Below are 72089 nucleotides of genomic sequence, written 5' to 3' on the forward strand. Positions count from 1 at the left end.
TGGCCTCAACTTGGAATTTCAAGGGTTCCAATGGATAGAGGGGATGAAATCGCTTGAAAACGATATAAAGATCATCGGAATCATAGTTACGGTTTGGAAATGGCAAGCGTTTTAAGATATGACACCGGTCTGCGATTCACAGCTAGTAGGCATCTAAATGCAACGAAATGAACATGCTACAGCCACCAATCATGACAACAAAATACATGGCAGGGATGCATACAAGATGCTTAACAAAAGACTGGCACTGAGCCACGGCCAATTCATCCCTTAAGAGGTTCAAACAAGCATGGCAAAAACGCAAATGCAAAACAGATTCCAGACTTAGTGAAATTAACACTTGTCTGAAATTTCAGATCACGAAGCCCTCTTCGGAGCAGCAAAACAACATGATACATGACCTGATTAAGACAAGTAAGAACATGGCTTGGAGCTACTCAACAAGCTTAACAAAAGACCCAAAGTGACCTGGGGCCAAAAGGGTTCACAAAATATCTAAACGAGCACACGAACATAGCTAAAACACAATCAGTTTTCAGACTTAGTGAAAACTGGGACATGCTGAAATATAACTCACGAAGGCATGTAAACAAGCTCGATGCACTCACTACGGTGCAAGTCATGGAAAGGCAAGCATACATCCACTAAGAAGGCACAAAATACAAGCTATAGATGGCAAGAACAATGGCATAGCATGCACGGATCAACTACAATAACAACGGCAAAATCGCAAACGAGTTGACGATCTGCCCAGATTCACCACGAAGCAAAAGTAGAGCTCGATTGACTCAAGCTAGAGTGCTCCATAATTGCAAACAAATACATGGATGGATAGAGCATAACATGAATAACAAAACTCCTTTACTGATCATCCTCAAAAGAGGCACGGATCACCAGGAAACAAGCTGATGGCATCATGAACTAAAATATCCCAGACTTAGTAAGTCCCTGAAAACAGATTTCCCGGGTGCCTCTCTTTGCAAGCTTGCACAAGTCACCACACACATCCTAAAAATGCATGAGTTGCACCTCTGTAAATAAGACAAAATGCTTAACAAAACATATGAAGGACTCACAGGCATAGCATGCACACAATAATCATGGCAAAAATGACAAAAGTCTAAGATGAACTAGCAGATCTGACAATTAACTCACGAAGCCTCCTTCTAACAGCATTTTGGGCATCAAGATGAACTCAAATGAAAATGATGCAATGGAATGAAATGATGCACTCGTCGAGAAGAACATTTTGATATATTATATGCATGAATCGGAGCTACGGATGCAAAGTTACGGGCCTCGAACATAGCAACTTGGACTAAAAATTTTAGAGACTTGGTGAAAAATAACCCCTCTCTCAGATTAGATCTAGGGTTTCTTTATCCCGCGCACGAACCGACGTGGCCGGAGCGGCGCTCACCGGCGACGGGCAGGGCGGCGGCCGGCGTGAGGAGGAGAGGCGGGGCCGGCGATGGCGGCAGGCGGCGGAGCGGCGTGGGGGCGGCGCTCGGGGCCGGGAGGAGGCGGCGAGGCGGCGCGGCACTGGAGCTCCGGCGGCTTGGCGGCGAGGTCCGGCCGGCTCCGGGTGGCGGAGATGGCGGGGCGGCGGCGCGGCCGGTCGGCTCGGGGGAAGAAGGACAGGCGGCGGCGGCGGAGTGGCCCGGTCGGGCGGCGGGCGGGCCGGCGCTGGGCCTGCGGGCCCGCGTCGGTGGGAGGCGGCGGTGATGTGGGCACGCTGCCACGTGGCGATGCCCGGTTGGGCGCGGGCGGCGGCGGACGCTGTCCGGCCGGGGGCGGACACGTCCGTCGGTGCGGGGAGGTGTGTTTTTTTTAAACTAGGGTTTCGAGGGGGAGGAGAGATCCGAAAATGGAGGGGGCTATATATAGGCATAGAGGGAGCTAGGAGACTCCAAATGAGGTGCGGTTTTCGGCTACGCGATCGTGATCGAACGCTCTAGGACATGGAGCAGAGTTTGGTGGGTTTTGGGCCAAAAAGAAGGGGTGTTGGGCTGCAACACACACGAGGCCTTTTCGGTCCCTCGGTTAACCGTTGGGGTATCAAACGAAGTCCAAATGATACGAAACTTGACAGGCGGTCTACCGGTAGTAAACCAAGGCCGCTTGGCAAGTCTCGGTCCAATCCGGAAATGTTTAATCCCCACACACGAAAGAAAGCTAGAAATGACCACCGGAGGAGAACGAAGCGCCGGAATGCAAAACGGACAACGGGGAAAATGCTTGAATGCATGAGACGAACACGTATGCAAATGCAATGCACATGATGACATGATATGAGATGCATGAAAACGAAAACAACACACGGAGACAAAGACCCGAACCCGAGGAATAAATATAACTTAACGCCGGAAACGGCAAGAGTTGGAGTACAAATTGGGAAAGTTACATCCGGGGTGTTACAAGTTGTTCCTGTGGCACCTACACCAATTGAAGTGGAAGCTTATGATAGTGATCATGAAACTTCAGATCAAGTCACTACCAAACCTCGTGGGATGACAAGGATGCGTACTTCAGAGTGGTACGTAATCCTGTCTTGGAAGTCATGTTGCTAGACAACAATGAACCTACGAGTTATGGAGAAGCGGTGGTGGGCCCGGATTCCGATAAATGACTCGAGGCCATAAAATCCGGGAGAGGATCCATGTATGAAAAACAAAGTGTAGACTTTGGAAGAACTACTTGATGGTCGTAAGGCTGTTAGGTACATATGGATTTTAAAAGGAAGACGGACAATGATGGTAAGTATCACCATTAAGAAAGCTCGACTTGTCGTTAAGATGTTTTCCGACAAGTTCAAGGAGTTGACTACGATGAGACTTTCTCACCCGTAGCGATGCTAAGAGTCTGTTGGAATTATATTAGCGATTACTGCATTATTTATGAAATCTTGCAGATAGGATGTCAAAACATTGTTTCCTCGACGATTTTTCTTGAGGAAAGGTTGTATGTAATACAACCGGAAGGTTTTGTCAATCCTGAAAGATGCTAATAAGTATGCAAAGCTCCAGCTATCCTTCTAAGGACTGGAGTAAGCATCTCGGAGTTGGAATGTATGCTTTGATGAGATGATCAAAGATTTTGGGTGTATACAAAGTTTGTGAGAAACTTGTATTTCCAAAGAAGTGAGTGAGAACACTATAGAATTTCTGATGAGTATATGTTGTTGACATATTGTTGATCAGAAATGACGTAGAATTTTCTGGAAAGCATATAGGGTTATTTGGAAAGTGTTTTTCAATGGAAAGCCTGGATTAAGCTGCTTGAACATTGAGCATCAACATCTATAAGATAGATCAAAAAACGCTTGATGGTACTTTCAAACGAGCACATACCTTGACATGATCTTGAAGGTGTTCAAGATGGATCAGTCAAAGAAGGAGTTCTTGCCTGAGTTGTAAGGTATGAAGTTAAGACTTAAAGCTCGACCACGGCAGAATAGAGAGAAAGGACGAAGGTCGTCCCCTATGCTTTAGACGTAGGATCTACAGTATTCTACGTTGTGTACCGCACCTGAAGTGTGCCTTGCCATGAATCAGTCAAGGGGTACAAGAGTGATTCAAGAATGGATCACAGGACAGCGGTCAAAGTTATCCTTAGTAACTAGTGGACTAAGGAGTTTTCTCGATTATGGAGGTGGTAAAAGAGTTCGTCGTAAAGGGTTACGCCGATGCAAACTTTGACACTAATCCAGATTATTATGAGTAGTAAAATGGATTCGTATAGTAGAACAATTATTTGGAATAGCTCCAAATGTAGTGTAGTAGTTGCATCTACAAGATGACATAGAAATTTGCGAAGTACACACGGATCTGAAAGGTTCAGACCCGTTGACTATAACATCTCTCACAAGCGTAACATGATCAAACCCAGAACTCATCGAGTGTTAATCACATGGTAATGTGAACTAGATTATTGACTCTAGTAAACTCTTTGGGTGTTAGTCACATGGGGATGTGACCTTGAGTGTTAATCACATATCGATGTGAACTGGATTATTGACTCTAGTGCAAGTGGGAGACTGTTGGAAATATGCCCTAGAGGCAATAATAAATTGGTTATTATTATATTTCCTTGTTCATGATAATCTTTTATTATCCATGCTAGAATTGTATTGATAGGAAACTCAGATGCATGTGTGGATACATAAACAACACCATGTCCCTAGTAAGCCTCTAGTTGACTAGCTCGTTGATCAATAGATGGTTACGGTTTACTGACCATGGACATTGGATGTCATTGATAACGGGATCACATCATTAGGAGAATGATGTGATGGACAAGACCCAATCCTAAGCCTAGCACAAAGATCGTGTAGTTCGTATGCTAAAGCTTTTCTAATGTCAAGTATCATTTCCTTAGACCATGAGATTGTGCAACTCCCGGATACCGTAGGAATACTTTGGATGTGCCAAACGTCACAACATAACTGGGTGGCTATCACTACTGGAATCAGCTAATTTGCCATCTGCCAGCTCTTTGCCGTCTGCTAGCTGACGGCAAAGAACCTCTTTGCCATCAGCTACCCAAAAGCAGACGGCAAAGAAATGGCAGACGGCAAAGAAGCTCTTTGCCGTCCCCGAGCTCTTTGTCGTCCGCTGGCAGACGGCAAAGAGAAAGGTGGCCCCCACCCCCGCCCGTTTGGAAAAAAACTTAACGGCCCACCTCTTTGCCGTCTACCAGCAGACGGCAAAGAGGCAAAAGGGCGGACGGCAAAGAGAGGCGGACGGCAAAGAGGACACTACCTAACGGCCCGTACCCCCCCCCCCCCCGCCCGTTACTCTCTGTTCTCTCCTCGCCGACGCGCCCCGCCACCACTTCCCACCCCACCGCCGCCGCCCGCCGCGCGCCGCCGCCCCCACCACTTGCCGCCGCCCGGTCGCCCCACCACCCGCCGCCCCACCGGCCCCCGCCCCGTCGCCACTGCCGCCCGGCGCCGTCGCCCCACCACCTGTCGCCCCGTCGCCCCCGCCACCCGTCGCCCCACCGCCCCGGCCCCCCGCCGCCCCACCGCCCCGTCGCCCCCCCCCCCCCGCCGCCCCGGCCCCCCGCCGCCCCAGGCCGCCCCCGCGCCCCGGCCAGATCCTCCACCAGGGGCCTCCTCCACCGCCCTGCCCCCCTCCTCCACCGGCCCTGCCCCAGGTGAGCCCCCCTCCTTTTTCTGTTTTTTTTTCTGTTTTTTTCATTTTAGTTTTAGTTTAGATTTAGTTTTAGTTTTAGTTTTAGTTTAGTTTAGTTTTAGGTTTAGATTTATTTTTTTTCCTTTTTTTCTGTTTTATTAGTTTTAGGTTTATGTTTAGTTTAGATTTAGTTTTAGTTTTAGGTTTTGTTTAGTTTGAGGAAAGAAGAAGAAGAAGAGAAAAAGAGGAGAGGAGGAGAAGAAGAAGAGGAAAAAGGAAAGGAAGAAGAAGAAGAGGAGGAGGAGAAGAAAAAAGAAGAAGAGGAAGAAGAAGAAAAGGAAAAAAAGGAAGAAAAGGAAAAAAAAGGAAGAAAAGGAAGAAAAGGAAGAAGAAGAAAAGGAAAAAAGAGGAAAAAACCCCGACCCGACACGGCACCCCGACCCCGACCCGGCACCCCGACACGACACCCTGACCCCTAGACCCCGACCCCGACACCCCGACCCTGACCCCGACCCCGACACCCCGACCCCGACCCCGACCCCGACACCCCGACCCCGAGCCTGACCCGACACCCCGACCCCGACACCGACACGGCACCCCGACCCCGACCCGGCACCCCGACCCGACACCCCAACCCCGAGACCCCGACCCCGACACCGACACGACACCCCGGCACCGACACCCTGACACCACACCCACCCTTACCCCGACACCGACACGGCACCCCGACCCCGACCCGGCACCCCGACCAGACACCCCGACATCAACGGGTATCGCTTTCGTACCTATGGCAAAGAGCTATCTATGGCCGACCGAAAGTCTACAAATTGTTGTGTATCTGCTATCAGCGAAGGAGGTACCGAGTATTATGGGAGAGTTGAAGCAATTTATGAACTTCTATTCTATGGTGAAAACCCACCGAATGTCGTAGTCTTCAAATGTTATTGGTTTCAGCCGAAGGAGACTAGAAGGACTCATGAACATATAGGGCTAGTTGAAATCAACCAAAGCACCCATTTAGATGTTCCTGATGTCTATATTACGGCTCAATAGGCGACCCAAGTATTCTATCTACCGTGGGCCTGCCAAACTAATCCAAATCTGAAAGGTTGGGATGTCGTTTATGAAGTGCCGCCCAATGCTAGACTATCTCCCCCAAAGGAAGAGGATTATGAACCTCACATTAACCCAGACACATATGAAGGAGAATTCTTCCAAGAGACACGTCTTTCCAAAAAGCGTTTCAAGAACCGCTATACTTCACCCCAAAACATTGAAGTAGACAGCGACAGTGAATCCGACATCACCCCAGAGGAGGAACAAGAAGAGCCGGAACAAGAAGAGGTTACTGCTGCGGATGACCTGTCATTGCTTGACCGATTACGTCAAGGTGGCCTTCCACATGTTGATGCCACTGAACCCTATGAGCCCGTCATTGATTATAGTGATGATGATGATTATGCATTTATTGATGATACTGATCGAGATTATTAGTAGTGTCAGGTATTAAATTTTTTTTATGTTGTACTTGATGATGATACACTTAAGTGATACACATATTATTATTCATGTCGGTCTTTTTTTATGTTGTACTAATTTCGTTTACTGTTTGTCATGGCAGGTGTTGAAAGATGGTGGGCGCTGGTCGGGAGCGCGCCAAGGCCCCTTCTTCGTCGGCGCGTGGTCTGAGGTCTTCCATTTCAGACGCACCTCTCCGCCGAGCGTTGCTGGACAGTATGGCCACACCGCCGGGCCCTTCTTCGTCAACCGCGGTGCCCAGCAGGGGACGAGGTAGGAAGAGAGGAGGTGGGGCACGTGGTCGTGGGAGAGGAGGTAGGGTGACTGCTACGGCGCCTTCCTCGCCGCCACCCCCAGCTGTTTCACCCGAGCACGTGACTGCTAGGGTGGACTCGTCCGAGGAGGAGGCTACACGGACTCCGGTCCACGAGCCTCCGGTCCACCGGTCTTGGGCCCACGAGCCTCGGGTCGACTGGCCTTCGGCCCACGAGACCCCGGAGGAGCACACGTCCGGATGGGGTACCTGGCCGGATCAGCCCGAGGAGCCGAGTGGCCATGCTGATGATGGCGGGGAGCCGACTGATCTTGAGGAGGAGGGGGGCACCGTCTACCAGCGTGGTGCTACACGGCTCCCGTCCGTGCCGACGACCCGCGAGCAGAGGTGGTTGATTTTCCCTGATGGGGAGAGGTACGTAAGTGCATTTAATATTTCTGTACCTTGTGCATTCACGTTTCTTCAAATAACTAATGCGTTGGCCTTGTCATGCTGCAGGGGTTGGGACCACCATCACAGTGTCCGCCGGGCCAACTCCGTCCTTGGAGTACTTTGCCGGCAAAACTTCCCGGGGTTTGTCATGTTGCCTGGTGAGGGTCGGCTTCCAGAGCTTGGATTGAGCTGGGAGCACTACGTGCGCCTCCGAGATGGTGTGCGGATCGGATGGATTGTTGGGAGGTGTTGGTCGATGAGTGGTGCTCAAAAGAATGGCTAGCCCTCCACAACGAGGCCAAGGAAAAACGTGCCCAAATGGAAGGTGTGCCACACCATCAAGGCAGCTCCAACTTATATCAGTTCGGGCGCAACTGGGTATGTGGTTTGCTTCATGATTCATGCAATTCATTCATCATGCTAGCTTCAGCCCTTTAATTACTAATTTTCATTGTTTCTCTCTTTCAGGCACGCCACAATAAGGTGGATAAGGTGCCAGAGGTGTACGACCTGTATGCCATGGCCCACACTGCCTCTTTCAAGAAAGTCAAGGCTTTCTCTCAGTCTGACCTCGATGATGCAAACAACTTCACCAACATCTCCTCCCACAACAAGCTCATGAGATATAGAGATGAGGGGAAGGCGAGGAAAGGGGAGGACTTTAACCCGAGCCAGGGTCCCATTGATCCAGAGCTGGTGATGATATCTGGTGGCGGGAGGTCCCATGGCTCCATAGCCATTGGAGATGGACTTATCCGTTGTCCTAGCACTCTCCCGGAGATCAAGGCGCGCCAGTCGAGCTCCGCTCCTGAGATAAGGCCTCGTGAACGGCCAGTGCAACTCGCCATCAAGGTTAGTGATACGTACTCAGTTATCTTTCTCCATTACATTGTGTGCGCTTCCATCAATGATTACAAATGGTCATGTGAGTGGTGTTGCAGGCTGCTATACAGAGTGAGAGAGATAGAATGGAGAAACTTCTGGTGGAGGCGGCAGAGAGGCAGCGGGAGTTGGAGGAGAGGACGACAAAGATGATGGAGGAGGAGAGGGCACGGAATGACATGCAGGCAAGGGCCATGTACGAGCTCCTTGTGGTAAGTTTCTTCTGCAGATTAGCCAAAAAATTCATGTAGTGTTTGTCTCATTACTAACTAGTATGACTGAGTCGTCAAAACCAAATGTGCAGTCTGTGTGCGAGAAGACAGGTCAGACCGCTCCGCCGATGCCAGTGATTGCTCCTGGGACCACGGTGAGTTTTATTTGAATGGACATTACTTGCTAGTCTTAACATTTGAGTGTCATCATGCTAACAAGACATTGGAAATGATCTTTGGTGCAGCGTAACTCCAGACAGGCATCGCACGATCCTTCTCCAGCTACCGACACGAGCCACCCCGCTCCTACACCTCCTGGATCTTGGTAAGTTTATCTAGTGTTTTGCTTAACACATGCATAAAGACCTAGACTTAGCTTTATTTCCTCCAATGCTTACCATAATGACCTAGACTTAGCTTCTTCTCCTCCAAAATGACTTAATAAGCTTACTGACCTCCAAAACCATCCATTTTACCTAAGTTAGCTCTAAAACGATCTGTACTTAGCTTACTTATGTCAAAAATTGCATAATTAGCTTAGTTAGCTCATAGACGATCCATTTTACTTAAGTTAGCTCTAAAATGACCCATTTTACCTAGGTTAGCTTATAAATGATCCAGTTCATCCAAGTTAGCTCAAAAATGACCCATTTTACCTAGATTAGCTCCTAAATGATCCATTTTACCTACGTTAGCTTTAAAATGACCCATTTCAACTAGGTTAACTCCAAAATGACCCATCTTACCTAGGTTATCTCATAAACGATCCATTTCAACTAATTTAGCTCATAAACGATCCATTTCACCAAGTTAGCTAAAAAACGATCCATTTCACCTAAATTAGCTCTTAAATGATCCATTTCACCTAAGTTAGCTCAAAAAGATCCATTTCAACTAAATTAGCTCATAAATGATCCATTTCACCTAAGTTAGCTCAAAAACGATCCATTTCAACTAAGTTAGCTCATAAATGATCCATTTCACCTAAGTTTGCTAAAAAACGATCCATTTCACCTTAGTTACCTAAAAAAACGATCCATTTGACCTTAGTTAGCTCATAAACGACCCATTTCAACTAAGTTAGCACATAAATGATCCATTTCACCTTAGCTAGCTCATAAATGACCCATTTCAACTTAGTTAGCTCATATATGATCCATTTCACGTAAGTTAGCTCATAAATGACATACTCTTCTTGTTCTAGTCTTCTTCTTGTTCTACTCTTCTTGTTCTAGTCTTCTTCTTGTTCTACTCTTCTTATTCTAGTCACCTATTTCTAACTTTCTTATTTTTCATTTTGCAGATTTCATTCACTTGACGAAAGCTTGCATAGATGGAGTGCTCCTTATCCCTTTCTCTGTTTCTTTTGTATCGTTGAACTATGCATGTATCGTTGGATGAAACTATTGTAATATATATGGTTGGATGCCTCTATGTTGAACTTGCTATGTATGATGGAACTATGCATGGAACTTGGTAGTTGGATGGAACTATGCATGGAACTTGGTAGTTGGATGGAACATATGTGATGAAGTTATGTGATGGAACTATGTATGATGGAACTATGCATGTTGGATATCTTATATGTTTGCTCTGTAATTGCCTTGTGAAATATATCTATATATGTCATATATATTTTCTGTGAAAATTGTTGGATTTAATAAAAAACAGAAAAAAGACCCAATATACAGTCTCTTTGCTGTCTGCCACCGACAGCAAAGGGCTCTTTGCCGTCTGCCGCGGACGGCAAAGAGGACACGTGGCATCCAGCTGTGATTCCTGGGAGCTGACCCATTTGGTCAGTTTGCCTACAGTGGCAGACGGCAAAGAGTTTGCCGTAGCGGCGGACGGCAAAGGCCTGCCATGTAGTGACGTGTAGATGACATCATACGGCGGACGGCAAAGATAGTAGAAAGTTTGCCGTCCGCTGGCAGACGGCAAAGGCACTAGAAAGTTTGCCGTCCGCGGCGGACGGGAAAGGCCTGCCGTTAGCCACTTAATGGACTGAGAGCACAATTATTGTCGTCCGCCCTCTTTGCCGTCTGCGGCAGACGGCACAGGGCCTTTGCCGTCCGCCGCCAGGAAGCAGACGGCAAAGTAGCTATTTACCATAGCCTACTTTGCTGAAGCCTTTTGCCGTCCGCGGAAGACAGCAAAGTCCTTTGCCGTCCGCCATTCATGCCTTTGCCGTCCGCCATGGCAGACGGCAAAATAGCTGATTCCTGTAGTGTATAAAGGTACACTACGGGTATCTCCGAAAGTGTCTGTTGGGTTGGCACGAATCGAGACTGGAATTTGTCACTCCGTGTGACGGAGAGGTATCTCTGGGCCCACTCAGTAGGACATCATCACAATGTGCACAATGTGACCAAGGAGTTGATCACGGGATGATGTGTTACGAAACGAGTAAAGAGACTTGCCGGTAACGAGATTGAACAAGGTATCGGGATACCGACGATCGAATCTCGGGCAAGTATCGTACTGCTAGACAAAGGGAATTGTATACGGGATTGATTGGGTCCTTGACATCGTAGTTCATCCGATGAGATCATCGTGGAACATGTGGGAGCCAACATGGGTATCCAGATCCCGCTGTTGGTTATTGACCGGAGAACGTCTCGGTCATGTCTGCATGTCTCCCAAACCCGTAGGGTCTACACACTTAAGGTTCGATGACGCTAGGGTTATAAAGGAAGTTTGTATGTGGTTACCGAATGTTGTTCGGAGTCCCGGATGAGATCCCGGACGTCACGAGGAGTTCCGGAATGGTCCGGAGGTAAAGATTTATATATGGGAAGTCCTGTTTTGGCCACCAGAAAAGTTTTGGGGTTTATCGGTAACGTACCGGGACCACCGGGAGGGTCCCGGGGGTCCACCAAGTGGGGCCACCAACCCCGGAGGGCTGAATGGGCCAAGTGTGGGAGGGGACCAGCCCCAGGTGGGTTGGTGCGCCCCCCCCCCCCCACCAAGGCCCAAGGCTCAGCAAAGGAGGAGAAAGGGGAAACCCTAGGCTTAGATGGGCCCTAAGGCCCACCCTAGGGGGCGCCCCCCTCTCCCCTCTTGGCCGCCCCCTTTTTCCCATCTAGGGCTGCCGCCCCCCCTAGGGGTGGGAACCCTAGAGGGGGCGCACCCTCCTCCCCTCCTCCTATAAATAGTGAGGCCTAGGGGCTGCCCAATACGCGATTTGATCTCTCCCTGTTGGTGCAGCCCTCCCTCTCTTTCTCCTCATATCTCGCAGTGCTTGGCGAAGCCCTGATGGATCACCACGCTCCTCCATCACCACCACGCCATTGTGCTGCTGCTGGATGGAGTCTTCCTCAACCTCTCCCTCTCTCCTTGCTGGATCAAGGCATGGGAGACGTCGTCGGGCTGTACGTGTGTTGAACGCGGAGGTGCCGTCCGTTCGGCACTAGGATCTCCGGTGATTTGGATCACGACGAGTACGACTCCTTCAACCCCGTTCTCTTGAACGCTTCCGCATAGCGATCTACAAGGGTATGTAGATGCACTCTCCTTCCCCTCGTTGCTGGTTTCTCCATAGATGGATCTTGGTGACACGTAGGAAAATTTTGAATTTCTGGTACGTTCCCCAACATCCTCGGGAGCGCTTTTCTCTATATAAGAGTTTGTCCAGGCTTGTCCTTTGCTACAAAAAGGATTAGGCCACCTTGCTGCACTTTATTTACTTTTGTTACTTGTTGCTCGTTACAAATTATCTTATCACAAAACTATCTGTTACCTATTATTTCAGTGCTTGCAGAGAATACCTTGCTGGAAACCGCTTATCATTTCCTTCTGCTCCTCGTTCGTTTGACACTCTTACTTATCGAAAGGACTACGATAGATCTCCTATACTTGTGGGTCATCACATATCAATCAAAGTATCCCGAATTTCCTTTGCATTCTCAAGACGGCTGATTTTGTTGAATTCTTCGGGGCACAATCCGTTGAAGAGAATATCACAAGCTTGAGCATTGTATTGCAGCATCTTCAACTCTTCCGCGGTAGCTTCACGGTTAGGTTCTCTCCCATCAAAGAATTCACATTGCAAGCCAATACACACAATAGCCCAAACGGCCGGGTTATGTCCAAGAATATGCATTTTCATCTTATGCTTCCAACTAGCAAAATTTGTACCATCAAAGTAATGACCTCTACGGTGGTAATTTCCCTCGCTAGACGCCATACTCTCCTAGATTGTGAAACCAAGGCTATGACCACCAAAAGCTATGGAAATCAAAGCAAATGGAGACCAAAGCTCTGATACCACTTGTAGGATCGAAAGTATGTTTAGAGGGGGTGACTAGACTACTTGACAAAATAAAAATCTAGCCTTTTCCCAATTTTAGTTTTTGGCAGATTTTAGCAACTTAGCACAAGTCAAGCAATCAACCTACACATTCAATTCTAAGAGTGTGGCAGCGGAATGTAAAACAATTGCATATGAAGGTAAAGGGAGGAGTTTGAGGGAGCAAACGCAATGTTGACACGGAGATATTTTATCCGTGGTTCCGATAGGTGGTGCTATCGTACATCCACGTTGATGGAGACTTCAACCCACGAAGGGTAACGGTTACGCGAGTCCACGGAGGGCTCCACCCACGTAGGGTCCATGAAGAAGCAACCTTGTCTATCCCACCTTGGCCGTCGCCCACGAAGGACTTGCCTCACTCGGGTAGATCTTCACGAAGTAGGCGATCTCCTAGCCCTTACAAACTCCTTGGTTCAACTCCACAATCTTGACGGAGGCTCCCAAGTGACACCTAGACAATCTAGGAGACACCACTCTCCAAGAGGTAACAAATGGTGTGTTGATGATGAACTCCTTGCTCTTGTGCTTAAAATGATAGTCTCCCCAACACTCAACTCTCTCTCATAGGATTGGATTTGGTGGAAAGATGATTTGAGTGGAAAGCAACTTGGGGAAGGCTAGAGATAAAGATTTATGTGGTTGGAATGGAATATCTTGACCTCAACACAAGTGTAGGTGGTTCTCTCTTAGAAAATATATGTTGGAAGTGTAGGCATGTTCTGATGGCTCTCTCCACGAATGAAGAGTGGGTGGAGGGGTATATATAGCCTCCACACAAAATCTAACCGTTACACACAATTTACCAAACTCGGTGGGACCGGATCATGAAACTCGGTCAGACCGGTTTAGTTCATAATGTGATCGTTAGGCATTTCGGTGGGACCGACACGTCAACTCAGTGAGACCGATTTCATTAGGGTTAGGGCATAACGTAATCTCGGTGAGACCGATTACTCAAACTCGGTGAGACCGATTTTGGTAATAGACAAACAGAGAGTTGGTCAGGCAAACTCGGTAGGACCGATTCACTCATCTCGATTGGACCGAAATGTTACGAAAGGGAAACAGAGTGTTTGCATTGCAATCTCGGTGGGACCGATCGCTCATCTCGGTTTGACCGAAACGTTACGAAGGGAAACAGAGAGGTTACAATCCCATCTCGGTGAGACCGAGATCCCTATCGGTGAGACCGAAAAGACTAGGGTTTGTGGCAGTGGCTATGTCAACTGAACTCGGTGGCGCCGGATAGAAAGTTTCGGTGGGGCCGAGTTTGACTTTTGGTTTGGGACATATGTGGATATGAGAAAGTAGTTGAGGGTTTTTGGAGCATATCACTAAGCACTTTGAGCAAGAAACTCATCAAGCAACACCTCACCCCCTCTTGATAGTATTGGCTTTTCCTATGGACTCAATGTGATCTTGGATCACTTTAAAACGAAAAATGTAGAGTCCTGAGCTTTGAGCTTGAACCAATCCTTTTTCCTTAGCATTTTGAGGGGTCCACTTTTCTCATCCATGTCATGCCAATCATTGAGCTTTCCTGAAATGTTTATCTTGAAATAGCATTAGCTCAATGAGCTATATGTTGTTAGGAATTACCAAAACCACCCAGGGATAGTCGCACTTTCACACATCACGAGATGCTTCAATTCCATCCGCGATCAAGTCAAGGAGGGAGACATAGAGATTTGCAAGATGCATATGGATCTGAATGTTGCAGACCTGTTGACTAAGCCTCTCTCACGAGCAAAACATGATCAGCACCAAGACTCCATGGGTGTTAGAATCATTACTGTGTAATCTAGATTATTGACTCTAGTGCAAGTGGGATACTGAAGGAAATATGCCCTAGAGGCAATAATAAAGTTGTTATTTATATTTCCTTATATCATGATAAATTTTTATTATTCATGCTAGAATTGTATTAACCGGAAACTCAGTACATGTGTGAATACATAGACAAACAGAGTGTCACTGGTATGCCTCTACTTGACTAGCTCGTTAATCAAAGATGGTTAAGTTTCCTAGCCATAGACATAAGTTGTCATTTGATGAACGGGATCACATCATTAGAGAATGATGTGATTAACTTGACCCATTCCGTTAGCTTAGCACTTGATCGTTTAGTATGTTGCTGTTGTTTTCTTCATGACTTATACATGTTCCTACGACTATGAGATTGTGCAACTCCCGAATACCGGAATAACACTTTGTGTGCTAACAAACATCACAACGTAACTGGGTGATTATAAAGGTGCTCTACAGGTGTCTCCGATGGGGCTTGTTGAGTTGGCATAGATCGAGATTACAATTTGTCACTCCGATTGTCGGAGAGGTATCTCTGGGCCCTCTCGGTAATGCACATGACTATAAGCCTTGCAAGCAATGTGACTAATGAGTTAGTTGCGGGATGATGCATTAGGGAACGAGTAAAGAGACTTACCGGTAATGAGATTGAACTAGGTATTGAGATACCGACGATCGAATCTCGGGCAAGTAACATACCGATGACAAAGGGAACAACGTATGTTGTTATGCGGTTTGACCGATAAAGATCTTCATAGAATATGTAGGAACCAATTGAGCATCCAGGTTCTGCTATTGGTTATTTATTGGAGATGCGTCTCGGTCATGTCTACATAGTTCTCGGACCCGTAGGGTCCGCACGCTTAACGTTCAGTGATGATCGGTATTATGAGTTTATGTGTTTTGATGTACCGAAGGTAGTTCGGAGTCCCAAATGTGATCACGGACATGACGAGGAGTCTCAAAATGGTCAAGACATAAAGATTGATATATTGGACGGCTATATTCAAACACTGGAAGTGTTCCGGGTGATTTCGGAGAAAACCGGAGTGCCGGAGGGTTACCGGAACCCCCCCCCGGGGGGAACTATTGGGCCTAGATGGGCCTTAGTGGAGAGAGAGAGAGGGGTGGCTAGGGCAGGCCGCACGCCCCCTCCCCCTTGAGTCCGAATTGGACTAGGGGGAGGGTGGCGCCCCCCCCCCCTTTCCTTCCTTCCCCCTCCTAGTAGGACTAGGAAAGTAGGAATCCTACTCCTACTAGGAGGAGGATTCCTTCCCTCCTTGGAGCGCCCTAGGGCCGGCCGGCCTCCCCCGTTGCTCCTTTATATACGGGGGCGGGGGGCACCCTAGAACACACAAGTTGACATTGTTTAGCCGTGTGCGGTGCCCCTCTCCACCATATTACACCTCGGTCATATCATCGTAGTTCTTATGAGAAGCCCTGCGCCGGTAACTTCATCATCACCGTCGCCACGCCGTCGTGCCGAAAATACTCTCCCTCGACCTCAGTTGGATCTAGAGTTTGTGGGATGTCACCGAGCTGAACGTGTGCAGATCGCGGAGGTGCCGTGCTTTCGGTACTTGATCGGTTGGATCGCGAAGACGTTCGACTACATCAATCGCGTCACTTGACGCTTCCGTCTAAGATCTACAAGGGTACGTGGACAACACTCTCCCGCTCGTTGTTATGCATCACATAGATCTTGCGCGATTGTAGGATATTTTTTTTCAAATTACTGCGTTCCCCAACAGCAGGTGGAAACATGAGAATGTGGAGGAGCGCCGGGCAGAACCAGTTGAACTATGCGCAAGTGATAATGAGATAGGAGATGGTGATGATGATTTGTATGCAGATAATGTAGATGAGGATGAACCTGAGCAGAGAGATGAAAATAAATCAAATGAGAAAGCAAAACAAAAAGGGAAAGAGAATGTAGTTCCTACCAATCAACAGAAAGGGAAACAAGCATACCACTCTAATGAAGACATGTCAGAGACTGATGATTTGTGGGCTCCTGATTCAGATGATGAAGAGCTCAATTTGAAGTTCAAATCCTTCAGAGAAGAACATCTTCATAGGCCAAAGTTTCATGTTGGGCAGGTGTTTGAGAGTGTAGAGCTGTTGAGGACTGCCATCAAAGAGTACTCATGTCAGAACAAAGTTCATATCAAGTTGCATGTGAATGACAGGAAGCGATTGAAAGCAAGTGATGAAGACTTCACATGGTACTTGTGGGCATCATATGATAATAGGACTATGGCTTTCGTGGTGAAAAGATATGTGAGTGAGCACACATGCGACAAGAAGTGGAAGATTAGGGCTTTCATAGCTAAATTCCTAGCACATAAGTACCTAGAGATGTTCAGGGCTGATCAAGACATGAACCTTATGAATTTTTTAGGGTTGTTCAGAAAGAATGGCATATGACACCAGGCAGGATGAAGTTGCAGAGAGCTAGAAGGATGGCAATGAAAATAGTATATGGTGATGAAGAAGGCCAGTATAAGCTTCTTTGGAATTATGCTAATGAAGTCAGGAGAAGCAACCCCGGCTCATCATTTTATGTCTCACTTGATGAGAATGCAAGGTTCAGCAAGCTATATATGTGTCTGGATGCTTGCAAGGCAGGATTCCTTTTGGGTTGCAGGCCAGTGATCTTTGTTGATAGCTGCCACATAAAAACAAGGTACAGAGGTCAACTACTTGCAGCTGTTGGTGTAGATCCAAATAATTGCATCTTTCCAATAGTAATTGTTGTTGTTGAAGTGGAGGACACCCCTAACTGGGTGTGGTTCCTTGACACACTGAAAAGGGATCTTGGCATCATCAACACTGAACCCTGGACTATCATGTCAGACAAGAAAAGGTAACACTTGTTAATGTTGATCTTTATCTTGTACTTGTTTCATGCACTTGTTTCTGTTGGTTGTTTGTCCCTATAGTTAAAGCCTTTGATTCATGCAATATGCAGGGTCTCATTAGTGCAGTTGAACAACTATTCCCTCAGTTAGAACATATATTTTGTGTGAGGCACATGTGGCAGAACTTCCAGCAGCCTTTCAAAGGGAATATTTTGAGGAACCAACTATGGAAGATAGCAAGGAGCAACACAGTTCAGTTATATGAGATGGGGATGGAGGAAATGAAGCTACTTAATGCATATGCCCACAAGTGGCTTCATGAGCAGGAACCCAACACTTGGATGAAAGCTTTTCAGAGTGATTTACCAAAATATGATATACTATTGAACAAATATGTCAAGTTTTTAACAGGTTAGCTCACAATATTTTGATGCTTTGGTTATTTTCTACCAATCTTACCAAAATATTGTCATTCTTAGGTTGTTCTAACACAAGTGACATTTGCAGGTATATTTTGGAGGCTAGGGAGCTGCCAATACTTACCATGGTTGATAGAATATATATAGGCAGCTTATGACCATGCATTACAACAAGAAGATTGAATCAGACAAGTGGCCAGGTAATATATGCCCTAAAACCAAGAAACAAGTTGAGAAAGCATGTGAGTTTGCAAACACGTGTTATCTGGATTGCTCAGGTGATGGTATTTTCCTAGTAGGTGACATAGGGGTAGATTACATAGTTGACTTGCATAAGAGAACATGCACTTGTAGAAGAATTCAGAAATCAGGGGTGCCATGTTCTCATGTGGTAGCCTGCTGTAGGAATGAAAGAATTGATCCTCTTGAACTGGTAGACCCTTGCTACTCCAAGCAAATATTCAAGAAGGCATATGAAAACATTATCTACCCTTGCAAAGATAGGAGAGAGTGGGAGGACATGTGTGGGCCCCCAATATTTCCACCATTGTACCAGAAGCATGTAGGAAGGCCTTCCATTGCAAGGAGACAAACACCTGGAGAGGTTGACTATAGAAAGGGAGGGGGAAAATCACAAGGCATGGTGTCATCATGCACTGTTCATATTGTGGTGAGCCAGATCACAACAAGTCTGGATTCAAATACTTGAAGGCTAGACTTCCACCACCAAGTGCAAATAGTAGAGGCAATGTGGCAGCTCTAGATGAAGTCAATGGTGCACCTAGTGTGCCACCCACAGCTCCAGATGCATCACATCAAGATGACCCAGTCTTAAATCAGGTAATAAAGAGTTACAGCTCCTCAAAACCAAATGCATTATCTTCATGATTGCAATACAACTAACACAAAGTGTTTCTGTCGAATTGCAGTGACAAGAAGAACCAAGTGTTGTATTTGAAGATCTTATGGTGGATAACATGATTGCCCAGGTATAAATTACTCCAGAATCACTCACTTTTATTTCCTTCCTGTTTTTCTTGTATCATATATTTGATAATTCTGCAGATGCCAACACCAAGGGTTGTTCAACAGAGGCCATTACCTAGTTCTAGGTTTCTCAGTGCTGCCTAAGTGATGCTCAACTAGACTAATGCTAGTCAAGGTAGTCAAGCTAGCTCAAGCACTATTAGGCCAGGTGAGTTAGCACAGAAGCTGGAGGCAATGAAAAATCAGAAAGATAGGGAGCTAGAGGAGAGGAAGCAAGGCATCCTTGCATCTAGGAGGGAAGAAGAATTGAAAAAAGCTGAAGACATAGCAAGGAAGAAACATGAGGTAGCATAGAAGAAAGTAGAACTGGCTGAGAGAAGAAGATTGGCTGCACTGGAGAGGAGTGCCAAAAGAAGAGAAGAAGCAGAGATAAACAAGAAAGCTCAAGTTGAGACCAAACAAATTATTGCAGAAACAATGAAGACTATGGCTGCAGAGAAAAAGGCAAAGCAAGAAGCTAAGAGAAGAGCTGTTGCTGAGAAGAAGGAGGCACAAAAAAAGCAGACAGGGAAGCGGTTGCTGCAAAGAAATAAGAGGAGAAGAGAAAATCTGCTGCACAAAGAGAAGAAGAGAAGAAACAAGCTGCTGCTAGGAAAGAAGAAGAGAAGAAACAAGCTGCTGCTAGGAAAGAAGAAGAGAAGAAGTTGGCTGGTGCTAAGAAAGAAGAGGAGAAGAAGCTTGCTGCTGCTAAGAAACAGCTAGAGAAGAGGCCTGCTACAACAAGAAAACCAACCTGGTTTGGCAATGAAGCTGATTATCCCAACAAATCAGCAAGATCATCAATGTTTGATGTCTTTAGGTAGTTTCAAAGATATGGTTGTTTATGATCATGTAGGAGCTGTTGAAATGAGCATGTATGGCACTTGTGTAGTCATTTTGGTGGATGATGATGTTTACTACTCTTCATGAATGATGATGTTAGTTATTTCGGTGGATGATCATGTTTGGTCTTCTTCTCATGCCAATTTTATTCCAAATGAGTAGTTTAATGCCATTTTCTCTTGTATTCTGCTGATAAAAAATTGGCACTTCACATTGAAAACTGGTACTGCTTATTATGGACAGAAACTCTTGATGATCATTAGCATTGAAAACTTTTGATCATGTAAGTATGGACAGAAACTGGTAATTCTGGACACAAACTATGACTGATAATGTAAGTCCTAGATCAAAAATTGGCACTTTAAAAGGACTGACCAATTGAGAATATCATGCAAGTCCTTTGGCATAAACTAGGATTGGACAGAAGCATTGAGAATATCAAGCATTGCAGATTCATCATACATAGGACAACACAGAGTATTGCGAACAGGCCTGTAGCCTAGTGGTTGCAGCGACCTTAGTAGCACCCCAGGTCCTGGGGTTGACTCCCGGTGGGAGCGGATTTAAACAGGCCTGGGCAAAATTTCTGAAATAAAAAGGACTGTGGGGCAATTGCTCTATAGTAAATAGTCAAAAAAACAACACATAGTATTATCATTGCCACTCAATATTCCATTGCATCATGCTGAAACAAAAGAGTTCACCACCACCGTTGCATCAGGGTTCACCACCACCATTACAAGACAGGGTTCACCACAAAACATTCAACTAACACAGGGTTCACCACCACCATTACAAGACACAAATTAACTAACAGCAAAGACCTAGCAACACTAGAACCTAGCAGCAAAGACCAAGCAACACCAGAACATCAACAATCATCTTCACTTCTTCAGCATGATCACCACAAGTGCTGGAAGACCTAGCACCACCACAACACCAACCAGCATCTTCATGAGCATCACCAGCTCTCTCCCAAGCATCATCGGTGCAACAGCTTGCTGCCTGGTCATCAGATTGGCACTGTCATTCTTCAAAACCTTCTTACCCAAGCTGACAGATCCATTCATATAGAACAGTTCTTCTGCTTTCAGAAGTTCCTTCCTGCGTTCCTCCGCCACACCAATAGCATCCAGAGCCGCATCGCCGGTGAGATAATGTCGACAAGGTACTCAACATACTCCAACTCCCACCGACAGAAATCACAAGTCACCTATCCCAAACTAGAGACGAATGTGGCAAAAAAAAGGTTCAATCTTTGGATCCAGAACATCAAGAATGTAAATCGAACATCATAACTTAACCCATGCTTCTGGCACTTGTAAAAGACCCATCCGTCGTGCTTCTCTGTTGTGGAGACGTACATGCGCACCTTCTCCTTGCAAGTCGGGCAATGGGCCAGCGGCAGCGCCATTGCACGGCGGCGGACAGAGACGGACGAGCTGGCGGCAGACATGAGCACCAGAGGGCAAGGAACTGCCCTTCTCAATGGCGACGGCGAGGGGAGGTGGGGCAGAGTGAGGGGAGGCAGAGCAGAGCGACGGGAGGGAGGCGGAGCAGACTGAGGTTAGGGGTTTGACGGGGAGCTGCGGGTTAGGGATTTGAGAGGATAGGGAATTTTGCTCTTTTACAAAAAAACCTCCATGCAAGATTGGTTGAATCAAGATGAACTACGTGGCGGTCAACAGTTGGTCAAACCCACCGTGTATGTGCTAAAGTGACCGTATTTTCTCAACAGTTGGTCAAACCCAGTACGTGCTACAGTGACCATATTTTCATGTCATATCGTATTCAGTGACCGAGCATATTCCAAAGTTCAAAGTTTAGTGACCATATCGTGCTTCATCGCAACTATAGTGACCATGAGTGTATTTATCTCTTCTGCAAAAGCTCAGATTCAGTCTTCGAAATCATACATTGAAACATACGACTGATTTTTGTTCTAGTTTAGGCCGAATTTTTGCTCCAACCAGCTTCCAGCACGTGTCCCCACGTGAGGCCCATCCCACCACTCCCAGGAAAACTAACGGGTTTGAAAAATATACTAGCTCGTTTCCACTGGCCCGTTTTTGCTGTTCTACTCCTTGTTTGTCAGACCCATTTTGAACAGCAAAACGAACATGGGAGAACAATCTTAATTAACGCAACAATTAGGAGAAAGGGCCAACATGATCTGGTGGAAATACTAACCCGAAGAGGAACATCAGGTCAGATATCTAACAAATTAAACCAACCTGATGATCAACAAACATGTTCACGGGAGCTTCGACAAAAGAAAAGGATCCGATGAAACCAACACATGCACTGCAAGTTTTGCCGTCTGACCATAGATAGCAAAACATGACAATCTGACCTTCAAAAACTGACATAACTGAACTACAGGACAACAATCCCCATACTTAGGCGGCAAAAGGTGTTTGATAGTCATGGAAAGCCATGAGCATGACAAGCCCTATCTAGAGATGAGCCTCTGCGAATTATTTCTTCCATCAGGATTTGAAGTATACCCAACTACAAGTAGCTTATTTAGCCCTCCTGTATTGACCTCCCACCATCACCAGCGTGAGTAAACCACTCCTGCATATGTCGAGCCACAGTTACTATTTCCCGGATTTTCTAACACGAGAGTGAATAGACAGAAAAATTAGTGAAAAGAATTTTACAATATTTTTTATCTGTCATTTTCGGTTAGGCAATGAGTAAATGGAAACCCCAATCCCTTTGTCCCCGGTCTAGCAGACACCCATATGGATATGGAAACTATCAAGCACAACAAATTTAAGAATCAAATATACCTGGGAACCAAATGATTTGCTTGACAACCCCTCGCTGGCTCATGTTCACAATCTGCAAAACTGGGTTGAGGACGCCCACCTCCAACAGAATCTTGTTGCATGATCACATATGAAATTTTCCCAATCATGTTGGTGGGAAAAGAAACATAGTAACACAAAAACTTGGGCAAAATGTGTAAAAATAAAAGGATAGATAGACTTAAATGTTGGAAAATTCAAAAGCTACGCTGAAACCTGCAAAAATTATTTAGCTCAGAACCAAGTTCATTTGGAAACTTATGCGACACAATAAACAGATGCAAAACATGTTACAAAATGTAACACAAAAAGCTTCATGACCAGAAGCTAAAAAAAGGAAGTAAAAAGGCATCATGACAAGTATATTACCATGGAGGACAACTCTATTTTAGTTTTGGTTAAGCAATGCACAAAAATGGCGCCCCCCATGCCCTCATCTTAAGCATGCAGGTTCTCGCAAAAAGGTGCCCACACTGAGTGTTCTCCAGAGCAACTTATGGCTATAAGCAAAATAAATGAAGAACATCTAAAGTATATACCTACTAATAAAATAAATAGGTATTCTTAGTCCGTTTTGCTATTTTATAGAAAACCCCCTAATATTTCTGACATTAAACCCGCACTACATATCAAATGTTTTTTAAAATACTCATATCTTCTAAACCATAACTCCAAATTTAATATGTTATATATGGAATTTGATTAGAAAAATATGTAGAATCTGAATATGATATGCTTTTATAGGTTAAGACCATCTTTTTTTGGCAATAGCTGCAAATTCACAGATTATCGACCATTTTTTGTAAATGAAGAGCATGTGGTATTTTTTTCTCCCATTGCAACGCACGGGCCTTTTTGCTAGTAGTGTTTGACAGATTATAGCACATTACAAGCCAAATATCAACCATAAAAAGGGCCTTTAATGGTTCAGAGAGAAAAATAATGTGACAGAAACAACATTAGTAGGTGAGTGGTTGTATGAAGTGGTTGGGTAAAATCAAAGTTTTATGAGTTGATTGAGTACTTAAAAATGTTTGCATTATTGTGAATTTGATACTTGTAGAAGAGAAAAAAAATACAGAAGTTCTATTGTCCAAAGAAAGAGAGAATGAGGACAGAGGAACTGAAGAAACAAAAACAAGAGTAAGACTGAAAATTAGATGGTACAATTTTCCCAACTAGACGAGTTCAAACATACCATGCTAGAGTGAATTGCATGACACCACTAGCTCGCCAATGGAAGACAAGAAAGATACTGATCTCGTTGGCCAAAGTACCAAATTTACTAGTCCTCGAATTCAGGATTGTACATCGACCCGTAGAATCACACTCTACAACCACAAACAACCTGGAGAGTGAAAACAGAGAGAAAAGACTGAAGAAGCACACACTAATTCCTGGTGAGATAAAACACACTGAATACTCAAGAAATGGTCAATAAAGGTTGAGGACTTAACAAAAGCCATGGACCAAAAAATAACGACCATAGTTAAACCATAGTAAGTAATGTAACTAACATCGTTTCTGAATAGCTAACAAAAATAGGGTACTGGGACCATCAGCACAAGTGTGCTTTGTGCCTATGGCTGCTACAATACAATTTCCATTCATCATGTACAAAATCAAGAGAGGTGACTGATTTATAGTTTGGTTGCGCTCGAAATTCACCATCAATGCAAAATCAACCATGCAAATGAAAATCATCACATCTACAAACAATATCAAATGATAGTAGATGACAAGACAATTAAGAATGGGCACTGAAGAAAACTTACTCAAACCCGAAAACTGAAGAGTGCCCGATAAAAGACAAATGAGACCACAACCCTAATCTTAAAGAAAGATTGTGTGATTCAAAATTCGACTACAAGTCAATTAAAAAACAATCGACTAAAATGTAGTGAACATGTAAAAGTAACAACACAAAACCACTATAAAAGAAAAACAAAGAGATAGACACTAAAAAAATAGGACTGATCAGTAAACTAGCAATCAACAATAGACTCAGAATGAGAAATGATAAGAGAATGAAATAAAATATTTTTTCTAGTAGGTACCACTAACAAGTCTATATAAGTATCACTTAGAACACCTAGCATTTACATTTCAGATATGTAAAGCCATTGTTCTTTCAGAAAATACTGACTAAGGCGCAAATGATGACAAGTCATTTGATGCGCTTCTTATTCATCACTTCCAAGGTAGGACATACTGCTTTCAGAATCATCACCTCAATATGGATATGCACTGCAAGGCGCCATGGAAAAACAAATCCTTGACCTATAATGCACTGAGGGCCTAATAAACAAGAAGTGCCACATTCCTGAATTGGCAAAAGGCTTTACAATGTATAAGAGATCATGTGGGGGATAAAAAAATCTATCTTCTATTAAAGCCACACCAAAATTTTGAGGGAAACGTCGTACCCTCGCTCTGGGCGACGCCTGCGTGTTATATAGTCAGTGGCGCGACTCCCTGAGATAGCGTACAGATGGTTGAGATTACAGACTTGGGAAAGAAGAGATGGATGTCTAAGAAGAGATGGATATCTAGTTACAAGAGATAACAAAGAATATAAACCACCTATCTCTATCCCTGTCTATCTAGCTTCAGTTACAAGGAAGGCCGGCTAGGCTGTCACGATACACATATGCAACATCTCGTTTGACACCCTCCCTTAATCACAACTTGGTCAAGTTGAGATTACGTTTGAATTCTTCAAGATTCCTTGTAGGCAATGCCTTTGTGAAACCATCTGCAACCTGATCTCGTGAATGCACAATACGGATGTCCAATTGCTTGTTAGCAACCCTTTCTCTGACAAAGTGAAAATCTATTTCAATGTGTTTTGTCCTGGCATGAAACACTGGGTTAGCAGATAAATAGGTAGCACCAAGATTATCACACCATAGACACGGGACTTGCGTGTGTTTCACACCAAGCTCTCTCAACATGGACTGAACCCAAATGATCTCTGCTGTGGCATTCGCTAGTGCTTTATACTCAGCTTCTGTACTGGACCTTGACACAGTGGCCTGTTTCTTTGCACACCAGGATATCAGATTTGGCCCAAAGAATATCGCAAAACCACCAGTGGAGCGTCTGTCATCTAGACATCCTGCCCAGTCAGAGTCAGAAAAAGCACTAACAAGAGTGGAGGAGGACTTGCTGAAAGTAAGACCAAGATTCAAAGTATCTTTCACATATCTCACTATGCGTTTTGCAGCAGTCCAATGAGTTTTGGTGGGAGCATGAAGGAACTGGCAAACTTTGTTAACAGCAAAGGAAATGTCAGGCCTTGTTAATGTTAAATACTGAAGTGCTCCCACTAAGCTTCTGTATCTGGTACTTTCATCCTGACTCAAAGGTTCTCCTTCGGCAAGTGACAGTTTTTCTGTGCTAGATAGCGGTGTTGGTGAAGGCTTACATCCTTGCAACCCAACTCTCCTTACCAGATCAGTAGCATATTTTTCCTGAGAGAGATGAAGACTGTCTCCATGTTTCTTGACTTCAATCCCCAAGAAGAAATGTAGGTCTCCTAGATCCTTAAGGGCAAACTCAGCACTCAAGTCTTTTAATAATCCTGACACAGCTTCATCAGATGAACTCGTGACAATTATATCATCAACATAAATAAGAACAAATATAGCGGTATTTGACTTATTGTAAATGAACAAGGATGTGTCAGACTTTGAAGCAGCAAAACCAAGAGCTTGCAGTTTCTGACTGAGTCGTGAGTACCATGCCCTGGGAGCCTGTTTCAATCCATACAGAGCTTTGTCAAGTTTGCATACATAGGATGGTTTAGTTTTACTTTCGAACCCAGGAGGTTGCTTCATGTATACTTCCTCTTCCAGAACACCATGAAGGAACGCATTCTGTACATCTAGCTGTCTAAGGCTCCATCCCCTGGAAATAGCAATAGATAATACAAGGCGGATAGTGGCAGCTTTAACAACGGGACTAAATGTGTCCTCATAATCAATGCCATATCGCTGTTTAAAACCCTTCGCCACAAGTCTGGCCTTGTAGCGATCTATGGTTCCATCAGCTCTCCTTTTAATTCTGAAAACCCACTTGCAATCAATTAAGTTTTTACCTCGCCGTGGGGGAACCAGATGCCATGTTTTATTTTTGCGGAGTGCCATGTACTCTTCTTCCATGGCCTTCTTCCATCGTGGATCACTAAGCGCCTCATCAGAAGTAGCAGGTTCACCTGTAGAACATGCTAAACCAAACTTCACAACTTGTTTGTAATTGATAGGCTTAGTTATCCCTCTTTGGAGACGTGTACGCGGTGGAATAATGGCTGTAGAAGATCCTGCGGGCACATGTGCAGAAGGCGATCCCGAGATGGATCCTGCCGGCGCGCCTATATCAGCAGTGGGCGCACTGGTGGGATCTTCTGCGGCTCCAGGAAACGCTCTAGAGGACGCCGCGGCCGTTGCATGCGGAGCAGAAAATCCTGCACCGTGTTGCGGATCCGTCAGCGACCCATCATGACACAATGATGGTGTGGACCCAGGTGAATCCGTGCCGGATCGCGCGCCACCAGGCCGCGCACCAGGCGACACGGCAGGATCGGCGCCAGGATCCGCATCTGACCCCCGCCCACTTGGAGGAGGACTCGTCCGCTGTCGCCGTACGTAGTGGAGAGGCCCGCTTGTGGCCCAGCGAGTCTCAGTGGCCCGCGTGTCATCGCCTGATTGAGGCGGGCTGGAGGCCGTGTCGGAGCCGATGGAGGGACACCGCGTGCCGCGCGTGGATTCGCTGGCGCCACGCCTGGCGGGCGACGCAGGTTCCAGCGCGCTGTCGCCCTGCCGTTCCACTGATCCCGAGGGAGATCGGCTACTGCGTTGCTGTAGTGCCAATCCCGATTATGATTTGTCTCCCAACGCTGGATACATAAAATGTGACGCGTTTTGGATAATTTCTTCACTGTTTTCTTCACAATTTTCAGTTGCATCATCACAAAGCTCATGCACACGGTTATGAGAGTTAGTCAACAGTTGATCATCAGAATTATTTCCCCCTTGATCAAAACCAATGAGACTTGGTGGTAAAAGGAGAATTTCTTTGCGAAGGAGTGCACCGGCATTTGGATGAAGCTTAGAGAATGGAAATTGTGTTTCATCAAAGACAACGTCGCGAGAGATATACACAGGACCAGTAGGAATATCAAGACACTTGACACCTTTATGTTGAGCACTGTATCCAATGAACACGCATTGCTTAGAGCGAAACATAAGCTTGCGGTTGTTGTAAGGGCGAAGATTGGGCCAGCATGCACACCCAAAGACGCGAAGAGTTGTGTAGTCTGGTTTTGTGTGGAGGAGTCTTTCCATGGGAGTTTCATTGTTTATGACACGACTAGGTAGCATGTTGATGATGTGTACTGCGGCAAGAAAAGCCTCATCCCAGAATTTGAGAGGCATGGAGGCGCCAGCTAAGAGTGCTAAGCCAACTTCAACGATGTGTCTGTGTTTACGCTCAGCAGACCCATTCTGTTGATGGGCATGAGGGCAGGACACGTGATGAGATATTCCAAGTTTTTGAAAGAAAGAGTTTAATTTTTCATATTCGCCTCCCCAGTCAGACTGGAGAGCAATGATTTTGCTGTCAAATTTTCGCTCAACCAAAGCTTGAAAATGGAGGAAAACTTGGAATACATCGGATCGTTTCTTGAGAAGATAAATCCAAGAGAACTTGCTATAGTCGTCAATGAAACTCACGTAGTATGTATGTCTACCAACAGAAGAGGGTGCAGGCCCCCATACATCAGAAAAGATAAGTTGCAAAGGCTTGGTAGAAATACTAGTAGAAATTGGATACGGTAATTGATGGCTTTTAGCCTTTTGGCATGAATCACAAATTGTTTCAACATCACGCTCACCAACATACGGAAGCTTATTTTTCCTAAGCAATCTCTCAACTAAAGAAAATGATGCATGTCCTAATCGATCGTGCCATCGTGTTGAAGACACTTTAGTGGCACTGAAAACTTGTTTATTCAACCTTCTAATCTCCGAAATCAAAGGGTAAAGCCCGCGAACGCATCTACCTCGATAGAGCACCTTCTTCGTTGCCTGATCCTTGATCAAAAAGAAGAAGGGGTGAAATTCAAGAAAGACATGGTTGTCAATGGCAATGCGATGAACAGAGAGAAGATTCTTAGAAGCACTAGGTACATGCAAAATTCTTCGGAGATGGATTTTTCTATGAGGGGTTTTAATAACTGAATGACCAATGTGACTAATTTTCATACCTTCTCCACTGGCAGTGTGGATGTGATCTTTGCCACGGTATTTCTCTCGCATGGTCACCTTCTCCAATTCGCTGGTGATGTGATTTGTGGCGCCGCTGTCGACGTACCAGTTGGTGTCGACGCCATAGGAACCATCAGCAGCTCCGGCCACTTTCTCATCTTGGGACGAGTCATCCTCGTCTTCATCAAACCGGTACCAGCAGTCCTTGGCGGAGTGCCCTGGTTTTCCACAGATTTGACATCTGATTGTGTCGGGGCGGGACCTGTTGTTAGAGGAGGTGCCGTTGAGCCGGCCCCTGTTGTTGGTGAAGGAGGGCCGGCCGCCACCGCTGCTGCGTGTAGAGTTGTTGCCGCTGCTGTTTCCTCCGCCGCCGCCCCTGCCCTTGCTGCTCCGGGGAGGACCACGATGACGTGCGCCCCCTCCACGGCCGCGGGTGGCGGCGTTTGCAGAAGATTTGAAACCGCCTCCTGCGCCTGCTCCTTGGAAGAGGGCCACCCTTTGATCAAAATTTCTCATCATGGAGAACAACTCATCAAGGGTGACCGGGACGATCCGGGCATCGAGGGCGGAGACGAGCGGTTGATACTCCATGTCCAATCCATTGAGGATATAGGAGATCAACTCACCATCTTGTAGGGGCTTGCCTGCTGCAGCAAGCTCGTCGACGAAACCCCGCATGTATGCGAAGTAGGAGGCCACCGACTGCTATCCTTTCTGCGCGTTCGTGAGCGACGCGCGGATGTTGTTGACGCGAGACAGCGATGTGGACGAGAACATGCCCTTCAACGCTGTCCAGAGTTCGTGCGCGTGGGCGATCGAGGTCACCTGCACAAGCACTTCTTTGGAGAGGTTATTCAGAAGGTAACCAAGCACCTGTTGATCCTCTCGGATCCAAACCGAGTGAATCGGGTTGGGGATGGTCTCCTCCTTGCCATTCTTGTCCTTGCTGACGACGACCTTGGCTGGCTCCGGCATGCTCCCGTCCACATAGCCGAAGAACCCGCCCCCCCGAAGCTGCGGTGTGATCTGAGTACGCCATAGGATGTAATTGGTTCGGGTGAGGCATTCGGTGATCTGGCCAGAGAGGGTGGAGTTGGCTGCGCTCGAGGAGGCCATGGCAGGAGGTTCGGTGGTGGGAGGAGGAGATTGCTAGATGGGAAGAGTTAGGCTCTGATTACCATGAGGGAAACGTTGTACCCTCGCTCTGGGCGACTCCTGCGTGTTATACAGTCAGGGGCGCGACTCCCTGAGATAGCGTACAGATGGTTGAGATTACAGACTTGGGAAAGAAGAGATGGATATCTAAGAAGAGATGGATATCTAGTTACAAGAGATAACAAAGAATATAAACCACCTATCTCTATCCCTGTCTACCTAGCTTCGGTTACAAGGAAGGCCGGCTAGGCTGTCACGATACACATATGCAACATCTCGTTTGACAGATTTTACTTCGATATATAAACAAACAAAAAAATAGCTAAGAAAAATGTACTGATACTATACAAAATCTTACAAACATGAACAAAAACGTCCATTAGTTTAAGACAAGGGCTTAATCCTATAAAGATGAGACTAAAGAGAATCAAGACAAACTGGTACAATGCCTTTGCTGCTGAACACAACTCATGAACAGTTGTTGCCGTTGAACACAACTCATGAACAGTTGTTGCCGTTGAACACAACTCATGAACAGTTGCGGGAATGTATTCAGTTCCAAAAAAAAAGTCAGGACCAGAAAGACCAAAAACAGACACTAACACTTGGGGAATCACTCACTAAAAATACAATAGTGTCAATCAAATCAAACAATGAGACAAACAAATGGATCCAGACTTATTATTCATTGGAACCGAAGCAAAAGGAGATCACTGAAATCAACAGGAAATAAATTTTACCAAATGCTCTGTAAACCAAACATGGAGATCTCAACAGGTGGGCAAGAAATATGAGCTCCATCCGGACTCTCCAAAGCCTGCCCCAAACAATCTGTAGCTCTCCGGTGTTCCACTGGAGCGACGTGACGGCCGGCTGCGGAGATCGTACTAGCACGAGGGGTCGAAGAAAAAAAAACAAAGAAAACACCCGCCTGTGACAGACATCGGAAGAAGAAGCGGGTACGACAAAGGCTAACGGGCTTACATCCAACACGAAATCCGAAAAAGGGCTCGATAGAGAAACAAATGAGGAGACAACACCAATCTTAAACAAAAAGGACGCGTCTAGGGAGCGGCTGGCTGCTCCCTAGCGTTCCCGAGCAGCCGCCAGAAAAGGAAAAGATTTGGTCCCCACCGATCCCAGAAAAGGAAAGCGCTCCACGAGTAGCAACAGATGCGCTCTAACCCAACAAACCACGCACCGTACGCGGTCCCCAGGCCATCACGTGCCCTCCTGGCCACCAACTTCTTCTCCCCATGCCCCCTACCTGCTCCCACCTTCTTCCCCACTAAAGTAGGGGTTCCCAGGTCTAGATCTCCATCGCCAGAGCTGCCATGGCAGATGAATCAAGGTGTAATAACAATTGCTACAAAAAAGAAAGAAAGAAAGAACGAGCACAAACATATCAGAAAGTACCAGGCAGAACCAACAAGGGTGAAAAAAAGAAGTGATCACTTCCGCCTCCTGTTCAGATCCTCCCTCCTTAACTTTCCCTTTCCCCTCACCAAATTTCTCCTTGCAAAAATAACTTCTTCATAGTTGAAGAGAGCATAAACAGAGATAAAAAATAGGGAGATCTGGTACATGTGCAACTGATTTTCATGCAACTTCATCATGGGACTAGCCAACTTTTGCAACAATGTGTGCAACAAAACGCAGAAAATGTGCCAACATATAGGAGAGAGGACATAGAGAGTCTTATTTCACACATAATTCAGAAGAACCAATGTCTATATAGCAAAAAAAAGAAAAGAAAAGAAAAGTATATTGTAGGTACTATGAAAACATAACTACCAACTAGACAAGAATCTGGTTTGCATGTGTTTTTTTTCTTTGATCTTTCCACACAGTAGTATACATGACTTTGTAGTTTAGAATTGTGAGCAAAAATCTACAGCACTCATCCACCCCCATACCCTGTAAAACCTGCATCTGATACAAAAAAGAAGCCTGAGAAGAAATAAACCAACTTTCACTTGTGTTTGTGCAACTTAACCAGTACAAGTGTGCAAATTGACAACACTCCCATATCCATCTACTTGTGGGGTTTGGATTTCAGTAGTTGACATCTTCAACTCATATAAAAGTAGAAGATTCCAACTCATATAATTTCATATTCATTTTAGTTTTAGCTAAACTTCTGTATGCAGAATTCCGAAAACACTCTATTTTGTGCAATTGTAAGTACTCCTGGATGCAATTCATGCTGCAGGTTTCTGCAACTATCTATCTATATCTATATACTCTAATAAAAGGCAGAGTTGGTGATGATGGTGTGCCTGCCATCCTGCAATATAGGCCGTCCGATCTATATCTAACGGATAGGAAGGAAACTATGACAATTTACCCGCACTCCTCTCCACATTTGCAGATAAGGACTTCCCTCGTTCATCCTTTTCTCCCACGAGATCTTGATGTTCCGTGCAACGCACGGGCATCTTGCTAGTATGCAATGAATTTTCAACTGATGAACATGAATTTAGCCTGTCTGAACACAAAATGAAAAATATTGAATTTTAAAAGATTATAATCTACCAAATAAGTAGTGCAACTACATTCAAGTGCATCTGCAAACCTAGAAAATCAGATTCATGTGAACACATGAGGATGCCAACTACTGAATGGTTCTTGTGCAACTAAAGAAGTTGAAGATGCCAACTCATGTGGCATTGCCGTGCAACTATTAAAAAAGGTTGGGGGTGCCAACTCCTGATTGGTTCTTGTGCAACTAAAATAGTTGTGGATGCCAACTCATGTGATATTGTTGTGGGACTATATAAAAAGTTGAGACTGCCAACTCCCAAATGGTTCTGGTGCATCTATGAAAGTCTAGGATGCCAACTCGTACGTTATTGTTGTGCAACTATTTGAAAAGTCGAGGATACCAACTCCTAATTCATTCTTGTGCAACTATAAAAGTTCAGGATGCCAACCCAACACCTAGCTGGTTCTTGTGCAACTGTGTAAAAAAACACATCCTAGTTTTCTTTGTGTAGAAAAAAATAAAAGAAAAAATCCTAATGCAATTTCATGTTACCTCAGCAGCTGCTGCAGACGATGTGCCAGCTCCATATACAACTCCAACCTGCGTGGTTGCCTTCCGTTTACACCATTTCACAAAGCAGAATTGGTAAGCAACCTAAAGGATGCATGGAGAAAGTTACTTCTCTGTGTGTGTGCGCGCGCGCAAAAAAGTGAAATGCACCCACACTGGTTGCTCGATACTTGCCTCATCATCCTCTGCCTCCTCGTCGATATCAACACGACGCGTCTGCCGCTCGGTGGGTCGTTTCGAGTTCCACCTAGAAGAATGGTTTGCAGATCCCTGCATAGAACAAACAAAACCCAGAACATGGTCAGGAAAACCCTCCAAAAATAGTTATTATAATTGCAAAACAAAACTTCTACAAGGATAAATGAAAAACGATGAAAAAGCAAACATACCCCTCCTTCACTAGGAGCTGCATCTCCTTCCACAACCATTTTTGGTCTGATAAAAAAGCAAACGGACAAATTAGTCAAAGCAACCATATGTATAAAAGAGAAAAATGAGGGAAAAATTGGTATCAAAATAATGCCATGATTTAAACAAGTAATGTTGATTTTTCAAAGCACACCTACAAAACAAAACAAAATGTGTGCAACTTGATGCACTGTATGGCCAACAGGACACACATGAGTGTGCAACCAAAAAATCTGCATATATTAATCATGATTTAGGCATCTGAGTCATAACTAAACTAGCCTCCGGCCATGCAACTACATGGCCCTTTGCTGTACAACTGCATAAGTGTGACTAAGCCAACTAGGATATGTACTGCTTTGATTTTGCAAACTCCTGTATGAACGCATACCCTTAAAAACAGACATACTGTTTGAACATGGTTTGAATACCATCGATTGTGCAATTGGTTAGCCATCACTGTGCAACTCCATAAGTTGGCTAGCCAACTGAGATATGTATATGTGTGATCCAACTACATTTGCGTTTCTGTGCAACTAGGAGAACAAACTAGCCAACTGGTTACATATATGCACGCAACTTATGAGAAAACAGAGAAACCACACGGATGCATTTTGAGATGGTTCAGCAAAAACATCAGAACTATCCTATCAGTAGTCTTATGTACTCCCTTCCTTGTATTCCAACTCAAATTGCCGCAAAAAAATTCAAAAAAATCGCAATGCCAGATCAGACGGTTTGGCCGGAGGCAACACGCCGGAATACCTCGCCGAATCTGCGTGATATGGAGGTGAATCGCCATGAAACCCGTATCCCCTAGAACACGCACCCTCAACTCCCCCTGACGAAACAGGAACTCCCAAAATCACCGGAGTTGACCTGGTAGTCGCGGGTGATGCCTTTCGTGAAAGCTACCTCGTACTCGCTGGACATCCACCGGAAAACCTAGAACCCCTATAGGATCGAAAGTATGTCTAGAGGGGGGGGGTGATTAGACTACTTGACCAAATAAAAACTTAACATTTTGCCAATTTTAGTTCTTGGCAGATTTTAGCTATCTTAGGACAAGTCAAGCAATCATCACACAATTCAAGCAACCATGCAAAGAGTATATTGGCAGCGGGAAGTAAAGCATGCAACTTGCAAGAATATAAAGGGAAGGGTTTGGAGAATTCAAACGCAATTGGAGACACGGATGTTTTTCCCGTGGTTCGGATAGGTGGTGCTATCCTACATCCACGTTGATGGAGACTTCAACCCACGAAGGGTAACGGTCGCGCGAGTCCATGGAGGGCTCAACCCACGAAGGTCCACGAAGAAGCAACCTTGTCTATCCCACCATGGCCATCGCCCACGAAGGACTTGCCTCACTAGCGGTAGATCTTCACAAAGTAGGCGATCTCCTTGCCCTTACAAACTCCTTGGTTCAACTCCACAATCTTGTCGGAGGCTCCCAAGTGACACCTAGACAATCTAGGAGACACCACTCTCCAAGAAGTAACAAATGGTGTGTTGATGATGAACTCCTTGCTCTTGTGCTTCAAATGATAGTCTCCCCAACACTCAACTCTCTCTCATAGGGTTTGGATCTGGTGGAAAGAAGATTTGAGTGGAAAGCAACTTGGGGAAGGCTAGAGATCAAGATTCATATGGTTGGAATGGAATATCTTGGTCTCAACACATGAGTAGGTGGTTCTCTCTCAGAACATATGAGTTGGAATGGTGTATGTGTTCTGATGGCTCTCTCCACGAGTGAAGAGGAGGTGGAGGGATATTTATAGCCTCCACACAAAATCCAACCGTTACACACAATTTACCAATCTCGGTGGGACCGAATCAGAAAACTCGGTCGGACCGAAATAGTAAACCTAGTGACCGTTAGGAATTTCGGTGGGACTGACATGCAACTTGGTAGGACCGATTCTGTTAGGGTTTGGGCATAACGTAATCTCGGTGAGACCGATTACACAAACTCGGTGAGACCGAGTTTGGTAATAAGCTAACCAGAGAGTTGGTCAGGTGAACTCGGTGGGACCGATTTGCTCTTTCGGTGAGACCGAAAAGTTACAAAAAGGAAACAGAGAGTTTACATTGCAATCTCGGTGGGACCGATTCGCTCTTTCGGTGAGACCGAAAAGTTACGAAAGGGAAACAGAGAGTTTGCAATCCCATCTCGGTGAGACCGAGATCCCTATCGGTAGGACCGAATTGCTAGGGTTTGGCAGTGGCAAATGACAAGTGAAACTCGGTGGCGCCGGATTGAAAGAATCGGTAAGACCGAGTTTGGCTTAGAGTTTAGGTCATTTGTGGCTATGGAAAAGTGGTTGAGGATTTTGGAGCATATCACCAAGCACATAAAGCAAGAGGCTCATTAAGCAACACCTCATCCCTCCTTGATAGTATTGGCTTTTCCTAAAGACTCAATGTGATCTTGGATCACTAAAATATAAAATGAAGAGTCTTGATCTTTTGAGCTTGAGCCAATCCTTTGTCCTTAGCATTTTGAGGGTTCCACTTTCACATCCATGCCATGCCAATCATTGAGCTTTCCTGAAATAATCATCTTGGAATAGCATTAGCTCAATGAGCTATATGTTGTTATGAATTACCAAAACCACCTAGGGATAGTTGCACTTTCAATCTCCCCCTTTTTGGTAATTGATGACAACATATAGATCAAAGCTTCAACAAATTATAATAATCATGAAGTACATCGTCGCTTTGAGAAGTATGTGACAAGTAAGAGCTCCCCCTAAATTTGTGCATATTTAGAATTTGCTTTGGACTGCAAATGCACAAGGAATGAGAGTCATGGGTTACTCTTCCATGTCACATACATCTTGGTGGAGCGCTTAAAATGATAAGAATGAAACACATGCACTCATCACCAAGAATAGTGAATGATCACAGGATAGATAGGATAATGATAATATTAAGCAAACATTAAGTGTAGCTTATGATCAAACACATGATCATCGATGTCTCACACAGATAAGGGCATAGTATCTCACACACAAGCAAATAAAGTTCGAAAAACCACCAAATAAAACAAGAGAGAATAAAAGCAACACTCTCTCTCGAAGCCTATGATCTATACATTTTCTCCCCCTTTGGCAACAAGTTACCAAAAAGTTCCTAGAAAATGCATAGTGCTAAGTCGACACTCAGGCTTGATCTTCAGGTGGTGGTGGAGTCCGGAGCACTCCAAGGACGAAGCCTTTAGTAGACGTGGTCGGAGTCGAGGCTGAAGTGGATGCTGGAGCTGGTGGAACTGAGGCTGTAGCTGGTGGAACTGAGGCTGTAGCTGGTGCAGACGTGGTGGCTCTGGTGTCAGCAACTGGCACTGCAGACGACCTCGGACCTCGTGGCACCCTGGCAAAGGCATCAGTCGTAGTCCTGCCTCTCCTCCCATTCATGTCATCCTGGAGCTGCTCCACGGCAGTCTGTATCTCTGTCACCTTGATATCCAAGTCATAGAACCTTTGTTCCATGATCCTCTCTAAGCTTGCCTGGTTCTGAGTCAGGGTGGCTAGTCCTTGCTCAATCCGCAGGGTGGACGCAATCAGGTAACCAAGCTGCTCTTGTTTGGTTTTCAGGAAGTATTCAGATGCCTCCTCTTGAGTGGGCATCCTGGCAGCTTTCTCCTTCTTCGCCTTCTCCTTCTTGGCTTGTGCTTGGGCAGATGATGGCTCATTCTCAGTCATGACCACTTGATTATCTTCGAAGTCTGGACGGATGGGCAGGTGTTCCTTATCCAATAAATATACGCCCGTGCCCATCTTGGAGTTGATGAGCTCCTGAATCAAAGGGGCATATCCACAGCTCCTCTTCTGATCTGCTGCAGTCCTCTTGATTGTTTCCACTATGAGGCTCATGACTTTGAACTTCTGAGGCACATCAAACACATGAAGCAAATTTATCGCGTGGCCTCTGGTCATCTTGTGATCTCCAGACTTGGGCAGTAGGGTGTGCCTCAGTATCCAGTTGATAGTGGGCAGTCCTGATAGAAGATAATGCACTGAGCCAAACTTGAACGTGTCAAGTGCTTCATTCGGAATCTCCTTGTACATGTTGGACATAGAGTTGTGGTCCATCTTTTTCTTGGCATAGATGTCCAAGTCATCATCCTGCTCTTCTGGAGCGTTGATCAGCTGAGCCCATTCAGCAACTGTGGACTGGTACCTCGTACCGTCTGACATCCAAGTTATCCTACCATCTGGATAAAAGTGGGCTGTGGAGTAGAACTGCATGATGAGTTCCTCGTTCCACTTTGTGAGCTTCTGCCCAACAAAGTCCTCTACTCCACACGCCTTAAAGCTGTCCTGCACTCCAGGGTAGTACTCTTCATTGTCCTTGATATACTGCCAATCAACCCATCTCATATCGCAGACAATGGGCTTCTTGTCTAGCAGCACTGTCTCATAAAAGTCTTGCTGCTCCTTGGTGTGAAATCTATAGTCAACTGCTGTCCTTCTCCTTGAAGCATACGGATCTGCTTCTCTCCACTCCCTCAGCCCTGAGTCTCTCCTGAGCTTCATATCCTCAGCCACAGGATGAGCATCGTTGTGGTCTGGGATCTTGGGCTTGAGCTTTCGAAGGACACTCTCTTCCTCTTCTTCTGCAACTTCAGGCACTGGGGTCTTGTTCTTCTCAGTGGCTGGGATGCTTCTTGTGTTCCTCTTTGGCTTTGGCTTTGGAGCTGGCTTGGCCTTGGAAGCAGCTCCCCCTGATTTTATGGCATCACCCATTAGCTTGGGTGCCTTAGGTGCTGGTGCAGCTACCTCTTCTTCTTCCTCCTCATCTTCCATGATGGAGGCCTTGCCAAGCACTCTGGCTACAGTTTTCTTTACTCTTTCTTTCCTCTTTTTGCCTTCAGCAGCAACTGGCTCTGTGGGTGCAGGCTTCTCAGTTGAAGCTCTAGCCTTTGACATAGGCTGCCTGCCTGCTGGCCTTTTGATCTTCAGCCCTGGCTTTGCGCCTTGAGCTGGCTCAACTCTTTTGGAGGTGGCTTCCTCCTCTGCCACATAATCCTCATCTTCTGAGTCTGAGGTTCTCTTATTTCTCTGACGTGTGGCAGCTTTAGGCAGATTGCTGGGGGTGCTCCTGCTGCCATCATCTGAGGAACTTGAGGGACTAGTGCCCTCACTCAACTGTACTTGCCGCTCTGACAAGTTCTGGCTGTCACTTTGGTCTGACATGATGCAAACTCTGACTGCTGACCCTGTGAATAGATTATAGATGAGATAGAGGGGATGAGCATCACAAAATGCAGAGATTTTTGCAAAAGAATAATTCAAAAACTTAGTTTTAGTTTCCCACTGAAATCATCTCGGATCTACCGATTTTCAAACTCGGTGACACCGAAGCAGTTTTGGCACCAGAACTAGTGAACTCGGTCAGATCGAGTCACAGTTCGGTGGCACCGAGACTGCTAGGGTTTCACAGAGTTCCAAAATCGGTCACACCGATAAGTAATTCTCGGTCAGACCGAGTCTCACTTGTGCAATGGCATAAGCCAAATCGGTGGGACCGAGTTTTTCAACTCGGTGGGTCCGAGATGGTTTCGGCGGAAACCTAACCCTAAAATTTTCGAATTAAACCTAATCTACGAGTTCATTGACTGGATAGGAGTTTATCAAACGTGGCAAGAATCATGATGATCACAATGTGCTAGGAATTGGATTGGAGAATAGCACAAAGATCGAGTCCATACCCTAGTTCGGCGGAGACTCGCTACGGCGGCAACGGCGGGGTAGAATTCCCGTTGACGGCGACGGAGACCAGCGACTGGAGGCGGCTGGCGGCGAGGAGACGATCCGGAGACCACGAAGGCAGAGCAGGCTATCGCGCGGGCGAAGGGGTTCGGAGAAATTTCCAAATTTTGCCCGTCACTATATATAGCCCGACCCTGTCGGTGTGACCGAGTGGAACAACTCGGTGGCACCGAGATGCAAAACTGTATACAGTTATTGCAACTCGGTGTGACCGAAATGTTCAAATCGGTTGCACCGAGATCGAAAACCTAGATCAACTTAATGATCTCGGTAGGAACGAAAGTAGGGTATCGGTCAGACCGAGAATCACAAAGAGGTTTTGGAAGTTTAAGTCTATGACGAATCAGGGACTCCGAGCGCTCCTCACACAGAGTGGTTCGAATCTGACTTGATCAAATTTTGTGATGCAGCATGAATAGAGTTTGAGACGAGAAAAGCATAAATAGCTAGAGGAGGTTCTTAGGCATTCTTGTCCATCCACTTGGCAAAAGGAAATAAAACCAAACAATCAAAACAACAAGTGGATGTTCTCGAATGAGTAAAATATGCAACCAACATGCTCACACAATAAGATGGCAAATGAAATATGTAGCAAAGCATGCACAACCAATTCTAGCATCTATCAAGCAATTTGCGATGACTAGGTCATCTATATATGAGTATATTGACTTAGGAGTCAAGTGAGAACACTTGATCGTAGGTCATACTCATCGTTTAAGCTCAAGTGGGGTTACCACTTTTACATAAAGCATTGTTGTATTCACATCTTTAGAGTTGCTCTAGCTCAAGTTTTAGAGTAAAGCTCCCCCTAGATGTGATATCCCCCCCTAAGAGGGATGAACTAACCTTGGGTTTTGTCGATGATGACTTCATGTAGATGTTGAAGATGTGGATGCTCAATGTCGATGTAGATCACTTGGAGCTATCCATTTGAGTGAATTGCACTTTCAATACCTACATGGGTTAGTCCCACAAGGAACAAACAAGGATATCCATAGACATAGAGTGATGCACACACAAGATGATGTCCATGAAAACTTTTAGGTTACCTTGTCCCTTGTCTTACCAACACGAGGGTTTGTGACTCCTTGAACTAGTGCAAGATGTGGAAGTTGATTGCACTTGTTCTTGCCAAAATGATAAGAGTGAAGTATGTTGGCGGAGTCACCCTCAAGAACTCTCTAGTTCTTCTTCTTTTGGATCCACACCATCTTGATGGGAATCCTTGGAGTTGTAGTTGTACTTGATGAAGTGGAACTTGAAGTAGTCTTGGGAATCCACTTGACTAAGGTCTTAGGAGCTTCTTCAAATGCATCAATCTCCTCTTGAAGCTTGTCCTTGCCTTTTTGCTTGTAGTCTTGTGGTGGAAGATCATCTTGAGCTTGTGTTCCCTTGAAGGAAGTATCATACTTCTCTTGTTGAGGAACAAACTTTGTCTTGGGGTATTGATCTTCTTCCACTCAACTCCATTGGCATTGAACTTTCGTTCAAAACCAACACCTTGATTCTTCCGGTGCATTCCTTGCTTGCGCACAATTTCCTCGAACTGCTTACTCCCAGCAAGGCTTTTGTACACTCCTTTCTCTATAATTCCCTTCAATAAGCTATTTTCTTGCTCAAGTGTAGCTTGGCTAAGAGAATCATTAGTGGAATCAAGAGAACTACTAGAAGCAACAATATTGGATTTAGCATGATCATTGTTACTACTAGAGGAAGAATCTTTCTTGTTCTTGTTACTAGACTTGACTTGAGGCATGTAAGTGGATAAAAGTAAACGCTTGGCAATGTGAGAAGAACTTTTCTTGCGGAGATCATCATTGATTGCTTTTAAGAACTCATGCTCTTGCTCAAGATTAAGCTTTTCAAAGCGTAATTTCTCATGAGCTCTTAAAAGTTCTCGATGATCTTCGAAGATAGTTTCATGAGCTAACTTAAGAGTGTTTAGTTCTTTAGTTAGAGCCTCAATCTTCTCCTTATCATTGTCATTCGTTTTAGCATGATTAATTGATGTTTCACCATAGTACTCATCACTAGAGTTGTCAACAAGCAAATCATCATCACCTAACAAGTCATCTTCATCACTATTAAAATCAACATACTCGGGGTGTGTTACCTTAGGACCTTTGGCCATGAAGCATCTTCCAATTCCTTCATTTGGTGAGTCAAATATGTCGTAGGAGTTGGTTGACACAAGTGCTAGACCGGCAACACCTTCATCTTGATTATATTCGGAGTCGGAGTGATAAATTCTCTCGGAGTGGCTGTCGGAGTCGGAGCTGGATACCCATTCACCAACATGAGCTTGATGTCTTCGTTTTGTGTAGCTCCTTGATGATTTTTCCTTCCTTTCTGAATCCTTGCTTCTCCGTGAGTATCTTCGTTCATAACGATCATCTCTACTCCTTCTCTCTCTTGGTGGTGATTGTTTGCTTCTTCTTTTTGGAGAATCTTCTCTTCTCTTGTAGGGAGCCGTACACTCATTGGAATAGTGTCCGGGTCTTTCACAATTGTAGCAGTTTCGCTCTCGACTAGAGGATCTTTTGTCATTGTAGGACCTTGACTTGAAGCTTCTATCTTTGCTTCTACTCTTGTAGAATTTGTTGAAGTTCTTCACCATTAAGCTCAATTCTTCATTGAAGTTTTGTTTCTCACTTGATGATGTAGGGGCTTCACATGAGGCTTTCTAGGCACCACTTGATTTGTTGTGAAGTTCCTCTTTATCCTTAAGTGACATCTCATGAGCAACAATTCTTCCAATCACCTCCGTTGGCTTGAGATCTTTGTAATTGGGCATCATTTGAATCAATGTGCACACAGTATCATATTTTCCATCCAAGGCTCTTAGGATTTTCTTGATTATGAATCTATCGGTCATCTCTTCACTTCCTAAGCCGGCAATCTCATTTGTGATGAGAGCAAGCCTAGAGTACATTTCAGCGACACCTTCACCATCCTTCATTTTGAACTTGTCGAGTTGACTTTGAAGCACATCCAACTTGGATTCCTTGACGGAGTCGGTACCTTCGTGCATATCAATCAAAGTGTCCCAAATTTCCTTTGCATTCTCAAGACGGCTGATTTTGTTGAATTCTTCGGGGCACAATCCGTTGAAGAGAATATCACAAGCTTGAGCATTGTATTGCAACATCTTCAACTCATCCGTGGTAGCTTCATGGTTTGGTTCTCTCCCATCAAAGAAGTCACCTTGCAAACCAACACACACAATAGCCCAAACGGCGGGGTTATGTCCAAGAATATGCATTTTCATTTTATGCTTCCAACTAGCAAAATTAGTGCCATCAAAGTAAGGACCTCTACGGTGATAATTTCCCTCGCTAGACGCCATACTCTCCTAGGTTGTGAAACCAAGGCTATGACCACCAAAAGCTATGGAGATCAAAGCAAGTGGAGACCAAAGCTCTGATACCACTTGTAGGATCGAAAGTATGTCTAGAGGGGGGGGGGTGATTAGACTACTTGACCAAATAAAAACTTAACCTTTTCCCAATTTTAGTTCTTGGCAGATTTTAGCTATCTTAGGACAAGTCAAGCAATCATCACACAATTCAAGCAACCATGCAAAGAGTATATTGGCAGCGGGAAGTAAAGCATGCAACTTGCAAGAATATAAAGGGAAGGGTTTGGAGAATTCAAACGCTATTGGAGACACGGATGTTTTTCCCGTGGTTCGGATAGGTGGTGCTATCCTACATCCACGTTGATGGAGACTTCAACCCACGAAGGGTAATGGTCGCGCGAGTCCACAGAGGGCTCAACCCACGAAGGGTCCACAAAGAAGCAACCTTGTCTATCCCACCATGGCCATCGCCCACGAAGGACTTGCCTCACTAGCGGTAGATCTTCACGAAGTAGGCGATCTCCTTGCCCTTACAAACTCCTTGGTTCAACTCCACAATCTTGTCGGAGGCTCCCAAGTGACACCTAGCCAATCTAGGAGACACCACGCTCCAAGAAGTAACAAATGGTGTGTTGATGATGAACTCCTTGCTCTTGTGCTTCAAATGATAGTCTCCCCAACACTCAACTCTCTCTCATAGGGTTTGGATCTGGTGGAAAGAAGATTTGAGTGGAAAGCAACTTGGGGAAGGCTAGAGATCAAGATTCATATGGTTGGAATGGAATATCTTGGTCTCAACACATGAGTGGGTGGTTCTCTCTCAGAACATATGAGTTGGAATGGTGTATGTGTTCTGATGGCTCTCTCCACGAGTGAAGAGGAGGTGGAGGGGTATTTATAGCCTCCACACAAAATCCAACCGTTACACACAATTTACCAATCTCGGTGGGACCGAATCAGAAAACTCGGTCGGACCGAAATAGTAAACCTAGTGACCGTTAGGAATTTCGGTGGGACTGACATGCAACTTGGTAGGACCGATTCTGTTAGGGTTTGGGCATAACGTAATCTCGGTGAGACCGATTACACAAACTCGGTGAGACCGAGTTTGGTAATAAGCTAACCAGAGAGTTGGTCAGGTGAACTCGGTGGGACCGATTTGCTCTTTCGGTGAGACCGAAAAGTTACAAAAAGGAAACAGAGAGTTTACATTGCAATCTCGGTGGGACCGATTCGCTCTTTCGGTGAGACCGAAAAGTTACGAAAGGGAAACAGAGAGTTTGCAATCCCATCTCGGTGAGACCGAGATCCCTATCGGTAGGACCGAATTGCTAGGGTTTGGCAGTGGCAAATGACAAGTGAAACTCGGTGGCGCCGGATTGAAAGAATCGGTAAGACCGAGTTTGGCTTAGAGTTTAGGTCATTTGTGGCTATGGAAAAGTGGTTGAGGATTTTGGAGCATATCACCAAGCACATAAAGCAAGAGGCTCATTAAGCAACACCTCATCCCTCCTTGATAGTATTGGCTTTTCCTAAAGACTCAATGTGATCTTGGATCACTAAAATATAAAATGAAGAGTCTTGATCTTTTGAGCTTGAGCCAATCCTTTGTCCTTAGCATTTTGAGGGTTCCACTTTCACATCCATGCCATGCCAATCATTGAGCTTTCCCGAAATAATCATCTTGGAATAGCATTAGCTCAATGAGCTATATGTTGTTATGAATTACCAAAACCACCTAGGGATAGTTGCACTTTCAACCCCTCTCCGGCGAGCCAATTACGGAGGATCCCGACCACGGCCTGGGAAAATGGGGAAGCAGGAGATGCGAGGCAAAAAAGGCGGGCGTACTATACCTGCGCCGGTGACGAGATGCGGATCCCGCGCTCCCGCCCTTCGCGGTGGCCTCTCCCTGCCAGATTTGGGAAAGAAAAGAAACGAACATGGCTAGAAGAAAGGAAAATGGATAAGGGAAGGAGAAAGAGGCGTGGCGATGCGAACCGGCTGGACCTGGAGAGCGGTGCTTGCGGGCGGGCCCAGCCATGTGCGCGTTCGGTCGCCTCCCCGACCGGGTACCACCTGACGCCGATGACCGCACGATCTGGGCTGATCGAGCGGCTCATGCTCGGCCGCTCGTTTCACCAAGATAGTGCGCGTGCGCTCTGAAGTAGTAGTAGTATTTAGGAAACAAAAAAATTGGGTTACCAGAAATTCGACCTGAAGTGAATTGATAAACATTCGACTGAAAATCACTAAAAGTGCTTCTATATTCATACAGAGTGCATCCTACAGTTAGTCTTTTCAGATCAGCGGGATTTCTACTGCACGATTATTCCATCAGGTTCCATTTTAGTTATCTGCTTAGATTTTTTTTAGATGAAAGGGAGGAGCTCCCCGGCTCCCTTTTATAGAAAGAAGCCACAAACCCAAGTACCACAAAGCCTCCCGCAGAGGTAGTTCAAACTCCACACAACACAAGCAGAGACTACTAACGCCTCATTTAGGAAAAGGGGCTATCCCCCCAAAAGAGAAAGAGCACAGTTTTACAGATCCAGGGGACATAACACATTCCAGCGCTAGATCAACTACAACAAGCTAGGACCAGGATCATCTTTTTCAGCGACCGATTGGCGACAGGAGGTTCCCGAAGTCTAGGGTAGAGATCGGGCTGGGCGCCGCAGCAATTTCCATCCTTGGACGTGCCGCTTTCTCCATCACCTCCATGCCAGCCGGGCGGGTTCCTTGATCAGTTGGAGGAGCTGGGTCTCGAAGTCTTTCATCTGCTGGAGCATATGTTCCTTGAAGATCACTCGCCATTTTCTGACGAGCCTTAAGACCATCGACCAGATCTGTTTGACAGAGATCCAAGGCACAGCATTAAAGATCATGTTATTGCTATGTTTCCACAAAGCCCAGAGGACAGCAGAACAAACAGTATTAACATGATCTAATTTTTTGCCCGCCACCCACAGAGAGGCAATGGACTCTAGATTAGCCCCCAGAGGTCGATGGAGCAGGTCCGAAGCAACAGACCAGATTTCTTTGGCCACCACACAATCAAAGAATAGGTAGGTAGCTGTTTCCTTACAGGCACAGAAGACACATTCTTCTGGTTTTTCAGATTTCTCTTCAAGAGGTTATCTCTAGTCATTAGCTTATTGTAAAACAGGAGCCAGAGGAAGATATGCACCCTAGGAGGGATGATAATCTTCCAGACTGCTGGCAAGAAAACTGGTGTCACCCCCCTAAAATTAATAATTGCATATAGGGAAGTGGAGGAGTATTGCCCAGAGGATTCATATTGCCATACCAGTGAGTCGCACTCATCAGTAAAGGCAATACTCTTAGCAATCTCTATCAGCTCGTACCACCTAATCATCATCCGATCATCAAACGCTCTTCTAAAGGTCAGCTTAAGGTCACGCCCATCCCAGACTTGCTGGATAGTACAACATTGTTCCCTACATATACAGAACAGGTCCCAGAATTGGATGGCGAGGGGGGAAGAGCCGAACCAAGAGTCCTCCCAGAACCTGATTTGCTCTCCATTCCCCACCACCCACCTGGATCCCATTTTAACTGCTTTTGCAGCCCAAACGACACCCTTCCAGAATTGTGAGCCCCCGACAGAATCACCACAAAATATGTTAGGGGCGTTGCTAAGATATTTGTAATCAATGAGGTTTTCCAAATTTTCCCCTCTCCGGCCATATATCTCTTAACCCAGGAGCCTAACAAGCAAATATTCAGGTCATGGAGATTTGGGATTCCCAAACCCCCAAACTCCTGTTTCATGCACACAAGTTGCCAGTTTGCCAAGTGGATTTTCCTATGCCCTTCATAGTCATTCCAGAGGCAATTAGCCATCTGGGAGTTGATGAGATCTAAAGCCCATTTGGGGAATTTAAAAAAGGAGAGCAGGTAAATAGGAATGCTGGACAGGCAGGTTTTAATCAAAATCACCCTCCCCTTGTAGGAAAGGAGTTTTCCTCTCCACCCGGCAATCCTCTTGAGGATTTTATCCAGCAAAGGTTGGACATCCTCCCTCGAAAGCTTATCCACATGCAGAGGTACCCCTAGGTACTTGATAGGGAATTTACCTATTGGGCAGCCAAAAATCTCAGCTAGGTTGGCTGTTTCCTCTACAGTGATGTTTATGGGGATCAATTCACTTTTATCAAAGTTAATTCGCATCCCAGAGACTTGCTCGAAGCAAGTCAAGACCCACTTCAAGTTAGCAGCCATGCACGGATCGCTGTCAGCAAACATGATCGTATCATCTGCTTACTAGAGGCTAATCAGACCTCCAGGGCAACTATCGTAGCACAGACCTCTAATCAGCCCCTCATCTGAGGCTTTAATCAGCATTTTAGTGAGAACGTCTATCACTAAATTGAAGAGTAAGGGGGACGCGGGATCACCTTGGCGCAACCCTTTTCCCGTGAGGAAGTAATTACTCTCAAGGTTATTAAGCTTGACCCCTACGGATCCCCCACAGGTGATCTTGTTGATCCAGCCGATCCACTTTTTGCCAAACCCCCTTTTGTGAAGGAGATCCTCTAGGAAGTCTAGATTTACTTTGTCAAAAGCTTTCTCATAGTCTAGCTTTAGGACAATTCCATTTTCCCCGGTTTTAGACAAAGAATGGATGGCTTCGTGTGCTACCACCACGCTTTCCAGTATATATCTGCCCTTGATAAAGGCAGGTTGATTGCTAGAAATCAGTTTATCCATGATGCTAGACAGCCTATTCGTAAGGACTTTACTGAAAATTTTAAAAATGCAATTCAATAAGCTAATTGGCCTAAATTTCTTCATAACCGTGGCATTAGGCTCTTTAGGGATGAGGGTGAGCATGGCAAAATTTAATCTATAAATGTCCGGATTCCCTTCATAGAAATCTTTGAACATAGCGAGGATGTCGTGCTTAATTAGCTCCCAAAATTTCTGGTAAAACAGAAACGGAATGCCGTCTGGGCCGGGAGCACCATCAGCATAGGAGTCAAAAACAGCCTTCTTGACTTCCTCTTCACTAAAAGGAGACTCTAGCATGCTATTATCCGTATCTGAGACACAATCTTTCCTATTAAAGAAATCATCAGCTAGGGCAAAATCTCCTCTGTCCTCTTTACTGAATAGTTCTTTATAGTAGTTGGCACCTAGAGCAAGCATACCCCCATGATCAGAGATGGGCCCATCTGGGCCCTCCAAGGAATGGACCAGGGTCTTCCTCCTTCTCTGATTGGCAACAGCCTGGAAATATGCGGTGTTTTTATCCCCCTCTACAATATCCCTATCTCTAGACCTTTGCCTAGCTTTGGTCTCTTCTTGGAGCCAGATTCTATTCATTACTTCCCTAATTTCATGTAATCTAGCCATTTCTACGTTGGTCAGTTCAGCAGTTTCAGCTTTAATATCTAGTGATTCATATTCCTCAATCAAATTATTCTTGAGTCTCCTGAGGTCTGCCTCAAAATTGGCACTCCAGCCTTTGGTGGCTTTTCTTAGGTTTCTCATTTTCTTCTGCCAGGAATCCACTGAATATCTCCCTACAACTGGGGTAGTCCAGGCCTTGACTATTATGCTAGGAAAGTCTTTTTCCAACAACCACCACTTCTCAAACTTGTAGGAAGTTTGTCTGGGGATGTGGCCAACTCCAGAGTCCCAATAAATGGGCGTGTGGTCGCTCCCCAACCTAGGTAAGGCTTGGATGGTGGCTAGAGGAAAAAGCCTGTCAAGATCCGTGGAACAAAAGACTCTGTCAATGGTGGTCATGACCAAATCATCCTGGTTATTAGCCCAGGTGAAAAGTCTATTCCCCATTTTAATTTCTAGGAGACCCCAGAGATCTACCCAGGAATTGAACAGGTCACACCATTTATGATTGACATTACCATTGCTCTTATCTGAGCTATACCTGACTAGATTGAAATCCCCACCTATAAGGGTAGGGGTTTCACAGTCCACAAACAGGGAGTGTAATTCAGAAATGAACTGCTATTTCCCTTGCTCGTAGGCTGAACCATAGACTACAACTACTCTAAAGTTGACCCCAGTGATTTTGGATTTGACATGACAGGAAACTGAGAACTTAAGAATTTCCTAGTTTAAAACTTCGTACATGTCAGAGTCAACCCCTACCAAGATGCCTCCTGCAGAGCCATTGGCAGGTGGCGAATTCCAAGCAAAATTCCTGTTACTAACGATGGATTTCAGGAAGGAATCATAAATGATTTCTTTCTTAGTCTCCTGGAGTCCAATAGTGGTAGGGTTGGTCTTGTTAATAAGGTTAGTCAAGCTCTTCTTTCTACCAGGGACATTAATCCCTCTTGCATTCCAAAAGAGGCAATTCATTTTTTCCTCTTGTTATCAGGGTGCTTGCCCTGTCTATGTCTTACAACAGTAGTCCACATCCCACCATTACTATCAGATCCACCCCTCTTCCCTTCAGGAGTGAGGAGGGACAAAGGAGGAAAAAACAGCTATTAGTAAGGTCTAACTCAGGTGGTTTCTGAACTCTTTTGTCAGTTGGAGCAGCCCAGCCCACAGCTAGCTGTCCATCTCTTTGAAGTTCAGACTGGTGAATATTATCATCTAAAGGATTAAGGATATTAACAGAAATGCCAGGGGAGACATGTCCACAACAGTTCCCCTTGGAGAGGTGGGAGGCTCGGTGATTGAGATCCCCACCTGTTTAGCTTTTGAAATAAAATCAGCTCTACTACTCGTATTAAAAGGTTTGTTGGAAATAATACCTTGGAGGCGATTGAGCATTGTGGCAGGGACCTCCAGGTTCTTTCTCTCTTGCAGCTTTTGTGCAATCTCCAGCATGGTTTTCCCACCTGTGTCCACCCTAGCACTTTTCCTAGTCCCTTGAACAGGTCCCCAGTGTTTCTTTTTCTTGCCTTCTTCTTGAGGGTTTGCTAGTAAGGCTTTTTTGTAGGGTTCTTCAGGGATAACTGCCTCTGCCCCCTCAGTTGTATCTGTTGTGAGGTCTAGATCATAGCCTTCCAGTTCCTCATCATCTTCTAGCTCCATTTGCCTTAAAAGGTTGAAGCAGTTTGCTGGGTCTCCTTGTTCCGGGTCCATCCACGCCATCAGATCAATTTTCACCTCTTCCACAGCTGCATTCACATTATCCTGGACAGACACCTCCTTATGCATTCCCTTGCTCCCATCTAGGTTGTTCGATTTGCCACCTGATGGATTTTTGGCATTGCTTTGGGTGCTTCCAGCTACCCCTGGGCCAATGAGGTTTTTTCCATTCGGTCCATGTTGACCAGTCCCTTCTTCGGTCTGCATTGCATTTTGGCCACTGTCATTGTGAGTTTTCCCACTTTCCTGGACAGTGTCTGTCTCGACTTTTATTTTAATCTGAAATAGGTTGCAGCCGATTCCAAACATTTTTTCAGCAGGGATTTTGGTGGTGTCTCTGCACCTGACTTTCACTCTAACCACTTCATACAAGTTCTAGAACATTCCTACCCAGTCTACATCTAATAGCAGCCCAAAAGGTGAAGAAAACTGGTCCAAGGTCTTCCATTCACACCAATCTGGCTATAGTCCTCTCAGCTGTAACCACACCTCCTGAAGTGGTGCAGCAGCATCAAGTTTTCCATTCCAAACTTCCACATTGACCGACACTCCTTCTTTGGTGAGCCCAAAACAAGGGTATCCTGCTACTCCAGCAACTTTAATGTGTGGGGGGAACTTAACCAGAAAGCTCCACTCATCAAGCTGCCTGATTTGCCAAGGCCAGTTGGTTTTATATATGATCCCAAACTCTTTAGCCAGCTCCTCTTTGGTGACCTCTCCAGCTTCAACATAGACAATCCCCACATTCTGTACAGCTAGCTTCTTGACCTTCGAGGTGGCTCCTAACTCAATATGATGAAATCCCAGTCCTGTCGCAGCACTGCCCACATACTTGGCCAGGTTGTGAGGCAGTTTTCGATCAGGGCAGTCCGGGACCTCATGGTCTTTTTTCTTACAGATGAAACAAACTTTCTCCACTGAGCAGTTGCTTTTGTGGTGACCTGGATCACCACAGTTGTAACAGATAACCTCTGCATACCCATAAGGATCATCTTCTTGATTTTTGTCCTCTCCTCCTAGATCAACCTTGGCCTGGGCAACAGTACCTGTTCCTTTCTTTTGCTGCTTTTGAAAGTTCTTTCCCCCTTGTTTCTTGGGGATCTGCTGCTGATTATGAGCCGCAAACTGCTGTCGTCCAGCATCTTGCTGCACCCATTGACCAGTGTTGGGGGGAATTGGCCACGGCCCTCCCCCTCCAGGCTGAAATGCTGGAAAAGGGCCTGGGAATTGTTGGAACTGTGCCCAAGGTGGGGGTGCCCCTTGAAATCCAAACCCCTGCATGGGTTGGAATCCAAATTGGGGCATTCCTCCTCCCATCTGCTGTCCAAACTGGCCTTGCATTGGCATTTGCGATTGCCCCTGATTGTTACGATCGGCATTGTTTCTCCCCCTCCCTCTTCCTCTTCCCTCCATGGCTTCAAGGAATAGGTCGAGATTTACAGCGCCAGAGAAGATTTCTGCCAGGCGGATCCTGGTGCAGGGTAGATTTCTTTTTGAGAAGGAAGCAGGCCAGCAATCGTCAAGCGTGAACGATCTGGTGAGGACCAAGTTCTTCTGGATCCAGACTAGGGTTTCTGCCGATCTGGAGGCGGCGGCTGGAGGGGGGGAAGGGGAGGGGGCGTATTTGTAGGCCCAGGCTGCCCCCAAACCCTTTCCTCAAACTCCCCCCCCCCCCCACTCCTCAACCCTAGCGGAGGCGTAAAATTGGAACCCGCCAATGTCGTCAGCACTTTTCTCCAAAGCTTTTTGTGCTTTTTCTCCAGATTTTCCCTCTGCTTGATTTTCGGGTCTGAAGAGCGCTCTCCTCGCTCCTCTCCGCTGGAACTGCTCTTCCGGAGTGCCCTTCACGCCAGGGATGTCAATAATCAGCAGTGGTGAAATTTGAGATGGGACGAGATCAATAGTCACTTCCTCCCTAGTTGCTCTTCTAGGAACAGCCCTGCAGCAGACGCGCCCAATGAGAACATGATCAGGATCTCCAGCGCTTGGTGAAGCAATCTCCCTTCCTGATCTCATTGGAGTGGTCACACATCGACTGGAATTTCTCTTAGCAGCCTCAGCGGGGCCTAGGACCAAAGATGATCCAACTCCCCCAATCTGCTTCCGCTGTATTGTCAATCCTTTTCTCCGGCCATGTTTCTCATGATTCAGAGAAATCCTCCATTCCCCGTCCTGGAAAATATGAGGACATGGTGAAGTTGGAATCGACTTGGCCGCTGTCATCAATCTTCTCCTTCCTCTCCCCCCATGGATAGGAGGGGTGAGGTGGCTGTGCTCGGGTGTTCCATCACCCAACCCCATGGAATCCTCAATTTGGATCAATCCAGCCGACAGCGCGGTCGGCGTTGCAGATCCTCGGATCTCACCGCGTGGTTCGCCTATCTGATCGACCTCCCCCTTGCGTCGCTCTCGAGATGGATTCGCCGGGCAAGGTGGAGAGGTTTCTAATCTGCTCTGAACTTGCGCATCTGGACGAACCTCGATTGCCTTGCTGATAAGAAGCTTACAAGTGACGGATAGATATTTGCACCCGCCGGAAGATGGAGGCCGACACCCCGCCGCCCCGCCTGCGCTCCCCCCAACCCACTCCTACCACCACCGCCGCCGCCGCCGCCGTTGACACGCCCGGCCCTCCGCATTATTGCTAACTTAGCTGTTGGACTAGCTAATGCGCCCCAACACATCTTGCATACGGTCACCCTGTTTGGGAAGGAACATTTACAATGCAGACAGCAAACAGCCTGCAAACACAAACACAGGGATTTTCCGACTGCAAACATAGGCACACATAGCATGAATTTTCTGATTGCACACAGCAATCAGCTTGCAAACGGAGGTACATACAACATGAACTTTCGGAATGCACAGAGCAATCAGCACCTGCTCTAACTGCAGGATTTATTCAGTCATTTATAATTTCATCATTTCCTAAACGGCTGAATCTCTAACGGAATGTAAGTTGCTAACCACTGACCTCTTGTTCCACCACGGGGCTTGGGCTTGGACGTCGGCGGTGAGCTCTCCCTTCTGTCCTCCGCCGTCTCCTTCCCCAAGAAGATTTGTGCCTCGCCGCTCTCCACCGTCCGATGCTCCGCTGCCTCGCCCTCCGCCTGCCGTGCCACCTCAAAATCCCAGAGCCATTCGCAGCCGCAGGAGCCGGCACCAAACTCTCCCCTGCCTCCTCAAGCAGAGTGGACCTGAAACTTGGGAAAAAACAATCCTATGGATCAGCTAAACCAGAGGCCTACGCCGGGAAAGCAGAGATCAACGTACCTGTCGATGGGGGGTCGATGGGCTGCATCAGAGGCCAACGCGGCCGGACGCACTCCACACCGATCTCGGCCACGCGCGCCACTGCCTCGGGTGCCTCCACCTCGTGCCCCCGCGGCACCGGCACCCGGCTGTCGAGGATCTTGCCGGCGGACGGTCGTTCGGAGCGCTTGATGGCGACCTCCCGCCCGTCGGGGAGCTCCGCTCAGCAGAGCAGCTGCGGCCTCCCCTTGCCCGGCAGAGCAGCAGCGACAGCGGCGCGCAGGAGCTCCTCCATGGCGCGCCCCCCTGGCAGCGCGCGTTCGCCAGCCGCATGCAGAGAAGAGTGGTCCTTCTTTCTTAGCCGTGGAGAGCGTCGAGCGCCAGCACCAAGCTGCCACCCGCCTCTCCAGTTCCCCGCCCCATCCGGCGGTGCTGCCCTCCCCGCCGCTGTCGCACAACTCGGCGGCGGCGGCGGCGAACGCGCGCTGGACGCCGACCAAGGAGCAGATCGGCGTGCTGGAGGTGCTGTACCGGCAGGGGCCGCGCACCCCAACAGCCGAGCAGATATAGCAGGTGACGGCGCGGCTGTAGAAGCACGTCCCCATCGAGGGCAATAACGTCTTCTACGGGTTCCAGAACCACAAGGCCCGGCAGCGCCAGCGGCAGAAAATCCGGCAGAAGCAGCAGGACGCAGACGCCGATGTTGTGCCCGAGAGTGGAGACGGTGGCGCATGACAAGGTCCCGACGCAAGCACCGGCCACCGTGTACTACCGGGCAGCAGCTCCGAACAACGCCGGCACTCAACAACCACGCGCGATCCAGTTCCCTCCGGCCGCCGGCACCCACGGGGCGCCGGACACCAGCTCCCGCCGTCCCGAGACCCTGAACCCAGGGGGCAGCGCAGCAGCGGCGGCCTCGGCGAGGTGGCCACGGCGGCGCTCAGCAGAGGAGCTGCGGCCTCCCATCGCCGAGCGCCACAACCAGCGCCTTCTTCTTCTTCTTCCCATCACCACCGTCGTCACCAAGTTGGGCCGTCCTCCCATTGCCGACGACGATCCTGGACGTGTCCGGTAGCTGCCTGCACGGGCTGCGCGCGGCGAGTTCTTCGCCGGTCAATCTGCCGCCGGTGCCGCAGAGCGTCCCTGAGCAGGGTACGATGTCGCAGGAGCAGTTACTCTTAGACGCGCAGGCCCACGGCATGGTGTTGTTGTAGACGAGGTGCCTCCCGTCGAAGCGGCCGGCCGTCGCCCCCAGCACACGACGGAGTACTTGCTCATCATGACTGCACACACCGTGTCGCCGTCGGCCTCGATGGACACGAAGGTGGTGTGCCTGTGCTCCTCCGGCACCTTCACGCCCCAGCACCTCACCGTGCCGTTCCCAGCGAGTATGCACGTGGTGTTGCGGTCGAGCGCCATGGCCATCATGTCGGCGGCATGCCACCGGCGTAGCACCTCATGGCGGTGTCGTTGCCTTTCACGATGCCGCAGAGGAAGTCTTGGCCGAGTGCGGTGAGGGAGAAGTCGAGGCCCTTGGGGAGGGCAAGGCCGGGCCACTCCCAGCAAGTGGGGTCATGGTCGTCGGAGAGGCCGCAGACGTGCGGGTCGCCGCCGGACATGGAGCGGAGCGAGGGGCCCCAGTAGATGCGGCGGCCTACGGGGCAGGACCAATTGGCCGCCTCCTCCTCGGATAAGGACCACCAGCGCATGGCGGCGCCGACGGGTGCCATGAGGCCGCAGAGGAAGTCGTTGCCGCGGCGATGGCGTTGAAGGGGATGTCGGCGGAGGGGTAGGACGTGAGGCGGCCGTCGGGCAGCGACTTGCACTGGAGCTTGGAGCTGCCGCCGCCATCCTCGTTGACCCTGTCGACGATGAGGGCGCAGACGAGCGTGCTGTTGGCGGTGTGGGAGATGACGACGGTGGAGAGCTGGCGCGGCGATGGCGGTGCGGCGTGCGCGACGCCCGCGGAGACGGCGAGGAGGAGGGCCGTTGTGCTGGTGGCGAGGCTGAGGCCGAAATATGAGCATTGGGAATGAGAGGGAGAAGACCACATGGAGCTTCGCTTTGGTTTGGTTTTGCTTGGATTTGATTTCTGGTTGGTGGCTTGTCTTTCTGTTTTTGTTTCGGCGTTGTATAGGTATAAAAACGCAGTTTAACTGCACATCAGCCAGCTGATGCGAATTCGACGTCAATCGATTTCTGAATGAATAAAGGAAGAGAATGTGTCTAGAGATTGAAGAAGATTGTGGACCATTGATTTTCCATCCAACGATGCAAAAATGGACTGATCTCAAATAAAAAACTCAGCTGACTGATTTCTAGCCATTCCCGTAAAAACGATAACAGAAAATAAATTTAATGGAATTTGATCGAACACTTGCCGGGCATGGTGCCCGTCATAGAGGTCAACTACTATCTGGTACAAACGGCTTCAGATGGACAACGCCGTTGTAAAAGGTGAGCAGGTGCATCAGTGCTGGTTGCGAACATCCAGTAATGCGTGTGGCGGCCGGAGAGGTACAACGACGGCGGTGGAGCAGAAAGCTCTTTTTACCGGTGCAGAGAGATACCGACAAACCATCTACCGTTCACATGATTTGTGATATGTGTTTAATTGGGACTCATTCATATGTATAATCATGTATTGTGGCCGTTAATTTTTTGTATATAGTCAAATCAATGTCAGATTAATATGACCCATGTCAGAAGAAGCAGTACTTTTTGCAAAGTGATGTACGCATGCATGGAGCATCTTACCTCTCTCTCAAACAAATCCATGCATTTTATTTTATTTTACATTTTTAGAGAGCCAATATCTTCTACAACATTGTTCTATCATTGAAATTTTTCATATATATTCAAATTCTTGAACATAAGATCTTTAGAACGAGACCAGCCTTGAGTATATTTAAACTAGTGGAGGCGGTGCGGGGTTGCTGATAGGTGGGACTAGACCGAACACGAGCGGGCGATGGGAGAGTCCGCTTTTGTCCGCCGCGGACTCATTTATGACTCAAATTTGGTCTCAGTTTGGATCGGGGCGGGCAACAAACAGACAACAGTCGAAAGCTTTGTCTGTTTGGGTTGATTCATTGGACTAACTTTTCTATTTGGATGATTCAAACGGACAAAATGGGTCACTAGGTTGAAGTTGCTCGAAGTACTTATGTTCTAGGGCAACATTGTTTGTGCTTTATTTGATATATCAAATAAATCATTTGCAGACTTGTACGCTTTCTTCATTAGGGTTAAGCCATATTTACTGATTTTTTCCTAGAGCTATTTCCCATAGCCTTGACAATGAATTTTAGAAGCTATTTTTCTCTAACTTGATTCGAAACTTTAGGTATGCTCGGGTTCAACTCAAACATGCCAATCTTCTTTTTATAAAGTACTTCCTTTGTTTCTAAATATAAGTTTTTTTTAGATATTTTAAATGTACTATAACATAGAATGTATGTAGACATATTTTAAAGTATACATTCACTAATTTTGCTTAATATACAGTGATTTGTTGTTTTTTTTGCATGGATATGTTGGAATATCTAGAAAGACTTATATTTGACGGAGAGAGTAAGTAAATACTAGGAGAAGTAGATAAGCTTCGTTCTCAGATAATTTTCAGTTTCGCTACATCAATCTCAGATAATGGGGCGCATAAGCCACCGAACCACTCCTTTAACTCCAAAACAATTGACAAGCGCAATACATGTCGGGACACTCAGGGCACATGCCGATAAACTACTCTTTGACTGCAAAATCACTAGCGCTGGAACTGAAAGGACACATAAGGAACATTATCCCGTTCATCAGAAGGAAAAAGTGAAGAGTAGAGTGCCTCTTCATCAGGATTCAGCACCAGACCTCCTGACGTGTCCGGAACTTGCTCAAGGATTGCTCTCGTCTGTTCCTCATGCCCCGGCGGAACACAGACAACAATGGACTGCATGGGGCAATAAAAAAGTCAGAAATCTTTGAATCGCAACCTGATTATGATAGGAACTTGGTTATGTATCAATAAAAGGGAGAACCAATTTCGTACCATGAACTTCTTGCGAGTACCATAGGACATCGCGCTTTCTGCAGCCTGTCTGAGCATGAGAAGATGGTATCTCTGCGTCTGAACCTGCAAGCCAACATGTCTAGCATTTATTAGGGGCCTTTCCAGATTCCAATGAATGCAAATGAATCATAGAAATATATATATATATATATATATATATATATATATATATATATATATATATATATATATATATATACTTCATGCTCCCTTTTCTGACACCACTCATGCAAGTCCTCTTCTAACGTGTCCTTCTTCTCCATGAGGGCCTTGAGCTCGTTACGCTTGGTTTTGTGCTCTTCTTCAGTGGCATCAAACGGACGCACCTGCCCATACATTGCAAAAGTAGTCGGTGTTACACACGGCTAGCACTACTCCTCGAGAAAGAAACGAAATAGGCGAGACAATAATTTACCATGCATCCTAGCTCACTGGCCTTGGCGGTGAAGGCGGGGACAGCGTCAGCAGTGAGAAGCACAATTCTGTGCAGTGTGTGATGCATATCTTCGCGTAGCAGGTAATCGGAGTGTTTCAACTACATAATTTACAGACACCCATGGCTTAAGAAATTTAAGAGTGCAGAACACGGACAAGGGAGTTGGCACTGTACGTACCACATTGGTGTGAAAAGACTGATAGGTTTCAGTGAAAATTTCCTCTTTTGACCGCGGGACAACCACGGCCACTGTGCGCAGATGCTCGCTTCTTACCACAACCTCTGCCTTCATCATTAACCTCAGGTCACCGGTCATCAAGCTGCATGCAGTATCAAGTATATGTTAGTACTACTACTGGTACACAGAATATTGCACAGAAAGAGTGAGACAAGTGTTTACAAAGAATAGAAAAAAAAAGTACCTTCGTGTGCTTTCGACTAGCACCTGAATGTTGCTCCTCGCGATACGAAGGGAACGAAGCTTTGCCTGCATGCATGCAGAGGAATGTCAGCGCTTTGTTCATCCAATATACGAGAGAAACAAATGTTAGGCAAGGACCTGGAGCTGATTCAAGTTGTCATCTACGATTGCGGCAACCTTGGGTATCACTTCTTGAGCGTCCATAGGGTCATCGACCGGGTACAGCTTGGCATTCCAGTTGAACCTAACGGGTAAAGACGACAAGACGTAAAAGAGGATCAATTGCTGGTCATCAAACATGTGGACAATAGGTGTGACAGACGAGAAAACCTACTACTAGCACAACTACATCTATGTAGTACTGTATGAGACATCAATCAGGACAAGTACTGAGAAAGGGAGAAGCAGAGGCTGTATCTTTAACGATGCACGTACCAGACGGCCATCTGGAGGGGTTCAGACTTGGAAGCTTCCGAGGGAGGGCCGGACCTTTTGATAGTATGCGCCAGGATCTTGTTCTGCAACTCCTCCACTCTTGGCAGCAGACTTGTCGTCCCATCAGTCAGCTTCCACAGCGTGTCGGACGAGAAACTTAGGACATCCGGAAGAGTCACCTTCCAAAAGAGAGAATGGGATCAGTTCAAGCATAAATAGTCCAACAAGATCCATATAAGCAAAAAAAGAAAAGACCTTCTCAACAGCAGTCCGAGTGCGCATACGAGGAAGAACGTACCTTGCAGATTGCAGCATGGATCTTGCCAAGCTGCTGCTGCAGCTTAGCCAGAAGTTCCTGCTCATCGTCGCCGGGTGCTTCCAAGGGAAGGGAGGCGATGATCATCGTTTGCTTAGTTGCCATCTCTCTCTCTCTCTCTCTCTCTGTGGCTCTCTCTCTGGTTCTCTTTATTCCGGTCCAATATATTTTTGGGCCCGGGACGATGTAAAATAATTGTTTTCATATTAAACTTTTATACTTATTTTAAACCTAGTGTACCATATTACAATTCTAATTAATATTTTTTATTACTTAGCCACATAAAATGTTTTCAAATAACATTTATATTATTAATTGGTATGCATCTGTAATGTATATAATTGAAAATTTTAATTCTACAAAATGAAAAATTTATGATGTACCAAAACTTTTCTTTATTGTTAAGACAATCTTTCATATTTATTTCACTAATATTTCATAAACGGTGTAGTGTATACACATTTGCATATACATGCATGTGTTCATATATCTTTTCATGTTATATTGAATATTATGATAGAGATTTATAAATTATAGACATACTAATAAATATTTTTACAGCAATTTCTAGTGTATATTAGGCGGTCATATTCATGGAAACTTCTAGGGCATAGAAAATGTGGCTTGCATGATAGGTTCAGTAATTCGAAGAACCAAAAATGTTGTTGATTATACTTTTACGCATGATTCGATTACCTAACATGCTCGTCCAGATTCACTTGGTTTGGTTTGGTGCAAATAAGATGCCTAGATGTTTATCGAATTAAAAATTGTGCATTGGTTTAAACATTGAAATCGAGATATCATAATTTTCATTATGATACTAAGACATGCATCGTAAAAGAGAGACTAATGTATTTGAACTCAACTCCGTCAGTCGGATTGGTTTGCCTAAGCGTGGTATAACTTATCAGTATGTGGTGTGAACTTATACTTATGCTAAATGAGGCTCTATTTTATCCATTTAATAATATTTCAGATGTAATGTATACTCAATAGATCTTACTAGTGTAAGTTTTAGTTGGGCCCCTCCCCTCTTGGGGCCCGGGGCGGTCGCCTCTTTTGCCCGGCCTACGGGCCGGCCCTGATTGTGGTGACGTCCCCACTGTTGTGTAACACCCACAATGCGGCTATATCTCCCATGTGTCAGGGCACGACTTAGAGGCATAGTCGCATGATAGGCTTGTCGCAAGAGGGGTAATCTTCACACATTCCATGTACTGAATAAGAAAGGGATAGAGAGTTGGCTTACACTCGCCACTTCACACAATACATAAATAATCCATACATCATCCAAGGTACAATCAAAGGTCCGACTATGGAACCAAAATAAAGGAAGACAACCCCAAATGCTAGATCCCCGAACGTCCCAACTGGGCCCCACTACTGATCATTAGGAAAAGAAACATAGTAACGGTCCTAATCCTCATCGAACTCCCACTTGAGTTCGGTATTGTCACCTGCACTGGTATCCTCGGCACCTACAACTGTTTGGAAGTATCCGTGAGTCATGAGAACTCAGCAATCTCACACCCACGAGATCAAGACTATTTAAGCTTATGGGTAGGAAAGGGTAGTGAGGTGGAGCTGCAGCAAGCACTAGTATATATGGTGACTAACATACACAAATAAGAGCGAGAAGAGAAGTAACGCAACGGTCGAGAAGCTAGGGGTGATCAAGAAGTGATCCTGAAACTACTTACGTTCAAGCATAACACAAGACCATGTTCTCTTCCCGGACTCCGCCGAAAAGAGACCATCATGGCTACACACACGGTTGATTCATTTTAATTAAGTTAGGCGTCAAGTTCTCTACAACCGAATATTAACAAATTCCCATCTGCCACATAACCGCAGGCACGGCTCCCGAAAGTTTATACCCTGCACGGGTGTCCCAACTTAGCCTATCACAAGCTCTCACGGTCAACGAAGGATATTCCTTCTCCCGGAAAGACCCGATCAGTCTCGGAATCCAGGTTACAAGACATTTTGACAATGATAAAACAAGACCAGCAAAGCCACCCGATGTGCCGACAAATCTCGATAGGAGTCGCACGTATCTCGTTCTCAGGGCACACCGGATGGGCAAGACGTCGGGTTGGCATAGACCCTGGTTGCCCAGGGGGCGCCAGACATCGCCCAGTTCGGACCAACACTCAGAGGAGCACTTGCCCCGGGGTTTGAAATAAAGATGACCCTTGAATCCGTGGAACCCAAGGGAAAAGGCTTAGGTGGCAAATGTAAAACCAAGGTTGGGCCTTGCTGGAGGAGTTTTATTCAAAGCGAACTGTCAAGGGGTTCCCATAACACCCAACCGCGTAAGGAACGCAAAATCAAGGAACATAACGCCGGTATGATGGAAACTAGGGCGGCAAGAGTGGAACAAAACACCAGGCATAAGGCCAAGCCTTCCACCCTTTACCAAGTATATAGATGCATTAAAGTAAATAAGAGATAATACGGATATCTCAACAATATCCATGTTCCAACATGGAACAAACTTCATCTTCACCTGCAACTAGCAACGCTATAAGAGGGGCTGAACAAAAGCGATAACATAGCCAAACAACAGTTTGCTAGGAAAGGTGGGTTAAAGGCTTAACAAGGCAACATGGGAGGCATGATATAGCAAGTGGTAGGTAGCACGACATAGCAATAGAGCCAACAACTAGCAAAGCAAAGATGGAAGTGATTTTGAGGGTGTGCTCATCATGCCTGCACCGTTCTTAGAGTTGTCGAAAGCTTGATCCTCGTAAGCGTACTCAACAGGTTCCTCGGTCACGTACTCATCTCCCAGCTCTACCCAAAGCAAGAACACAAGCAAAGGACCAACAATCAATCACGGTGCAATGCACAAGCAACATGATGCAATACATGGCATGATATGCAAGTCATGATATGCAATGCATATGCATGCTCCGGAAGAGAAAGAAATATCAAGGCATCAACTTGGCAAACCAAGTATGCCACTGGAAAGATGAGATGATTTTGGTCGAAATCGATATAAAGATCACCGGAAACGGATGCACGGTTTGCAAATGGCAAGCAAAACAAGGATGGCGCAAAACTGCGATTAACAGCACCATGCCACTTAGAATGCAACAAGAAACTAAGATAATGCACTCCAACATAGCAACAAAGCATATGACAGTGATGTACAAGAGATGCTTGACAAAACATGAACAATGAACTACGGCTAAATCATAGCAGAACAGGTTCAAACAAGCATGACAAAAGTGCAAAAGATATCAGTTTCACAGACTTAGAGAAATTGCCAACATGTCAAAAGCAACATCAGGAAGCAACGTTTAGAGCAAGCAAACAACATGCTACAGGAACATATCATAGCAAACAAAGGCATTGACTGAATCTACTAAAAGCATAGATCAAAAGTCCCTTACTAATCATGAGCCAAAAAGACACATAATATATGATGGCGCCCATGTAATCATAGCAAGTTTTATTAACAGTTTCAGACTTAGCAGAAAAACAGAGCATGGCATAAACAGATTCACGAAGGCAACTTTGCGAGCTCATGTCACTCACCACAAAGCATTGCATGACAATATAGGCATACCAACAGCAAGATGACATGTTCGTGAAGCCAACCATGGCAAGAGCAAGTTCATAGGATGCATGGATCACTAGCAACAACCACGGCAAAATTGATTAACAAGTTAACATTCTGCCAGGAACATTTTATAGCAAAAGTAGAGCAAGAACAAGACATGCTAGGGCACTCCATAATTGCAAACAGGGGCATGGATGCATAGAGCATAACCACATTTTTAAAACTTCCTTACTGAAGTATCTCAAAATAAGCATGGATATCGATGTAGCATCAAGTTTACATGGCATCAAAATAATAGCAGGCAAAGACTTAGCAAAATCCTAAGTCCCTGAAAACAGCAACATCACGAAGCCTAGTTTGCATGATTGTGCTAGTCACCACATAGATCACAAAAATACAAGACAAGCACCTCTAAAAAGATGGCATGATTTAGTTCAAAACACATGTAGACCTCAAGCTCATACGATGCACACATCAAATACGACAAAAATGACAAAACCTCATGATCTGATAAGTAATAGCAGTTAACATTTTGTAGCACTCTTGCATCAATGAAAAAGGCATCATAATGTATAGTATCATGCATGGAAATGCTCCTAACGTGAAGAGGTCATCGAGACGAACAATTCGACATATCATATGCATGAAACGGAGCTACGGTCACCGAAATGTGATGCAAAGAACATGGCCTGAAAATGTTAGGGATATTCGGGACTTAGAAGAATTTCATCACCTCCCAGAAAATAGATCTAGGGTTCGGGGCACGCGAAATGAGGTTCGCCGGGGAGCTCGCCGGATCTTCACCGGAGTTGGTCGCCGCGTGGTGGAAGATGGCCGGAGAGGAGGGGGATGTGCTGGGACGTGCGGGCGGCAAGGCGATGACCTCGGGCGACGGGGAGGCGGCGGGCTTGACGTCGGCCAGCGAGGGCGGTTGCGGCGGTGCGGCGAAGCCACGGCGGTGCCGGGCGTCGAGGAGGAGGCGCGGGCGCGCGAGAGCGAAGCAGGCGCGGGGCGGCGGCGGATGGGCTCGGCGGGCCCGCCGCGGGCTCGCCGGGCGGCGGCGGTGGGCGTGTCGGAGTAATGGGCCACGGGTAGCCTAACCCGAGTCCCTAAGCCTTTCAAGACATCGGGGCCGGCTGCACCCCTCAAGACATCAAGATGAAGCGCCGCCTTCTGGTGGCCGGCTGTCCGAGCGGCCGACTGCCAGAAGGCGGCCAGGCTCCAGAGGGCGGCACCGATATGGGCCGACTCCTAGCAGGCGACCTCTAGAGAGGCCGACTCCTAGCAGGCAGCCCACGGTGCCCTCAAAGTCTGCGCCCCCCATTAAGAAGACAAGTCAGGGTGAGGCTACAATGAAGCTCCTCACCCCCGTATCCAGGGCCAGGCGCGGCCATAGTGCTCCGTACAGGCGGAGATCTCCGCACGACGCGACACTGTGGCCACTCCGACCTTGACGTCACCTGTGACAGGCGGAGCCCTGCTCCCACGACGGCCTGTCGGTACGGCCTGCGGGCAGCGGGCCCTACCGGGCAGCGAGAGCCCGGAGGACGGCGGATGCCTGACCAGTCGAACCCGAGGGAGACCGGCCTCTAGCAGGCAGCCCTCTCCTCCCTCGGGGTCCGTGCGTCATTAACCAGATGAGACAGGAAGTTGCTACAATGATCTTCCACCAGTCGGCGGGACTGTTGCCACGCTTTCCTGACCAAGTATGCGCCAGTAGCATCACGACTACAGTAACCAGTAGCTGGTAAGACCCGCAAGTGGCGGGAGCAGCCTGTCGGCTCCGTCCAAGACCAGTCGGCGGGGCCCATCAGGCGGCGGGCCCCAGCAGCCGGCGGAGAAGCCGGCGACCAGAGACACTGACAGCCGGGTCCTACACCCGACCAGATTACTATTGTACCCCCGGGAGGTAGGCCTATATAAACCCCCCAGGACACCCATGCAAAGGGTTCCCAACCTGTTAGAACTAGACTCATACCTAGAGGAAGGAGAGAGCGTGCCTGCCTTCTTCTACCTCTAGCATACAGCTCGAGGAGCACGATTGTATCCACTAGTGCCTTAGTGATCATGCGGAGACCCCGTAGAGCAGGACTAGGGTTGTTATCTCCTAGGAGAGCCCCGAACCTGGGTAAAGTACGCTGACGTTCATGTCTACGCCTCATCCCGCTTCCAGACACCGGCGACGTTCTACTCGCTCCCACCATGATAAGTCATCCGTTGGCATATGTCGCACCCAACCTGTTGGGAATATGACTACCAGGTATGACCCGCCCAAGATGGGCCGGGTCAATCTTCATGGCGGGTTATTAAAAGAAGCCCAGCGAATATACAAGGCAATGGGTTATTATAAGACTTGTAGTAGGCCCAAACCCAGAGGCGGCTTAAGGCCTGTAATTGTAAACCGCCATGTATAGTTAAGACTTGTAAAGAAAGGCATGTAAAATAAGTCACCGAGCCGGACACGTTGTATGAGCCGGCCGGGACTCTGTAGGCCGCCAGGCATCTACCCGTGTATATAAGGGGACGACCCGGCGGCGGCTTAGGGCAAGAAACAACAGATCGAGAGCCAAGTAAGCATGTTTCGCTCCTTGGCCATCGAAACCTAGCAATACCACAACAACTGGACTAGGCTTTACCTTCACCGCAAGGGGACGGACCAGTATAAAACCTCTCGTGTCCTTTGTCCCGATTAACCCCTTTAAGCTTCCTAGTTGCGATGGCTCCACGACTAAGTACTTTCACTAGGACATCTACCGTGACTATTCCACGACAGTTGGCGCCCACCGTGGGGCCAGCGCATGATGGATTTGAGTTCTTGAAGGGCAACTTCGAAGGGCTCAAGGGATACGTTGTGGGCTGGATGACCAAGATTCGTCGCGGCAAGCTCTACATCGACGATGAAGGCTGGGGCCCCGATGCCGGCTCAGTTGAGTACGGGTACTGGGTCCCCTTCGGCGGAATCCACGTCTTCATCGCCCGGATTGGCGAGTCAGGCCCTGAGCCAGAAATCCGTGCCGACCTCATCGAGACGGCTCAGCGTGCGAGACCCGCCCGGACTCAGCCCTCCATGAAGCGTGCCTTCGTGGGTTGCATCCATGGAGGGGAGTTCTCTGAAGGATCTGTGGATGGCAGTGAGATGGCCATCTAATCTGACGATGAGTCATTTACAGGCGAGACGGATTCATTGTATCAACTACCAGATGGCGGGCTTGGGGGCTGTTCCGATGGTAGCAGTATTCCCGACCCCTTTGAGCCGCCGAACAGAGCGGGGGTCTTCGTGACTGGTACACAGCCCACGCAAAACTCTACAGTTGCGGCAGCAATAACCTCCGGGACGGCCGCGACCGGGTCAGGTGACCCTGCGTGCTCGCCGGCTCAAGTACTGATGGATCTTATGGATAAGATGATGGCCCTGTTAACTGCCATGGTTGAGCTGGCGGATAAAGCTCAACATGATGCGGAGGTGGCACGGTTACGGGAGGAGATAGCTCAAGCCAAGGAGAACTTGGCAGCAGAGGACATCCGGATGGCTGCGGAGTGGGCGGCTTTGGACGCTCGGGCTCAACAACTTCAATCATAGGCTTTTCAGCTTTCAATGAATCTAAACACGTCAAATGAGGTCATGAGAAGAAGGCACCAGAAGACTCAATCATGTTTGCCCCTAACTTATGATCCTAGGAATCTCTTCCACACACCCGGGGCTGGGCCTAGTAACCCGCCGGAGACCAACCGGATTGCAACACCTGGGGCTGGAGCGCCGGGTCAGCCGCGAGCTATGGAACCCCCTCGGGTGACTACGGCTCCGCCTCGCCATACACTGCTAGATCTTGAGCACTGCGTTGGATTTCCCCGAAAAGGAAAGGATGATGCAGCAAAGTAGCGTAAGTATTTTCCTCAATTTTTGAGAACCAAGGTATCAATCCAGTAGGAGGTTACACACGCATCCCTAGTACCTGCACAAAGCAAATAACTCCTCGCAACCAACGCGATAAGGGGTTGTCAATCCCTTCACGGTCACTTACGAGAGTGAGATCTGATAGATATGATAAGATAATATTTTTGGTATTTTTATGATAAAGATGCAAAGTAAAATAAAAGCAAAGTAAAAAAGCAAAGGAAATAACTAAGTATTGGAATATTAATATGATGAAGATAGACCCGGGGGCCATAGGTTTCACTAGTGGCTTCTCTCAAGAGCATAAATTTTTTACGGTGGGTGAACGAATTACTGTTGAGCAATTGACAGAATTGAGCATAGTTATGAGAATATCTAGGTATGATCATGTATATAGGCATCACGTTCAAGACAAGTAGACCGACTCCTGCCTGCATCTACTATTATTACTCCACTCATCGACCGCTATCCAGCATGCACCTAGAGTATTAAGTTCATGGAAACAGAGTAATGCCTTAAGCAAGATGACATGATGTAGAGGGATAAATTCATGCAATATGATAAAAAAACCCATCTTGTTATCCTCGATGGCAACAATACAATACATGCCTTGCTGCCCCTACTGTCACTTGGAAAGGACACTTCAAGATTGAACCCAAAGCTAAGCACTTCTCCCATTGCAAGAAAGATCAATCTAGTAGGCCAAACCAAACTGATAATTCGAAGAGACTTGCAAAGATAACCAATCATACATAAAAGAATTCAGAGAAGATTCAAATATTGTTCATATATAATCTTGATCATAAACCCACAATTCATCGGTCTCAACAAACACACCGCAAAAAGAAGATTACATCGAATAGATCTCCACAAGAGAGGGGGAGAACATTGTATTGAGATCCAAAAAGAGAGAAGAAGCCATCTAGCTAATAATTATGGACTCGAAGGTCTGAAGTAAACTACTCACACTTCATCGGAGAGACGATGGTGTTGATGTAGAAGCCCTCCGTGATGGATGCCCCCTCCGGCGGAGCTCCGGAACAGGCCCAAGATGGGACCTCGTGGATACAGAAAGTTGCGGCGGTGGAATTAGGGTTTTGGCTCCGTATCTGATCGTTTGGGGGTTCGTAGGTATATATAGGAGGAAGGAGTACGTCGGTGGAGCAACAGGGGGCCCATGAGGGTGGAGGGCGCGCCTGGGGGGGGGGGGGTAGGCGCGCCCCTACCTCGTGGCCTCCTCCTTTGTTTTTGACGTAGGATCCAAGTCTCCTGGATCATGTTCGGTGAGAGAATCACGTTCCCGAAGGTCTCATTCCGTTTGATATTCCTTTTCTTCGAAACCCTAAAATAGGTAAAAACAACAATTCTGGGCTGGGCCTCCGGTTAATAGGTTAGTCCCAAAAATAATATAAAAGTGGATAATAAAGCCCAATAATGTCCAAAATAGTAGATAATATAGCATGGAGCAATCAAAAATTATAGATACGTTGGAGACGTATCAAACATCCCCAAGCTTAATTCCTGCTCGTCCTCGAGTAGGTAAATGATAAAAACAGAATTTTTGATGTGGAATGCTACTTGGCATAATTTTAATGTAACTCTTCTTAATTGTGGTATGAATATTCAGATCCGAAAGATTCAAAATAAAAGTTTAATATTGACATAAAAATAATAATACTTCAAGCATACTAACAAAGCAATCATGTCTTCTCAAAATAACATGGCAAAAGAAAGTTATCCCTACAAAATCATATAGTCTGGCTATGCCCTATCTTCACTACACAAAATATTTAAATCATGCATAACCCCGATGACAAGCCAAGCAATTGTTTCATACTTTTGACATTCTCAAAACTTTTTCAATCTTCATGCAATACATGAGCGTGAGCCATGTATATAGCACTATAGGTGGAATAGAATGATGGTTGTGGAGAAGACAAAAAGGGAGAAGATAGTCTCACATCAACTAGGCGTATCAACGGGCTATGGAGATGCCCATCAATAGATATCAATGTGAGTGAGTAGGGATTGCCATGCAACAGATGCACTAGAGCTATAAGTATATGAAAGCTCAAAAAGAAACTAAGTGGGTGTGCATCCAACTCACTTGCTCACGAAGACCTAGGACATTTTGAGGAAGCCCATCATTGGAATATACAAGCCAAGTTCTATAATGAAAATTTCCCACTAGTATATGAAGTGACAACATAGGAGACTCTCTATCATGAAGATCATGGTGCTACTTTGAAGCACAAGTGTGGTAAAAGGATAGTAGCATTGTCACTTCTCTCTTTTTTCTCTCATTTTTCATTTTTTTATTTGGGCCTTTTCTCCTTTTTTTTATGGCCTCTTTTTTTTCTTTTTTTTTTCATCCGGAGTCTCATCCCGACTTGTGGGGGAATCATAGTCTCCATCATCCTTTCCTCACTTGGGACAATGCTCAAATAATGATGATCATCACACTTTTATTTTCTTACAACTCAACAATTACAATGCGATACTTAGAACAAAATATGACTCTATATGAATGCCTCCGGCGATGTACCAGGATATGCAATGAAGCAAGAGTGACATGTATGAAAGAATTATGAATGGTGGCTTTGCCACAAATACGATGTTAACTGCATGATCATGCTAAGCAATATGACAATGATGGAGTGTGTCATAATACACAGAATGGTGGAAAGTTGCATGTCAATATATCTCGAAATGGCTATGGAAATGCCATAATAGGTAGGTATGGTGGCTGTTTTGAGGAAGGTGTATGGTGGATGTATGATACCGACGAAAGGTGCGCGGTATTAGAGAGGCTAGCAATGGTGGAAGGAAGAAAAGTGCGTATAATCCATGGACTCAACATTAATCATAAAGAACTCATATACTTATTGCAAAAATCTACAAGTTATCAAAGCAAAGTGCATGCTCCTAGGGGGATAGATTGGTAGGAAAAGACCATCGCTCGTCCCCGACCGCCACTCATAAGGAAGACAATAAATAAATAAATCATGCTCCGACTTCATCACATAACGGTTCACCATACGTGCATGCTACGGGAATTACAAACTTTAACACAAGTATTTGTCAAATTCACAACCACTCAACTAGCATGGCTCTAATATCACCATCTCCATATCTCGAAACAATTATTAAGCATCAAACTTCTCATAGTATTCAGCACACTCATAAGAAAGTTTTTACTATTCTTGAATACCAAGCATATTAGGATTATTTAAGCAAATTACCATGCTATTTAAGACTCTCAAAATAATCTAAGTGAAGCATGAGAGACCAATAGTTTCTATAAAACAAATCCACCACCGTGCTCTAAAAGATATAAGTGAAGTACTAGAGCAAAACTATATAACTCAAAAGATATAAGTGAAGCACATAGATTATTCTAATAATTTCCAAATCATGTATGGCTCTCTCAAAAGGTGTGTACAACAAAGATGATTGTTGTAAACTAAAAAATAAAGATTCAAATAATACAAGACGCTTCAAGCAAAACACATATCATGTGGTGAATAAAAATATAGCTCCAAGTAAAGTTACCGATAGAAGTAGACGAAAGAGGGGATGCCTTCCAGGGCATCCCCAAGCTTTGGCTTTTAGGTGTCCTTAGATTATCTTGGGGGTGCCATGGGCATCCCTAATCTTAGGCTCTTGCAACTCCTTGTTCCATAATCCATCAAATCTTTAACCAAAACTTGAAAACTTCACAACACAAAACTCAAAGTAGAAAATCTCGTGAGCTCCGTTAGCGAAAGAAAACAAATGACCACTTCAAGGTACTGTAATGAACTCATTCTTTATTTATATTGGTGTTAAACATACTGTATTCCAACTTCTCTATGGTTTATAAACTACTAGAACATGATAGCGCGCATTGCCGCACCCGCCTTTGTAAGAGAAGGAATAGCAGAAATATTTGAGAAATGGTTGATATAACTTAAACAGTTATTTGTTTGGATGTTTGGATACATGTTCATCGTCTCACATGAAAATGCTTTGTTTGCATACAGTATGTTTTTCTAGCAAGGATGTAACATAGCCACAATATTATCATCAATTTTAATACAAATGTGCAAGTATGTTCATAAATAAATGTCGATATTTATTTGCATTTTTTAAGTACGTAGTTGATCGTGTGCGACATAGTAAAAACTTTAGTAGATTAAGAATGTTGAAATGGGATGATCAAATTGCAGTTCATCTAAGAAATTCTTCACAGACCTTAAAGCTCATTACTACAAAAGTACAGAAAATAAAGGCCTAAGTCCCACACACCAGTATCCATAAGCAAGAACATCAATGGAGATCACATGATTGTAACATAACTCACGCATTACATCAGTTACATCCTCATGGCATATAACTACTGTCACGGAAAATCATACATGAATAAAAATCATATCACCACTTGATGCAATTTCTTGATATACTCTAATTGCAAGTTTATGGTCACCACATGATGGTAAATCAAACTTCACCTGACCTGGCCCGTGACTTCTAAAATAGTACATTGCCCAAATGTGATTGTAAACAAAATAATCACCTAATTGAAGTGATCTAAAAAGTCTTATATTTCTTTACAGAGGGAGTATATGTATTGTAAACCCATATTGCATAAGCTATATTCCATGTAGTTATAACAATGAAAAATAAATAGACTCTTCATTTGAATGGCACAGTACGTAGTTTTTTGAAGCACAATTTTTATCTGACATGATTCAACTTTCAAGTCTTCACGGAGTCTATAGAAAATGCAAGCAATGAGTACTGAAAAGAACTTGGTCCAACTGATTCTCAAATAGATATTGGTGGGATCAAGTGGCTAACACACCACCAACCATTGCAAGGATATCTCTAACATGAGGAATTAGATAACTTGGTCTAGCAAAAAACGTACGGAAGTATAATAGTTGTGTACACTATATAAAATGAGATTTTTATGTCAGGATACATATCATTTGAGGAACTACTTCATATCCTTTCAGAAATGATTGGCGAATGGCAACTGCTAACGAAAAGCAGTGGAGAGAAACTAACCATTACAATATCACGTGCCAAATCTAGAGCATCTAATGCTTGGAAACAAATATTCAAAGCTCTTCTGACATATATACTTGCCAATTTCTTTGATACCTGTAGGAGAATAGCGCTCAACACATGGAGCAGCCATCAAATAAGAATTGAGAGAGACAAAACACCTAATCTTCACCCTTGGTGTCCCTAGATAGGCTGAGGCTGCGGCAATACTCGGAACATGAAAATGACAGGAAAAACTCGAATTGATCTTTAAGAATTAGTAAAGGAAATACCTCCACCAAATCGAAGAGAATACTTCTACTCTGCATCATTCCCGTGGTGTAGTAACCACCTAGGAAAAAAAATACACATACCCTTGATTGAAGTTGAGAAGAAGCAAAAGGAAAGGGGAGAATAAGATCTGGGCGGATGGTTGTGGTGGGAAGGGCTACGGGACAGAAATAGGTGGTGGTCGGCTGGCCGCACCCGCACAAGGGTCTCTCCTTCCATCCCTACCTTTTTTTCCGCGATCCGCAAGAAATCCACCGTCATGCTAGAGAGCTCGCTTCCAAAGTCACTGGTAAGAATTGAATCCAATACGTGGAAGTAACTGACGGGAGATGAAGTCCAGAAGGCGGCGGCGACGGCGGCATCTCTCCTTGGCAGACTATTCCCGCTACTGCCTGCCACCGGGAGGTTAACCGCTGTCGGATTGGGGGTGGATGAGATGCCACAGTCAGCACTATGGTCTATGGTTTTGGGACGCCTTGCGGCGGCAAGAGGAGGCCGTCGCCACCAGCTCCGCTTGCACGAAGAGTTTCTTTTTCTAAAATCGGAGACGAACAGCACGTCGCACAGAAGCGTCCCAAAGACATGCGGCCCACGTGTGATGCCCTAGCCCCGCGCCGATCGCAGCCATCAATTCAGGATCGAACGATACACCGGATTAGTGAATGAGAAGGAGTTCAGGTCGGTCGTCGGAGCAGCAGCCCAGTAACGTTGGGCCGGCCAGGGACACACAGGCTGAG

The 72089-nt window shown here is 46.0% G+C and overlaps 2 protein-coding genes across 3 annotated transcripts; both read right to left on the reverse strand.

Moving 5' to 3' along the window:
* Positions 1-31631: 31631 nt before the first annotated feature.
* LOC125532370 (uncharacterized) lies at positions 31632-55329 on the reverse strand. Of its 2 annotated transcripts, none has more exons than XM_087528455.1 (5): positions 52918-55329; positions 52619-52847; positions 33399-33444; positions 32992-33279; positions 31632-32442 (listed from the first exon to the last, which is right to left on the reverse strand). In XM_087528455.1, exons 1-3 carry the CDS (start codon positions 53499-53501, stop codon positions 33409-33411), a joined length of 849 nt encoding a protein of 282 aa, XP_087384581.1. In that variant the 5' UTR covers positions 53502-55329; the 3' UTR covers positions 31632-32442; positions 32992-33279; positions 33399-33408. The 2 variants fall into 2 exon arrangements, with proteins under 2 accessions (XP_087384581.1, XP_087384582.1); XM_087528456.1 differs by having other exon boundaries at positions 52619-52841; positions 52918-55322.
* Positions 55330-56386: 1057 nt separating this feature from the next.
* On the reverse strand, positions 56387-59450 carry LOC125512422 (V-type proton ATPase subunit C-like). The gene is made up of 9 exons (XM_087526963.1): positions 58550-59450; positions 58252-58430; positions 57955-58060; positions 57818-57882; positions 57574-57715; positions 57375-57494; positions 57160-57285; positions 56939-57022; positions 56387-56839 (listed from the first exon to the last, which is right to left on the reverse strand). Exons 1-9 carry the CDS (start codon positions 58670-58672, stop codon positions 56660-56662), a joined length of 1125 nt encoding a protein of 374 aa, XP_087383089.1. The 5' UTR covers positions 58673-59450; the 3' UTR covers positions 56387-56659.
* Between the last annotated feature and the right edge of the window lie 12639 nt (positions 59451-72089).

This window comes from Triticum urartu, chromosome 6A, assembly GCF_056163025.1.
Source record: "Triticum urartu cultivar PI428250 chromosome 6A, HENAU_Tu73, whole genome shotgun sequence".
NCBI lineage: Eukaryota > Viridiplantae > Streptophyta > Magnoliopsida > Poales > Poaceae > Triticum > Triticum urartu.

Excerpts from the sequence above, each read along its gene's own strand:
- LOC125512422 (XM_087526963.1), bottom strand. The coding sequence starts at position 58,672 with ATGGCAACTAAGCAAACGATGATCATCGCCTCCCTTCCCTTGGAAGCA. Across the intron at positions 57,286-57,374 it reads CCAGTGAGCTAGGATGCATG|GTGCGTCCGTTTGATGCCAC; the intron begins GTAAATTATTGT and ends ATGTATGGGCAG. Across the intron at positions 57,023-57,159 it reads GTCAGAAAAGGGAGCATGAA|GTTCAGACGCAGAGATACCA; the intron begins GTATATATATAT and ends GTTGGCTTGCAG.
- LOC125532370 (XM_087528455.1), bottom strand. The coding sequence starts at position 53,501 with ATGGGGACGTGCTTCTACAGCCGCGCCGTCACCTGCTATATCTGCTCG. Across the intron at positions 52,848-52,917 it reads CATCGACCCCCCATCGACAG|TTTCAGGTCCACTCTGCTTG; the intron begins GTACGTTGATCT and ends TTTTTTCCCAAG. Across the intron at positions 33,445-52,618 it reads GCCCCGTGGTGGAACAAGAG|ACCAAAAATGGTTGTGGAAG; the intron begins GTCAGTGGTTAG and ends CTTTTTTATCAG.